General features: G+C 38.2%; 2 protein-coding genes across 5 annotated transcripts; both read left to right on the top strand.

Annotated features, from left to right (window-relative positions):
- The first annotated feature begins 15454 nt into the window (after positions 1–15454).
- On the top strand, positions 15455–17100 carry LOC143611352 (protein phosphatase 1 regulatory inhibitor subunit PPP1R8 homolog). Its single transcript, XM_077085562.1, has 2 exons — positions 15455–15848; positions 15913–17100. The coding sequence occupies exons 1-2, from the start codon at positions 15508–15510 to the stop codon at positions 16640–16642; spliced, it is 1071 nt and encodes a 356-aa protein (XP_076941677.1). The 5' UTR covers positions 15455–15507; the 3' UTR covers positions 16643–17100.
- A 15027-nt stretch (positions 17101–32127) lies between these two features.
- Positions 32128–35609, top strand: LOC143611354 (protein NLP6-like). 4 transcript variants are annotated; one of them, XM_077085567.1, is made up of 5 exons: positions 32128–32268; positions 32434–32996; positions 33078–33125; positions 33699–34686; positions 34795–35609. In XM_077085567.1, the coding sequence occupies exons 1-5, from the start codon at positions 32160–32162 to the stop codon at positions 35436–35438; spliced, it is 2352 nt and encodes a 783-aa protein (XP_076941682.1). In that variant the 5' UTR covers positions 32128–32159; the 3' UTR covers positions 35439–35609. The 4 variants fall into 4 exon arrangements, with proteins under 4 accessions (XP_076941682.1, XP_076941680.1, XP_076941681.1 ...); XM_077085565.1 differs by having other exon boundaries at positions 33078–33134; XM_077085566.1 differs by having other exon boundaries at positions 33699–34690; positions 34799–35608.
- Positions 35610–72089: the final 36480 nt, after the last annotated feature.

Here is a 72089-nt window from a genome sequence, read left to right as displayed (position 1 = left end):
TTCTTTTAGTTTCGTTTTGATTAATTTTTTCGATTTCGATTGATGTGGTCTGGTTTTGGCGTTTTGTTTCTTCGTTTCATTTTCGTCGATTCTTTCGGTTTCGATTCTAGATGGTTTTTTTTTATGGAACGAGAACAACGTATGAAACATTTTAGTGTTTTTACTTTTTTTGTTTATGATTTATATTTTGAGTTATAATTTTTTTATTATTATTTATGAATATTTTTTTGAGGGTTTTTGATCTTAATAGAAAACCCCTCAAAAAATTCAAAAAAAATAATAAAAAAAATCATAACTTAAAATATAAGTAAAAAACGAAAAATCTAAAAAAACTAAAATGTTTCCGCCGTTATTCTCGTTCACAAAAAAAAAACTTCAAAACTCGGTTTGACCCTAACTTATTTTGACTGTAACATCCTAAAAATTTTAATGATGAATAAAGGAAGTTATGTTTAGTGATTTCGCGTAATTAATTAGTATCGGGTAGGGAGCGGGTCTTGGACGTGGATTAATTGAGATGGGTTAAATAAGAATGGGATTTCAGGGATATAAATACCCCCAAAATTCCAAAAATATCTTCATTTACATCTATTTCTTCACACACTCAAAACACACACATTCTAACCGATCAAGATTCGAAGCCGAGACCCGAGATTTTGTTGATAGATCTGAGTTGGTAAGGTAAGAACAAATCCAACAAAGCTAATATTACTGAAAATGGTTAGGATTGGATGGGTTAACCGGACCCGAAACCCAAACTGCCCAAATCGGACCCCTAAAACGTCGATTTTAGGCCGATTTGATGGTTGGGATTTGTAGGCGCCGATCATACGATTCCGTGGGTACCAAAATCGAGTTATTTGGCTAAGAAACGAAGGATTTATGGGCAAACAGATCTGCAGCGCGATAACTTCGCCTGCAAGATTAAGTTCGCCTGATGAACTTCGCCTTCAAGCGTAACTTCGCCTTCAAGCGTAACTTCGCCTAAGGATAACTTCGCCTACGGCCAAGTTCGCCTAAGGATAACTTCGCCTGAAGCCAAGTTCGCCTAAGGATAACTTCGCCTGAAGCCAAGTTCGCCTAAGGATAACTTCGCCTGAAGCCAAGTTCGCCTAAGGATAACTTCGCCTGAAGCCAAGTTCGCCTAAGGATAACTTCGCCTGAAGCCAAGTTCGCCTAAGGTTTAACTTCGCCTGAAGCCAAGTTCGCCTGAGGTTTAACTTCGCCTGAAGTGAAGTTCGTTTAGAAAATAAATTAAAAACCTAATGGAAAATGTGTTAAGGCAGTTATCGAAAATAAAATTTTTCCAAGCTGACCTGGCAGCTTAACACCAGCCAGGGGCTCTGTCCCTTGGACCCCGCTAGGGGCTGCCGCCCCTAGACCCCGCTGCCAGGGGCGCTGCCCCCGGACCCCCGTTCGTTGTGGGTAGTAATTAAGACTAGAAAGATGTTATAAGTAGTGATAGTTAAATTGATATGTATACTTGTTATACAGGCAGCCGTGCACAACTGAAGAAAGGGATTACGATCAACGGAGAACGTAACCGTGTTCAGGTGAGTTTCTAGCCCCATTTATGTGTTATGTTTTCGGGGCTGTGTGCATACTCAACATGTTTGTTAATACACTTATCCTAAGAGATAAGTGTATGCCTTATGTAGATAATGTGAAATGTAGGAATGATTGCTTGATGGTACGTGAACGATCTTCGGATATTGCACGTACTGTCAGGTTGTAACGCTATGAATAAGGTAAGTATGTTATGTATGTTTATGTGTATGAACATGATAGAGATAATAGAAGAAAGAAATGATAATGTATGGTTGTATGGTTACGAAAAGGGTACCGAGCCCTAATAATACTCGAGGTATGATGTATGGTTGTATGGTAACGAAGAGGGAATCGAACCCTACTAATATTCGAGAACTAGGGAACCGAACCCTACTAATATTCGAGGAAGAAGGGTACCGAGCCCTAATAATACTCGAGGAAAGAGGGTACCGAGCCCTAATAATACTCGAGGAAAGAGGGTACCGAGCCCTAATAATACTCGAGGAAAGAGGGTACCTAATAATACTCGAGGAAAGAGGGTACCGAGCCCTAATAATACTCGAGGAAAGAGGGTACCGAGCCCTAATAATACTCGAGGAATGTAGGGCGTAATGCTCTTTATAACATAAGATATGAAAGTAAGTTAATATAAAAGAAAGTAAGAAAGTATGAAAGTGAGAAAGTATGAATGTAAGAAAGTATGAAAGTATAAAAGTATGAATGAAAGAAAATATAATGTTATGTGAATGGTATGATTATGTGATTATCTAGAACTCACTCAGCGTAGCTGACTTTTAGTATGCACGCAGGTGAGTAGGATGAGGCAGCTCGCTTGAGGAGACACTTGGCACTGAACAAGAGTCTGGCATCTGAAGACTTATGATGTTTTAATTTTAAATGTTTTAATGTGAAAGATAAAGGATGTTTTGAGACAAGTTATGAAATATTGTAATGTTTTATGAAAGTTTTATATTCCGCGTAAATGTTTTAATTAACTCTGATATTTAGAACTGTGTTTATGAGTAAATCCAACACGAAAGTAGGGTTACCGGTACCGGGGCCTTACAAGTTGGTATCAGAGCAAAGTTCGAGAGATTTAAGCATCCTACATGCTTAGACTCGAACAGAGTATGGGATATAAGTAAGAAAGGAAAGAAGATGCCAGTTCAAGAATGCCATGTGTTGCTCAAGCAAGAACAGTAAAGGTAAGGTGTATGATTAAATGATATATGTTAATGAGAAAGGAAAGATATGTGAACGGCAGGGATAGGAATAATTGATTGTTTACTTTGACAAACTGCTTAAGTAGAACCAGCACAAATAGACTCATAAAGGGAAGTGTATAGGACACGGAAAGTAACGTGATCAGCTAGTCACAACTGGCCACTGTTATTACCTGTTAGCCTTACTATCCTTGTACTAAATAGTTCCTTGAGTGATGATGTTTGTGTTTTCCCCTTTAGAATACTAATGGCTGGAGCTGGAGAATTTGTTGAAACTGGGGGTCGCACTGGGCGTCGTGGCAGGCCTCGTCTTGTCCGGCAACCCTCGGTAGAAGAAGCTTCCCACACCGAAGATGAAGGAAGCGCAGCTGGAGGAGACCAGAACAACAACGAGGAAGTTCAACTTAGCCCTGCAGTTCAAGCAGCCATTGTTCAGGCTGTAGTTGCTGCTGTGAAAAACCTGAATCCCGAAGGATCTGCTGGAAGCCGTGAACGAACTGCTGAAGGGGCGGGTGGTGATGGTAGGAAGGATGGGGAAGGTGAAAGAGGGGCCTCGAGTGGGGATAAGTCTGTGAAAGTTGATGATAGGAGAATAGGACAAGGTGGGTGCAGCTATAAGTCCTTCAAAGGATGCGACCCGCCAAAGCTGACCGGGTTGGGAGACGCAATCGCTATTCTCCAATGGATAACCGCTATGGACAAGGTTATCCGCATTAGCGAATGCCGTCCCGACCAAGCTGTGGGTTATACTACTCAGTCATTCGTAGATGAGGCTATGTATTGGTGGGAGAGTGTGGAGCAGAGGAAGACCCGTGAAGAGATCAAAGAGATGAAGTGGGATGATCTGAAGGAGTTAGTGATGATGAAGTTCTGTGCTGACGCCGAGGTTGAAAGGGCGGAGATGAAATTCTTAAACTTGAAAGCTGGGACAATGACACACCGTGAGTACACCACCGAGTTCAATCGAATGTCCAGGTTGGTGCCCGATATGGTCAACACTGAGGCAAAAAGGATCAAGTGTTATGTGAGGGGATTACCACAGGGAGTTCGCATGTTAGTCAGAACAAGTAAACCTACTACTTTCGATTCTGCTGTCGAACTCGCAGAAATGGTTTATGCAGACTTGGTTGCGGATGATGTGGTGGTGGGAGATGAGAAGAAAGAGAAGAAATGGGTCGCTCCTGCTAAACGACCCGGTACCCAGATATGGAACCCTAAGAACAAACAGCCGAGAGTTTGGGAGAACAGGTCGTGCAAGACCTGTGGCAAGGCGCACAGTGGTGCGTGTAGGTGGGGAAAGGGTTCGGATACATGTTATAAGTGTGGAAAGATACATGCCGGGGAATGTAAATTTGGGTCGAATGTTTGCTACAAGTGTGGGAAGGCAGGTCATTATGCTCATGAGTGCAGTTCTAAGCCTGCATGCTACAAGTGTGGTAAGACAGGTCACTTTGCTAGGGAGTGTACCGAGAGTGAAGCTGGAGGTAGTGGAAGGAAAGATGCTGATCAAGCCAGGCCAAGAACTAGAGCCTACATGCTGACTCAAGAACAAGCCAAGCAGATTCCTGATGTTGTCACAGGTACGTTTCTCGTGAACGGTGCTTCCGCTACTGTATTATTTGATTCGGGTGCAAACAAAAGTTTCGTAGCCACACCATTTAGTAAACTAGCTAAAATGAAATGTTGCCGAGTGTCTGAGACCCTTATAGTAGAAACCGCTAGTGACACTTCGGTTAAAATAATGAAAATGGTTAAGGACTGTAGGATAGAATTGGAGGGACATGATTTCCCTGTTACCTTGTACGTTATGACCTTGGGAGGGTTCGATGTGGTTTTGGGAATGGATTGGTTGTCTGAGTTTGAGGCTCAGATAGTATGTAAGAGTAGGATTATAAGGTTAAAGTCATTGGATGGTAGCGCGGTAACGGTCTATGGTGATAAGGAAAGTTCTGGGCTTAATGTCATTTCGATGATGAAAGCCGAGGGTTTGCTAAGGCGAGGGTGTTGTGCCTACCTGGCGTATGTCGTCAACGCTACGGCCGAGACGAAAGAAATGAAAGATGTTCCTATTGTGCGCGACTACCCAGAAGTATTCCCTGAGGATCTTCCGGGGTTGCCACCAGAACGAGAGATAGAATTTCAGATAGATTTAATACCAGGAGCCCAACCTGTCGCGAAAGCGCCTTACCGTCTAGCACCGTCCGAGATGAAAGAATTGATGTCACAACTGCAAGAACTCCTCGACAAAGGTTTCATAAGACCGAGTGTTTCCCCGTGGGGCGCACCAGTTTTGTTCGTGAAAAAGAAGGATGGAAGTATGAGAATGTGCATAGACTATCGTGAGTTGAATAAGCTTACGGTAAAGAATAGATATCCTTTGCCAATGATTGATGATCTGTTTGACCAACTGCAAGGTTCAAGTTGGTTCTCACGAATAGATCTCAGATCAGGCTACCATCAGCTGAAGGTGAATGAGGCAGACATCCCTAAGACAGCGTTTCGAACACGGTATGGACACTACGAGTTCCTCGTAATGTCATTCGGTCTGACAAATGCTTCTGCAGCATTTATGGACATGATGAATAGGGTGTGTCGGCCGATGTTGGATAAGTCGGTTATCGTCTTCATTGACGATATATTGATTTATTCAAAGAACGAATCTGAACATACTGAGCATCTGAGAGAGGTATTGGAGACTCTGAAGAAAGAGAAGTTGTACGCCAAGTTTTCGAAGTGCGCGTTCTGGTTAAGAGAAGTGCAATTTTTAGGTCATGTGGTTAATCCGGAGGGGATTACCGTGGACCCAGCTAAGATTGAAGCGATAACGAATTGGAAGACTCCGCAGAATCCGACTGATATACGAAGCTTCCTAGGGTTAGCTGGCTAATATAGGAGATTCATCGAAGGTTTCTCCAAGATAGCCGCACCGCTGACCGGTATGACCCGAAAGACGATAGTATTCAATTGGGGAAAGTTTCAGGAGGAAGCCTTTGAAGAATTGAAGAAGAGACTCACGCAAGCTCCAATCCTTACTTTACCCGATGGTGATGAGGATTTTGTTGTTTGTGCTGATGCCTCGCATCAAGGGTTAGGTTGCGTGTTGATGCAACGAGGGAAGGTGATAGCTTACGCGTCTAGACAGTTGAAAGTCCATGAGAGTACTTACCCGAAGCATGATTTGGAGTTAGCAGCTGTAGTGCATGCTCTTAAGATATGGAGGCATTACCTGTACGGTACTATGTGCACTATCTATACAGATCATAAGAGTTTAAAGTACTTCTTCGAGCAGAAAGAATTGAACATGAGGCAGAGAAGATGGTTAGAATTGATAAAGGATTACGACTGTGAGATTAAGTATTACCCCGGTAAAGCTAACGTGGTCGCTGATGCGCTAAGTCGTAAGAATGAGGAAGTCCTTGCAACCGTGAAGTCATACAAGTTGATCATGAACTCAAGTCTTTTTGAAGAAATCATCAAAGTGCAGTCAGAAGTGTTAGTAGACGAAGGGTTAGTAAAGAAAGAAAGGATTTATGGCCAGCAAGATGAGTTGATGGAAAACACTCATGGAGTTAAAACTAGATTTGACCGTATGTGGATTCCACGCCATGGTGATCTTAGAAGTCGAATCTTAGATGAAGCTCATAAGTCAAGGTACTCAATCCATCCTGGAGCTACAAAGATGTACCAAGACCTGAAAAGAGATTACTGGTGGCCAGGAATGAAGAATGATGTAGTGGATTATGTTAGTAAGTGCTTAACTTGCTTACAAGTCAAGGCCGAGCACCAAAAGCCTTATGGGAAGATGCAACCGCTAGAGATACCTGAGTGGAAATGGGAACACATCACCATGGATTTCATAACTAAGCTACCTCGTACAGCTAAGCAACATGATACCATCTGGGTAATTGTGGACCGTTTGACCAAGAGTGCTCACTTTCTGCCCATACGAGAGGCCATCTCGTCAGAAACGTTAGCAAGCTTGTTCATCAAGGAAGTGGTAACCAAGCATGGAGTACCGTTATCGATCGTGTCTGATAGGGATACACGGTTTACTTCGAGGTTCAGGAAGAAATTTCATGAAGCTATGGGGACGAGGTTGAACATCGGTACAGCGTATCATCCTCAAACCGATGGACAGTCCGAACGGACGATCCAAACCCTTGAGGATATGCTACGTGCTTGTGTTTTAGATTTTGGTGGAAGTTGGGATGATCATCTGCATCTGGCAGAGTTTTCCTATAACAACAGTTACCATTCAAGTATTGGTATGCCACCGTTTGAGATGCTGTACGGTAGACGATGTAGAACCCCGGTGTGTTGGGGTGAGATTGGTCAGAAGGAAATGGGAAGCATAGAAGTGGTTCAAGAAACGTCTTCAAAGTTCGATCAGATCAAAGCAAGAATGAAAGCCGCTCAAGATAGACAAAAGTCTTATGCAGATAAGCGGCGACGACCAATTGAGTTTAACGTGGGTGACTATGTGATGCTCAAAGTCTCGCCTTGGAAGGGGATTATCCGTTTTAGGAAAAGAGGAAAGTTGAGTCCGAGGTACATTGGACCGTTCAAGATTGTAAAACGTGTGGGTGAAGTAGCTTATAAACTGGATTTACCCGATGAGTTAGAAGGAATTCATTCAACCTTCCATGTTTCTCATCTGAGGACGTGTCTAGCTGATGACACGTCTCACGTGCCATTGATGGATATTGAGGTTGATGAACAATTGAACTACATCGAGCAACCGATAGAGATCGTTGATCGCAAGGAAAAGCAGCTTCGTCACAAGATTATACCTTTGGTAAAAGTGATATGGAAACACCGCAAAGGATCGGATGCTACTTGGGAAGCGGAGGATGAGATGCGCAAGTTTTACCCTAGTTTGTTTATGTAATAGTTAGGTTTCAGGGACGAAACCTTTTTAAGGGGGGAAGATTTGTAACATCCTAAAAATTTTAATGATGAATAAAGGAAGTTATGTTTAGTGATTTCGCGTAATTAATTAGTATCGGGTAGGGAGCGGGTCTTGGACGTGGATTAATTGAGATGGGTTAAATAAGAATGGGATTTCAGGGATATAAATACCCCCAAAATTCCAAAAATATCTTCATTTACATCTATTTCTTCACACACTCAAAACACACACATTCTAACCGATCAAGATTCGAAGCCGAGACCCGAGATTTTGTTGATAGATCTGAGTTGGTAAGGTAAGAACAAATCCAACAAAGCTAATATTACTGAAAATGGTTAGGATTGGATGGGTTAACCGGACCCGAAACCCAAACTGCCCAAATCGGACCCCTAAAACGTCGATTTTAGGCCGATTTGATGGTTGGGATTTGTAGGCGCCGATCATACGATTCCGTGGGTACCAAAATCGAGTTATTTGGCTAAGAAACGAAGGATTTATGGGCAAACAGATCTGCAGCGCGATAACTTCGCCTGCAAGATTAAGTTCGCCTGATGAACTTCGCCTTCAAGCGTAACTTCGCCTTCAAGCGTAACTTCGCCTAAGGATAACTTCGCCTACGGCCAAGTTCGCCTAAGGATAACTTCGCCTGAAGCCAAGTTCGCCTAAGGATAACTTCGCCTGAAGCCAAGTTCGCCTAAGGATAACTTCGCCTGAAGCCAAGTTTGCCTAAGGATAACTTCGCCTGAAGCCAAGTTCGCCTAAGGTTTAACTTCGCCTGAAGCCAAGTTCGCCCGAGGTTTAACTTCGCCTGAAGTGAAGTTCGTTTAGAAAATAAATTAAAAACCTAATGGAAAATGTGTTAAGGCAGTTATCGAAAATAAAATTTTTCCAAGCTGACCTGGCAGCTTAACCCCAGCCAGGGGCTCTGTCCCTTGGACCCCGCTAGGGGCTGCCGCCCCTAGACCCCGCTGCCAGGGGCGCTGCCCCCGGACCCCCGTTCGTTGTGGGTAGTAATTAAGACTAGAAAGATGTTATAAGTAGTGATAGTTAAATTGATATGTATACTTGTTATACAGTCAGCCGTGCACAACTGAAGAAAGGGATTACGATCAACGGAGAACGTAACCGTGTTTAGGTGAGTTTCTAGCCCCATTTATGTGTTATGTTTTCGGGGCTGTGTGCATACTCAACATGTTTGTTAATACACTTATCCTAAGAGATAAGTGTATGCCTTATGTAGATAATGTGAAATGTAGGAATGATTGCTTGATGGTACGTGAACGATCTTCGGATATTGCACGTACTGTCAGGTTGTAACGCTATGAATAAGGTAAGTATGTTATGTATGTTTATGTGTATGAACATGATAGAGATAATAGAAGAAAGAAATGATAATGTATGGTTGTATGGTTACGAAAAGGGTACCGAGCCCTAATAATACTCGAGGTATGATGTATGGTTGTATGGTAACGAAGAGGGAATCGAACCCTACTAATATTCGAGAACTAGGGAACCGAACCCTACTAATATTCGAGGAAGAAGGGTACCGAGCCCTAATAATACTCGAGGAAAGAGGGTACCGAGCCCTAATAATACTCGAGGAAAGAGGGTACCGAGCCCTAATAATACTCGAGGAAAGAGGGTACCGAGCCCTAATAATACTCGAGGAAAGAGGGTACCGAGCCCTAATAATACTCGAGGAATGTAGGGCGTAATGCTCTTTATAACATAAGATATGAAAGTAAGTTAATATAAAAGAAAGTAAGAAAGTATGAAAGTGAGAAAGTATGAATGTAAGAAAGTATGAAAGTATAAAAGTATGAATGAAAGAAAATATAATGTTATGTGAATGGTATGATTATGTGATTATCTAGAACTCACTCAGCGTAGCTGACTTTTAGTATGCACGCAGGTGAGTAGGATGAGGCAGCTCGCTTGAGGAGACACTTGGCACTGAACAAGAGTCTGGCATCTGAAGACTTATGATGTTTTAATTTTAAATGTTTTAATGTGAAAGATAAAGGATGTTTTGAGACAAGTTATGAAATATTGTAATGTTTTATGAAAGTTTTATATTCCGCGTAAATGTTTTAATTAACTCTGATATTTAGAACTATGTTTATGAGTAAATCCAACACGAAAGTAGGGTTACCGGTACCGGGGCCTTACATTGACCCAAACCAAAACAACCCTTTTTTTAATTGACTCATTTTGACCCAAACTTATTTTGACCCATGACTCATTTCAACCCATGACTCTTTCGACCCAACCCAACCCAACCCAACCCATTTGCCACCTCTAAACATAACCAGAAGAAAATAATAGGTGTTTAATTTATATATAACACAAACCGAACTACATCTGAATAATGAGTTAACGAGCAACAAGCTGCGTCGCTATCCCCTTTTGAATCGCAAAGCCTATTCTACTAAATATAAATCATTGGTTCCTCGGGCTCTGCGAGTCACTGTGGATCACCTTCTGCACCCGCTCCAAGAAGCGAACCGCCTCGGGAGCTAGGGATCCAAAAGTGTCGAAGGCAAATGGAATGAACACGTGCTGATTCTCCAAACACGCTGCCTCATGCTTAGAAACCTTCCTAGATTCCGCTCTCAAAACCGTTTGTCCCGGTACGAAGCCACTGTCTCTCAGCCCCAGCAATGGGGACACCCCAGTGAGGTCGACACACGCATGCTTACCCCCCGCCCAGCCAAACACAAGAACATCCACAGGACGCAGGGTAGATCTTCCCTCTAATGGATCAGTCAAAAAGTTAACAGGTGCCTCTTTCTTGGCTGAGATCCCGACACGCCTAAGCACATCCCATAAGACATCTCTAACCCAGTCATAACGATACTTGAATCCCGGCAATTCTTTACAGTGGAGGGCATGCTCACCATATCTATCCAAACAAGCTTTTTTACAAATGGTTTCCAGAATTCCAGCTTAAGTATATAGAAAAAAAATAAAATAATTTAACTAATATATTAATATCTTTTTAGTCAACTAACTAGTTCATTTATATAGAAATCAAAGTTACACGCCCCTACATAACAAGATTTGCCAATTAATTCTATTTTTGGAAGAAAAGTTCACATGTCTAGAAATCCAAACACAAACGCAGTTAAACATATTTCTCTTAGTTTTAATCCTATTTCTCTAGCTTCCATATGCTTAAGTATATCAGTTATGGACTTCTAAAAGTTGGTAAATTTATGCGTACTTTCACACTTGTACAATTACAATTTAAATGGTAAATCAGTGAACAAAAGTAGAGTAACGCAAATGTGACCCACATTTGGTTTCAATTAGGGGTGCAAACGAGCCGAGCCGAGCTCGACCAGGCTCGTTTAACTTACACAGAGCTCGAGCTCGAGCTCGGCTCGTTTCGAGCTCTATTTCCAAAGCTCGAGCTCGGCTCGTTTACCATTTATTTGTTATTTTTTAAATAATATAATTATTTTTATATATTATTTTCTATTATAATTTTCTTTATAAAATAATATATATATATATATATATTATTTAGTTATTTTTTATAAAAATATATATTAACAATATATATATATATATATATATTAATTAATAATTATTAAATATAAGATTTAAAAAATTATATAAATGGCAGGCTCGTTTAGGCTCGCGAGCCGGCTCAAGCTCGATAGGTGAAGCTCGGGCTCGGGCTCGTTTATTAAACGAGCTTACTTTTAGGCTTGAGCTCGGGCTCGGGCTCGGGCTCGATTAAGCTCGGCTCGTTCGAGCTTTTTAACGAGCTGATCCCGAGTAGCTCGCGAGCAGCTCGGCTCGTTTGCACCCCTAGTTTCATTTAACCCTATCATAAGCATCCCTATTTGATCAAATCGCACATCAACAACTTCGTCGTTTTTGCCTTTTTTGGAGGAGTTTGGGATTGCTTATTTTAGGCTACTTGTAATTTTTTGAAAAGTTAAAGGTGTTTGGTATTGTGACTGATCATAAGACGATAAGTATTAACTTTTGGAAAAAAACTAATAACGATGTAAAATAGGGAATCCCAAACAACCCTGAAATATCTACAAGGAATAAATACAACGACTAACTAGTGACTACAGTAATAAGAAATAAAATAAATTACCTATTCAAACGGTGATGTCTCAATACCAAAGACTATCAATTAGAGCAAATATAGTTAGTAATCTAGTTAACATTATACTTCATCTGTTCTATTAAAAGTGTCCACATTTCCTTTTTATTTGTCCCATTACAAATTTTCATTTTTAAAATTTATTAGCCAATTTTCAAGTTTACCCTTAAATACACACAACTAACATTAATAAACAATATTGATGGACTCAATTTCAAATGACATTATTGTCATTTGGTAAGAAAAAAAAATTTATCTACCTTAAACTTTGTGTTTTTCAAACTAAGACACTTTGATTGGACGTGAGGAATATCAAACAACGTACAAGTAGCGACTCCACAGTCCACGTCATCATCTATAATATCAACAAACATGAATCGAATTGTACTTAGATAATTGAGAAACGCATAGATCATACAACAATAGTCTGTCGACCATTGATGATAAATAAAATAAACGTAAAATGAAGCATACACAGTTTATGATTTATGACATTATGTATGATCGAAAAGCTAGCTAGATGGTATGATGAGAGGCGACTTGTGTGATCAGGGAAGTAAAGTAAAAAATAACAGTTGCCGGAGTAGGGTTTTGGTTGCCCGAACATATGTTACTTACTTTTTGGGGTTTAATTAAGGAACAAAATAAATAAGGGAAAATTCTCAAAATGATCCATGTTAGGAGAGAGATTCCCAAAATAACCCACCAAAAGTCAAAATTCTCAAAATGATCCATCCAAATACGTATCCCACGTGACATTGAGAATTTCGCTATGAGATTTCAACAACCAATCAAAATCTGACACATTTCAATGCTCTCACCCACCACGTGATATTACAAATCAAATCCGTCTTTCGCATTATATTTCACATGAAAACTAACTTGATGAAAACAATCTTTTACGTGATGTTTTGGGTGGTTTCTATCTTAAACATGAGTTTTCAAAAAAGTGGTTTTTGGAGTTTTTTTGAAATTCATCTATATGAATTTCAACTCCGGAGACGTATTCGAATAAATGCAGCTGCCAGGATGATTTTCAACCAAATATAATCTTATTTCACCATCTTCAAAAGAGCAGGACTTTATAACGTAGCACACGATAGACGAAAACCTAGGTGGGCTAGGGATTCAAATTGACAACATGCACAAGGCCTAGCTCAAAACCTTCATTGTTATAATCTGCCAAAGTGACACAAATGAGAATCAAACCTTCAATGGAGAACCCAAGCCTCTTATCACCATGCCACAAATAAAGATTTCTTATTTTATTAATTAAATCGACTAATATTACACACACACACGCACACACACACACATGTATATATATATAGTGTATGGATAAATACAAATGACTTTTATCGTAAAAAATGTACAAATAGATAAAGTAATTATGTTAATGCTAGTGTAATTATTGTTACTTTATAATTTTTGAATTAGAGTAAATATTGTTATGACAACAGTAATTTATATTTTTCATATTCGCTCACGCTCAGTAAAATGACTAAGGTTGTGTTTGTTTTTCCTTATAAGTAGGGGTGCAAATGAGCTGAGCTGCTCGCGAGCTACTCGAGATCGGCTCGTTAAAAAGCTCGTTCGAGCCGAGCTTTATCGAGCCCGAGCCCGAGCCCGAGCTCAAGCCTAAAAATAAGCTCGTTTAATAAACGAGCTCGAGCCCGAGCTTTACTTATCGAGCTCGAGCAGGCTCGCGAGCCTAAACGAGCCTGCCATTTGTATAATTTTTTTAAAATATATATTTAATAATTATTAATTAATAAATATAATGTTATGAAAAAATAAATAAAAATAACTGAATAATTCTTTTATACATAAAATTATAATAGAAAAAAATATATAAAATAATTATAATTATATAAACAAATAATTGATAAATAGTAAACGAGCCGAGCTCGAGCTTCAAAATCCATTCACGAGCCGAGCTCGAGCTTTAAAAATAGAGCTCGAAACGAGCCGAGCTCGAGCTCTGTGTAAATTAAACGAGCCGAGCTCGAGCTTGGCTCGGCTCGTTTGCACCCCTACTTATAAGGTCTGCAAGGAGTCTATGTCTGCGGGCGCGCAGACATAAGCTCTTGAAGACTGTTTGTTAAAAAAAAAAAGATCTGAAAACTGGTTTTATGGTCTTAAAAAAATAAGCTAATATCACAATCTTCACACTTTTTCACACTTCTTAACATCATACCAACACCCAATGTCCAACACCACCACCACCCACCGCCTGCCACCACCACCATCCACCGTTTGCCGCCACCACTACCCACCACCACCGTCTGCCACCACCACCGTCAACCACTCACCACCACCGTCAACCAGCCACCACCACCACACCCGTCCGCCGCCGCCACCGCCACCATCCACCACCACCCCCACCGTCTGCCGCCACCACCACCCACCGTCCCCCGCCACCACCGTCCACCACCACCACCACCCCTACAACCCACCGTCCGCCGCCACCACTACCCACCACCACCGTCAACCACTCACCACCACCATCGTCCACCGCCACCACCATCTGCCACCACCACCACCGCCACAACCATTCACCACCACTATAGTCCACCACCCATTGTCGACCACCATCACCGTCCACCACCCACCACCACAACCGTCCATCACCACCACCCACTGTTCACCGCCTACCACAATCGTTTACCACCACCAACTTCCATAATTCGTACACCACTACCAATTATTTTAGCAGTCTACAAACGTTAAATGACTTTTATTTACTGTAATATATATTATAGGTAAATAATTTTCAGCTTATGCAGACGATATCCAGTTTATAAAACAAACAATATTATATTTTCAGACCACATCTTCAGTTGCAGACATTAAATCAGATAAAATCAGATTGCAGATAATTTTTGTCTTAAAAAACAAACAACACCTAAGGTGGTGTTTGTCTTTTTAAGAAAGGTCAACGCATGATCTTTTGTCTGCGTTATGCAGACCACGCACATACATTGTCATCTACAAACTGTTTGTTTTTTCGAAAACGTTTCATTAAAAACGTCTACACGAACTCTTCTTGGTGCAGACTTGGCTCATCCACTTCTAAAATCTTCTAATGTCTGCCGAGGAGTAAACGCCACCACCTACCAACACAAACCACCGCCCACCATCGTTGTCTACCACCACCGTCCACCACAACCCACCACCCGCCACCACCACTGTCCACCGTCTACCACCATCGTCCATCACCACTACCACCATCAACATTCCTACACCACCATCAGTTTATTTTAGCAATCTATAGCCGCTAAAAAACATTTTCTCTTACAGCCTGCAAATGTTTGATTTGCATTTTTTCTACAAATGTCTACAAATATGGTTTGTAGACAGTAGCCATTTTAATATACTAAAAAAAACACCTAAAAGAGTATTCATTCATCAATGTCCAAATGTTATTGCACATAGTACAACATCTTGATGCTGTTGATTTCGTCAATACCTAGGGCCATTCCACCTTCCTTTCACCGATTGACTCCTGAACCTAACCTAGGGCTTCTACTTCCTCCTGTTCATCGCAACACTCATCATCTGATCTTCTTCTCATACTCAGTATTCATTGATTAATTCCCATATGTTTTGCTGCAATTGAACCCACCCTATTACCTGCCAAATCCAATCATTCTGCAATTGGAGGTAACTATTATTACTCTATTCAATTGAATTAGTATATCATCATGTATGGTAGAAGTGGTCTTGAACGCTTTAAAAAGGCACAAACTTTACAACCTTTTGAACTCACCACCAATCAACCTTCACATTCCCCTCCTGATGTTCCCCAACATATTACCCAACTTGGAGGCGGTCAGTCTTCTTGGCAGCCTCCCGATTGGGCTATCGAACCCCGTCCCGGTGTTTATTATCTTGAAGTTTTCAAGGACGGCCACCTCCTCGACCGAATTAATCTTAATAAGCGTAGGCACGTCTTCGGGAGGCAGCTTCATACGTGCGATTTCGTACTCGATCATCAGTCGGTCTCACGCCAGCACGCTGCTGTTGTTCCCCATAAGAACGGAAGGTACACTACATACACTCTCTTTTATATGCTGCTGCTGCTGCTGATATCTGATATGCTGTTGCAGTGTTTATGTAGTTGATCTAGGATCTGCACATGGCACCTTCGTTGCAAACGAGAGATTGACCAAGGATTCTCCCATTGAGCTTGAGGTGGGACAGTCCTTGCGCTTTGCAGCTTCGACGAGGGTCTATATCTTGAAGAAGGATGACGCAGCAGCAGCCCTTTTCACTCCTCCGTTGCCATTGCCAAATCTGCCCCCACCCCCCGACCCGTCTGATGAAGAGGCCGTATTGGCTTATAATACGTTTGTGAACCGTTACAATCAGTCTGCTACCTCCGTTGTGGATGAAAGACCTTTGAAAAGAAGTAGAAAGGCGAGAGTCGCATTCAGAGATCAAGTTGGGGGAGACTTGGTTGAAGTTGTCGGTGTGTCTGACGGTGCCGATGTAGAAACGGAACCCGGTCCAGTGGGTGTGAAAGAAGGTAGCAGTCTTGTGGGAAAGTACGAATCACTTGTACAAACAACGGTAATACCGTTGTCATTACCTAGAACGAAGGAAGTTGTCGGTGTTTCCCCAAAAGGAGGCGTGACTGATAAACTGCAACAAGTCCTAAACAGAGTTAAAGCGCCTGCGAAAGGTGGAATTTATGATGACCTTTATGGAGAATCAAGCAACGTGTCTTCTTCTTGGGCATATTCTCCGGCTAAAGATGATCAAAGCAAGTCTCTTGGTGACAACACTCTGAGACCGGAGAGCAAGAATAGTGAGAGTGATGATGATTTATTTGGCTAGCATGTGGCTTATGGCTGACACTTACAATGTTGTGTGCAAGAAGAAAAGGTACTTCTTATTGCGGATTCACATTTTCTCTTATATTCCATTAGTTACGGTTTTTACACCGACAATGTCTTTCTGTGAGGAATTTGATTACTGTCCATGAATGTCTTTTTGAGAAGAAAATAGGAAATGCAATATAACTGCTTGATACCCTACTCATGGTTTCTACTTGCATATTATATTCATGTTTCTATCCCTATGATATTTGCTTCAAATCACAAAATTAGTACCCATCTAGTGTCAGGTTTCTACCTCTTTTCGTTTCACAACTAATATTATTTTTATTTCATTGTATAGTTACTAGGCTGGCTATACATGGGTTGACTAAAGAAATAATTAAATATTAAATGGTTAGTAATAAAGATTTTAAAATTAAAAATGAGAAGTGGGAAACAAACTTATTTATTATAGGTGAACGGTGCCCATCCCACCTCTTCGGCCCCGATGTGCTTCGCTTCCCACCCTTTTTCTTCTTTCTCCTTCCCGAATTGTGTGGTGATCCCAAGCCGGAGCGCTTTTTGTCGGGTTTGTGGGACACGGGGTGGTGTTCTCGGTGCTCCCAAGTCCTCCTGAGCCCACCACATGGCATCATCCATGGCAACAGCTACAACTAAATGTGTGCCGTGTCTCTTTATAGTATGATAACACTCACGTTCCATTAAGTTATTAAGCAAACAACCTCACAAGTTTGTAATATAGTACGAACCGGCAACGCAATGAACTGAACCCATACTGACCAAAATCCTACCACATCCCCGTCAAACATGTAGAGAATTGCCTAGATACTCCGTACGGGGTGACCCAATGGCAAAAGGCCACCGCCAGCTAGCCCAACCTAGCCTTACGGAGCCCTTAAGCCCTCCAAGTTATCTCCTTTTTTGGGGATAGCCCACCCGCCCAAAGGCCCACTTGTGGTAAAACCCGAACGCCCTCAAGATCGAACCGGATATCACAAAGATCTTGGTCTTTCTTCATTAAACAACTCATGTTTCCTAATTCCTACCACTACACCACATTGGAAAGGATGCTTCAATCCTAATCAAGGCCTTTTAATTCAATGTTAGTTTCTATGCAATTTTTGAAAGGCTTCATCAATGGTTTTGAAGGATATTTTGCTGCAATCAAAGGCCAATCGAAACCGAAGGCTGCAATCAAGCATCAATTTAATGACCGACGATTATCTTTTGTGGTTTAAGTATGACCACCATCACATGCTTCAGCCATGAAAAGCAGAAGCAGGTAGGTACGTCTTCATCCTCTCCGTTTATTCTACGCCATCGTTTGATAGGCCACTAACTTTCACCGAATAAGTTTAAGTATTTCATGGTATTTGCATTTTTTGGAAACTCAAAATGGTATCATGTTTGGAGAATAGTCCTCATTTTTGGTTTACATTATTCATTGACCATATATTATTTAAGTATTTCATGGTATTTCCATGTTTACTACTATACCATGGATTCTGTTAATTTTTTTTCATACATTTACTATTAGAGCTTGTCTATATTCATTTAGTTATGTCCATATTGTGAGGTCTCATAAATTATTTTTGTAGACAAGAAATCTGACCAATATCAACTGTCGAGGTTTCCCAATTTACCCTGTTTCTCAGTCTGCAGTTTGACTAAGTTATAGTCAAATCGATGATACCAAATGAGCTGGTTTTTTTAATACTGTTTTTTGGTACTTTTAATCCTATACATCACCATCCAAATTCTTGAAAAATTTCTGTGTTTTTGCTTAACATTATGTATTTACACTTATAAATGCCATGCTCATTAATCATTATAACCTTCATTTAGAAAGGTCAAGTTTGACTCTCTAGAGAGTCAATGAAATTGGTTGTTAACTCTGATACATTTGCTGTTATGTTTGTTCTACAATTAATTGATTATAGAAGAGGATATGTTTTAGAACCCGGATTATAAAACAGTTTGCATGTTAAAATATCACATGATACAACATATTTTAATTTTTTTTAACTTTAAATACTTTATTATTGTATATGCTTTTTGAATCATTAGAATTTGGCTACGGACATGTTTATTTATTATTAAGTTTCACCATATTTAAGCATTTGTTTTAATACAATGAGAGTTACTATCTAAATGTTCCTTTTATGTTGAATACTTGATGTTTCTGTTGTAACCCGATCTATATGTTAAACTTCCCAGATTGACCTTGGATCAGAAACAGTTTAATAAACGAAGTAGCAGTTTGGAAATGGAATTGTATTTTAGTGTTTTGAGTAATCTGATATGATTCCGGGTTTGTGAATATTGAATATGGTACTATGGTAGAATGCGATTGTTGGGGTAAAGGAAGATAGATTGATGATGACTGGGCTGCACACGATTGCTGCCATTTTCTGTGTCATATGTGGATCAATTGTTGAATGGAAAAATGTGAGATTGGATAACGGGTTAACTCAAAAAGGTGTTATGTTCGGTTTGGCAGGGGTTTCAGCTGGGAATGGCTTTTTGCACAACTTAAATAACAACCAAGTAAGCCTATTAAATTATTTAAACCCAATGAAAAGCCCTTTTACTCAAGGCCCAATTTTTTTTCGCTTTTGACCAAAAATTACTTAATGATTCTCGTAGACGGCCCTGCAAACGACAACCTACCACTTCACGGTCTGATATTTTCCCTTTGCGGTTGAAAATAGCGCAGCTGCGGAATTTGTTACTCGAGTTATGCGTTCCTTTGCGCAAAGCCAGTATAGTATATTGAAACAACATATTCCCTGTGTATTTTTTCAAAAAATCTGGTCCAACATCAAAGGTCAAAGCAAGTTGAAATCAACATCCATTTTGTACTGGAGAAGGTTTGACTTGGTCACATTTGGGTATTGCATATCCCTTCCACATTTCAGTACGTGGATATATTCTCAAAAGGCTTGCTCCCGACGCTTGTTTCAAGCCTTTCGAGATAGTTTGAGTGTTCGTCAGACTCCCGCTCGACCTATGGGGAAATATTAGAGTATATATATACATATTCATTCATGATCATCATTGTAATTATGTTTTCCATATTTACCTATGGGGAAATATTAGAGTATATATATATTATTATTATGTGAATGAAATTATCAAGAATATTTGATACCATAAATTCTTTTACTTATAACAATACTTTTACCAATTTACCAATGCAAACAACTAGTATTGAACCGTGAATAACCTTTTTAATTGCAATATTATATATGATTAATGCATCTTGTTAAAATGTTATCCTATGAAAATAATACGCCAACTTTTATACAATAAAATGCTTTTGTAGTGATAATAATTCTGGGAGTGTTTGATATTACAACAATCAAATGGGTTTTACGATTTCAAGTTTGCAAATATTAGGTTCCATGTGTTTCAGTGTTTGGGTCTAGTTTGGACAAGGTGTGTGTAGTTAAATACTTAATTAATAAATGAAAAAAAAAATGGAATGTTAATATGTTATCTTTATTGGGCCAGAAAGCCCATATTCAATTGAAACCTCACGGCATGCAGAAAAATGCGAAGACTACACCACAATACACTAGTAAGTGTGCCCGCGCGTTGCGACGAGGTCGCAATGGGGATGCGATCAGTATGAGTTCGCTTTGAGATGTTGGGTGATGCAACGAAGATTCAGTCGGTAATTGTTTAGCGCATTTTGGTGGCCGGCGGGGGGGGGGGGGGGAGGGGAGGCTCGATAGGCATTTGATCGGGCTTGATTAGGCATACCTTTATGGTGTTATAGAACGGGTGAGTTGGATTAGATGAGTTGGTTATAAAATATTTTATTCTGTCCAGCCCAAAATAGCATATGAGTGTATGTGTAGTATGTTAATTTCATCTATTATTGGCCCTAACGGTCATCCTCGGTCATTGTGGGACTAATTTCATTTATGCATCCAACGATAATTGTAACGTAATTGCAACGTAATTGGGTTTTTATACCCCCTACAGACATTTACAAATTGCAACGTAACTAGGCGTTTTAAATATAATGTAAACTCACTTAAAATGGGAAATGAAGGTCAAAGTGAATAAAAAATTTGGTTACTCAATAATTCAAACTGCTTGTTATCTTAGCACAATAAAATCAAACTGCAAGTAACCATTACTTTTTTCTAAAAAGGAAGAGAGGGTTGGAGAGAATTTCATTATGTGTTGTTCACATTTTGTATTATAAACTGCTAATAAGATGCAATGAAGTAGTGTGATCCCAATCGATAATTGTATAACATTATGAAAACTTGATATCTATTATCAGCCTCATTTAGTATACTCACATACTTTCTAAGATCAATTTACAAAATTATATTCAGAAACATCAAAGACATGTTATGAATTACCTGAACAACTTCATTAGAAAGAAGCCGACTTATATCTTGAAACCATTTAACCATTATTTAGTACGACCTGTTTGACCCGCTATTTGGTCAGAACCCGCTTGACCCAAACCGTATTGATACATTTTAAAAACAACCCGTTAGTCCCGAACCCAGTTGATATTTTGTGAAACGACCCGTTTGACCCGATGTTTATTCACAAGAACATATTTGACCCGAACCGAACTGAATTTTTTTGAAGAAAAACCGCTTAACTCACTATTTGAACAGACCTCATTTGACCCGAGCCAAATTAAAACTTTTTAAGACAACTTGATTAACCCAAACCAAATTGATAATTTTTTTAAAAACAGTCTGCTTCACCAGAACCAAATTAGAATTTTAAAAACACTTTTTGGCTGCTATAAGCTATTCGGTCTATAACCCGGACCAAATTAAAACTTTTTAAGGCAACCTGTTTGACCCAACCCAAATTGATACTTTTTAAAAAACAACATGCTTCACCCGAACCAAATTAAAACTTTAATAACAAAATTTTTGACTGCTATAAGTTATTTGGTCAAATCTTGTCTGACCTGAACTAAATTGATATTTGAAAATTCTCGCTTTCTAGGATATGCTATCAACATGATGATAATATACGGATACAAGTAACAACAATAGAAACTTAAGTTCAACTTCAAGAAATAGAATTAGCTACTGCAAACGATGATTATTACAACTTACAAGTGATAGTTTACTCCTGTTCTGCAAGTTCACTCCCAGCCTTCAATAAAACTACAATGAACTCCACATGCACACCGTATATTGCTTCTAAGCTGTTGCCAATCTAAACACACATAAAACCATAAGTTCAGTTATCATTCACAAGCATACAATAATGCAAAGATGGTTAAGCACATTGAACAAATAAAGTTTACCATGATTAATAGTACAACAATTCTTTCTTCCCGTTGTAAAAATCAGACGGCAGCATTTGATGCTGGCTGAAGACGATGGAGGCCAGCTCCTTAAAACTCATTAATCTTAAAATATTAATGAAGGCTTTTAACAAATCTCTTATGAATCGGTTTATAAGTTATAAGTATCATGAACATTATACTTAATTAACAAAATCCTTCCATGCCTTGTACCATTAAGTTATAAGTTCGTATTTTTATGCAGTCCATTAGAGCTTCTTGATTCAACTTTTGATTACTGAAATTAAGTGAAAAGCAGCATAAAATACTCAGCAAACTCCAATCTTCATGGTCGATCCAGGGCAATGAATTCGTTTGTTGAGCTCAAACTCTGTATTTTTAGCCTCCTTTTTTTATTCAGCCCAAACGACTAAACTCTTCTATAGGAGACCGAATACCCAAAAATATTTCTCTTTCCCATTTGTTTCCCCACTTGGTCCCAAGTTCAGTTTCAGCCCATTTGTCGGTCCTGCAAAATTTTAATAAAGAAAACACATAATGGAAACTCCAACCAAATTGATGCTTTTGAAAACATAGCCTCAAAATTAAAATTTTAAAATCAATATTTTGGACTGTTATAAGCTATTTGATCAAATCGTGTCTGACCTGAAGTAAATTGATATTTGAATAAAAATGACCCATTTGACCCGCTAGCTAAACCAATGACTTCATTAATGTATCGACATCACCCAAAAATAAACTTTGACTATCTCTTGTTCTTTAAACTCAAGACCATTGCCCTGAATTATACAACCGGTGGCAATTCTAGCCGATTTAATTACGAACAAACCATTTTGGGTTACTTTTATCCCATTTCCCAAACTGGTCAAATGAAAAAATAAATTGAAACATAAAGGTTAAGTGAATCAGAACTCAATTAACATGTATTTGTAATGCTGAAGAGTTACAACCTCCCAAATCATGTTATTCAAACATATTATTGTAGTGCCATATTTTCTGTAATTACATTTTTATGCGTCATAAACCATGCATCTATAATTTCATTTAAAAAGTGAGAAAGGCAAAACACAATGGATGAACATAGACTTACTTGTAGTTAGGCGAGTCAGGCGATAACAAGCTAGGATAGGCTGTCACTTAATACATAATATAATAAGTAACCAGTTGTTCAAACGTAAAGCGAAGCAACAAATTTTATAGCTAAAACATAGGAATGTAAACAAACATGTGATGTGCAAACATAGTAATCTAGATACCCATAGAAACATAAAATACAAATTGAATAACTGGTGCATCAGTGAAATGTTTTGATTAATCTCACAAAATGCACAGAGGCAAAAGAAATCGATATAAAATTAGACCCAAAGTATCGCACCTGTTTTTTCGCAATTGTGGGGGTGTGGTGGGGTGCTGAAAGAACTACAATCAACCATAATTTAACATGGCGTGTAAGACTACAGGCGGGATGAGTGATTGCAGGATATGAGTTTCGTTGATGGTTTCGACTTTTATAACCCTAATATAACGTCGATTGGAGAGTTAGGTATTATAATGATGCTTGATTGCAAGGTCTGCTGATTGGAACGGTTTTCGTTATAAATGACCCTAATTAAACCTCGCCGGAGAGAGCATGGAAGGTCGCCGGAGATAGCATTGAACGTGGCCTGAGGTGAAGTGAATTAAATTTAGCGGCGTCTCCATATTTAATGTTAACAAGCGTCTTAATTTGGTTTCAGAACAGAACCGGTGGAACTGATCGGGAACCAGTTCCAGTTTGTACCCGATTGACCTAATAACCGGTTTGGGTATTTTTATACCCGAAATCCATACCCGGTTCCACTTATTATATTTCCAATCGGTTCCTACTCGGTTCCAAATTGTACCCGGTCCAGTTCCTACCTTAAGTAACCGGTTCCGGCGGTTTTTTTTAAAAGTCAGCTGCAGGTCAAACTAGCCTTTGGAACCAGTTCCAACGGTAATATAGCCACTGGAACCGGTTTTTTTAGAGAATTATAGCCGTTGTAACCAGTTCCAACGGCTATATTACCGTTGGAACCGGTTTTTGAGAAAATAATAGCAGTTGGAACCGGTTTTTGATGCCCGAAACCTATATATAACTTGTTTTCCACCACTTGTTTCACCACAAAACTCAAAAACAAACTAAACTACTTCTCCTTTAGCAAACCCGACCATCCGACTCAATATTATTATGACACCCACAAAAAAAAACTAACAACAAGGCTAAGAAGAGTGTTTTTATTGAACCCGTTCGTGCTATAGATGGCCCACATTTAGTTTTGATTCGGATGGTGAAGAAGACGAGGGTGAAGACGAAGAAGAGTTGTAATTTTTATATGTTTTAGTAAAATCATTTGTAACACGATCAAAGTTCAACTAATATTTAGTTTTGATTTGTTTAATAACTACTTTTGTTTTGTTTATTACTAGTATCGGTTTATTTCTTATTAGTCATGATTAACTTTTTGTTACTTTTTTAATAACGACGAGCATTTTATTTATTTAAACAAGAACTATTACAAACATTATTAAAACATAAACGATACTAAACATAATAACTTAAACTAAAAAACAACGTCCGTTGTTTTAATCAGGCGTTGTAAAAACGATTAAGCGTTGTCACCGGCGGTAGATGCTTGAGTTGTAGAGCCGGACGACTCTCCCACTCCCGCTTTCTTGGCATCCAAACTTCTTTTCTCACGACAATACTTATTCGTTTGCTTTCGTAAGGTCGAGTTCGACCCTCTTTAAGAAACTTCGAGCAAAACTTGCACCGAGCCATCTCTTGTGCGTTGGTCATGACGCACAAATCGTAATGAACCCAAACATCGGGGCATCGTGTTGTTTCGATCACCATAACAACGTCGTCATTAGTTGCCATTTCTTGTCGGTTTAACCTTAATTGTGATTTAGAGTGTGTTTTATAGTTTTGAAAGTGGTTGAACTAACAACACACAACACATTGCTATTTATAGTATGTTGGTAAGCTTTATATAGTAAAAAACTGGTTCCAACGGTCAAAAACGGCTATATAGCCGTTGGAACCGGTTTTTACGTTATACCCGGTCCCGGTTCCTAAAAGTGGACATTTCAGGCCATCGGTTCGGGTCCGGAACCGACCCGGTTCCTGAGTGGAACCGGTCCTATTTTCTACCCGGTGTGAAAAAACCGGTTACGAACCGGTTCCGGTTTTTAACAATACCCGATTTTGTGCACCTCTATTCATCAGTACCCTCGTTCGATCTTCTCTTTATTGTCACATGTCAAATATTTCAAATCTTACAAACCCATTTAAGTAACAAACACCAAATCCTTGACAAAAACCAAGCAAGGTGCCGAACTAGGCTGAGATCTAAGTCGCTTGATCAGAGAGTACATGAGAAGTGATTTGGTGATATATCGAAAGCATAGGGAGAAACTCTTAATGAGTCTTGGTGGCCGGAGACGTTGAGTGGGGTTGGCCAGATATGACAAAAGACATGCCGGAAGGAAAAGTGACGAGTCTGGGCAGCCTGGCTTTATCTTAACTATTCATATTTTGGTCACTTAAAAAAAGAAAAAAGAAAAGTTAACCTTAGTAGTGGCTACTTATGTAAATATATAAAGATGGTGGGATTAAACATGTAATATGGTCAAACGGGAGAGACCATCCATGAAATCAACTCGAAAATTATTTTTTAATCTATAGAAAATTTCTAGGAATTTTGATAATATTTAACATATTTTCTAAAGTTAATAATAATACCAAACATGTTACAAGGAAACTTCCTATCGGTCACATCTTGTCTTGTGTAATTAATTTGTTAGCACTGCATCGCTACATCATTCATCGCTAATCCGTCACTAAGATACTGTCAGAAACAAGCGCTCAGCATCTACGTTTTCAATTTTACTCGCCTCTCCTCTCCTCTCCTTTGTATGTTATATTTTCATATGTTTTATTTATATATCTATTAATTAAGGACCTAGTATTACTAGTTGTAAAGCGCGTTCGAAATTTTATTTTTTTAATATTAAAAGGAAAATATAAACGTTGATATTGTACCATCCATACCTACACAATTTTGTTTTCTTCAGCTAAATGCCACATATACATTTGATTGGACAAGTGACCACCTTGGACAGTTATGAACCCCTCGACAAAGAGGGAAAATTATTTGACAAAGACGGAAATTGATTTTGTAAACTTTGAAATTTCGGTCGAGTTATAATTTGTCTTTATTTAAACAGAAAATTTTTAACATTTGAGAGATTTGAACTTAAGACTTTTCAATATTTTTTTATCATTTGAAAGACTTGAACTCAAGGCCTCCCGACCTTTTTATTATAAATGTTTTGTTTTTGTTAGTTGGTCACTAATCCCACCGGTCAGTGATCATTTGTTGTATATTTGCCTTTTCTTTTCGTATGCTATTGTATATTTTATATATTTCAGACACCGATATACATTTAAAGCTAAAGTCATGTAGAAAGAAGGATAAAATATAATATATGTATTTATATAGTTTTGGTGTATTGGTTTTTACTAATTACAACTATCATCTTTTGGTCGTTGTCGGTCTCAACTAACCAATTGGCTGATAACGATCCCACCTTTTATCATATTTGTTATCAACGGTCTGCGACTAATAGAATGTTAACGCCGTTAATTGCAGGTCGCTGGAAAATCGCTTTTGACTGAAAACTCACATTTTCCCCATAAAATTCAACATTTTCGTCTTAAACATCTTTGTAACCTTACATCGGACCTCTAGGAACTTTTTTTCTAGTAAAATCCCAATTATTGAGGTAATCGGAACCCTAGACACATCGTCATAATCGGTTGGTGGTGCTTAAGTGGTGGTTGGTTGATGGTGAGTCAATTGGTGGTGGTTGTGTTCATGCAGAGTTTCCCAGCAAAAATGTGACTTTTCCGGCCAAAAAAACTTTTTTCCGACGACCTGCAACTATCGGCGTTAATGTTTCGATAGTCGTGAACTGTTGGAAACAAATATGATAAAAGGCGGTATCGTTATCACTCATTTTGTTAATGGAGACCGGCAACGACCAAAAGATGAAAGTTTAGATTAATAAAAACCAATATATAGGAATTTAAAACTTTAATATCAATTATACACCGGCCTAATATCTTATTTCAGGTCCAATTCGATATGGGACCATTGATATATTAAACCAGTAGTAGACTTTTTTTTTTTCAATGTCTTTTTCAAAATTCAATATATTGATCCATTTCTCTGGTTAGAAACGATTAGGCATGAGTCAGGCCATAAATTTCGGTACATGTTTTTTTCTCTCATTTTGAAATTTTGGAACATGGCTAACTTCTTTTTTCATTTTTTTTAAGTAAAAACATAATAACTATCTTAAATTACATTATAAATTGTAAGCATGAAAAATAATTTAAGACAACTTCTAATTGTATACAAATATATATATATATATATATATATACAAATATATATATATATATATATATATATATATGTTTTTTTTAAGAAAATAGGTTTATTAGTTAAAACAACATATAATTTTTTTATAAACAACTAAAGTGTTTTTTCCACCCGACCCATTTAGAACGCTCATGTTTTGCCGATCCAGCAACACTTGAAGTTATTGGGTGTCTAAAGGATTACTAAGGTTTATTGAAAGAGATTAGGCAGACACTCGTTGCGTGACGAGATAGCTACCCAACTAATTTCAAATGAATAAAAATTAAATTATACACAAAGTATTAACTATTTTGATTTTAGTATGTTTTCATGGATTTTGAAGAAATAATGTGTAATTTGTATTTTCTATGATGCTTGGCATTTTCTTTTCATAATTGTTCGTTATATATATTTCTAACCAAATAGACACATTTCATTCAACACTAAATAGTAGAGAAGGGTAAAATAGTCATTATGTATAGTTATTTAGAAGTCCAACCAAGCAACACAACTGGTTCAGAGTCTTTTAATTATTCAGACCTCTTACTGATTTAGTACTTAATGGCTCAGCATTTGCCAAACAGACTCTAAGTCACACACCTTAACCACTAAACCAAGTTAGTGGTTGTATATAAGCAACCAAATAACTTTAGGCAATACGAAATAAAATTAATATAATCTAACAAAACAAACTGAATAAATGGATGTTGAACAAATAGATAAATCATAAAAATAAACAATGAAAGGTGAATCTTTCACTTGATTTGAATTTTGAAGGGATCAGGCGAGAAACATGGACCAAGTTTATATAAATAGTTCAATAGCGTAAAGAAACATTAATGCTAACCCTTTCAATTGACATGGACTACTGAACTGTATGTGGGTTTTCGTGTAATTTACAAAATATGACCCTTTCATTTGATGTGAACTTGAAGTGTCGGGCGGGTTCATGTAGAAAATAAGTTAAATAGATTAATAAAATATACAGAAAATAAGACGGCAAAGTATATTTACTGAACTGTACTATATGTTAGTTTGTAACCCCTTTTCTTTTCTTCTATTAAATATACTTTGCGTCTTAGATTTATTTTTCAACACTTCAAATGTTTAAATCCGCGTTTTCATTTTGAACTGAGTTTCACTGTCAAAGATTTATCAAGTAACTATAATTTCTAATTTCTTGACGAGAAATGACTCAAGATCATTGATTAATATTGCATTAAGTGTAAGACGGTATTTACAAGTTATCAACCGGAGGAGACCTTTACCTTTTTTTTTTGTTTTTTGCTTTTTTTTTTTGTTTTTTAAAGTAGATAACCTACTTGACTCGGTGGTTAAATATTGCTTTCATACATATGTAGTCTTTGCTTCAAATCTCGATTAATATAATAAGCTTTCATACTCATTTTATTTTAGTTGGCATATATACATGTTTAGGTTCGGGTTGGCAAAAGCAAACGGAAAATTTTGGTTCAGTTGGTTTCGGGTGTTCAAGTTCCATTGCATGTTTACGTTCGGTTGGTTTTGCGAACCGTGGAATTGACCGAAAGGAGGGAATGGGTGGTTTAGTTGGTTCGGGTTGTTTCTAGGATTAATTGTTGTATTTTTGAAGAATTTGGTTATGTGTAGTGTATGAAATGGATATGAGTTTGGAGAAGAAGGGGTATATGTATATATATATATATATATATATATAGATATATTGCTTAAATTAATTTTGTTTTGTTTTATTTATTTTAAATTTGACCGTTCAACGGTTATATCATTATTATATTATTATTTTCTAAACAACACCGGCGATGAATACCCCCCCAACCACTATCGCTTCTAAAATCGCAAGCCGGGGGGGGGGGGGGTGTTCTCGCCCATCTTCGCCCTTCATCGCCCAACCCTTGCGCCCCCTACGGGTGGCCTAATATGTTAATATGTATATATTTTGTTTATATTATGTTTTAGAGTTAAGTGCCATTTTAGTAACTGTGGTTTGACCAACTATGCAACTTTACTACCTATTCTTTATTTTGTGCAAATGACTACCTCAGTTTCAAAAACCTTGCATTTTAGTACTTTTTTTCTAACCCCGTCTATTTTTTCCGTTAAGTTAGTGATAATTTGGTAACTTCATTATTTTCTTTGTTTTTTTTATTTTCTTCTAAACGCTTATATCTTGTAAACACGAAATCCACAAATCATAGCATCAAAATCCAAATCCTAAATCCCCAAACCCTTTCTCCATATCATCATAGGGTTTGAATTTTTACGATATTTGGGGATTTAGGATTTGGATTTTGATGTTATGATTGGGGATTTAAGGTTTACAGGATATAAGCGTTAAAAAGAAAAGAAAAAACAAAGAAAATAACGAAGTTATCAAATTATTCCTAACTTAACGGAAAAAATAGACGGGGTTAGAAAAAAAGTACTAAAAATGCAAGTTTTTCAAAACTGAGATAGCTATTTGCATAAAATAAAAAATAGGTACTAAAAATTACATAGGTAGCCAAACTACGGGGTACTAAAATAACACTTAACTCTATGTTAAAAGAAATTTGTTGCTTACATTCCCTTATTCCTTCACTGTTGAACACGATTTTGGATAGGCGGCACATAGATCAAAGCTAAAAACAAAGCTGCCTTTTTGAAAATAAACCTAAAAAATCAATAAACACGGTACGGTGACGTGACTTGAAATTATATATATATTCACACGTAGATCCAGAAGAATTATTTTAGGCTGAGGGGTGTGGGGGGGCGCGAGAGGGGGCGCGAGTGGGGGCTCCAGCCAATAATATTGTGACGTGTGGCAGAGAGAGAAACTTGATAAGATGGGTGTTGGTTGTGGTGCTCGCGCCCCGGGCCCTGGTGTGGAGGGGCGCGAGAGGGGGCGCGAGCGGTTTTTTTTTATTTTTTTATAAATGTATTAAAAAAACGTATTATTAAAAAAACTCATAAATTATTTAAAAAAACACACATTAATTAAAAAAACACATTAATATCTAAAAAAAAAATTAAAGTACTAAAAAAAAACATTATTCTTATTCTTCGGCTTGGTCTTCTTCGATCAACCTCTTCCGGATACGTTCCTTTTGTTTTTCCATCAGCATTTGGTCGACCGGATTTAGGTTACTGAAGTCTCTTGTAAGGAAGTCCAAATCTCTCATTCTTTTTTTTTTTCCTTTTTGTCATTAGAGACCACCTCCATGGTTTTGTTGAATTTATTGAGGGATTCAACAAGATTGGTGATGTTTACGGCTTCCCCCTCAGCCGGTTTTTTCCCCCTGGCGTCCCTTCCCAATGGCCGCCTCCTCGGCGGTGAAGACGTTTCCTCCCCCGCAACGTTTAGGTCGAATCCAACCCGGCAATCCGACCCGGCGGAAGTGCTATACGCTCCAGACGAACTAGTTTTAGTCCGTTTCGGCCCTACTTCCGCATCAAGGTCCGGCGCCACCAGCTCAACCCACTTAGAACACCTTCTCAACCTCTCCCACACCTTTACATCGTCCCACGTCTTCACCGTCCCATACCTCCGTAGGCACTCCTGCTTCCACTCTTCGACAGTGAAATTATAAACCGCCAAATCGTCACTGCCACTTGGTCTCATACGACCGGCGTTCTTGTTGAACAGATTAGTAAACAAGCCGACAAATTTTCTGATTTCGGTCCACCGACCCGAAATCATATCGGCGTTCCGCTCTGTACTCCCAACGAGCGAATAGAACGTCTCCCTAACCTTTGTCCAAAAGACCTTGCTCTTTTGGTAGTCGGCTGCAAAATGAATAATTAAATTAGATTTCCAGTTAACTTTTTTATTAAAAATCATTTTTAAAAACGTTAAAACAATTACCGCAACGCCGATCCTCAGAAATGACTATCCAAGCCCGACACAGGGCTTCCTTCTTATCCGATGACCACGGAGTGGTTTTCCGTTTCGTCCTTCCAGTCGAAGCCGAACCCGACCCGTCCGTTGCAACTTGTTTTTTCCGGTTGACGCGTCTTCTTTGTCCCGCAGCTTCACCTTCTGGTTCTTGTGTCTCCGGAACAACAAAGTTAGGAGACGGTTGTATGTTGGATGGTTGAAAGCCGGATGATTGTTGCGACCCCGAATAAAACATCGGTTGGTCCGGTGCCGACCATAAATCGTCGTAACTGTAATCTGAATCTAGGTTTGGGTACCAATTTCCAGCCATATTTTTAAAAAAAGGTTTGGAAGATGGGGTGATTTTGGGTTTTGGGTGTGGTATGTGATATTGGTATGTGATATTGGTTTTGGGTGGTATGTGATATTGGTTTTATAGAGAAAATTTTTTTTTTTTTTAATAAACATAAAGAGCCCAACGGCTCTATTTACGCATTCCCAGGCTCCCTCACGCGCATTCCCAGCCGCGAGACCCCTTGCGCCTGCTTTGAATTCCGCGCTCGCGCCCCTCTCGCGCCACTCTCGCGCCTCGGTGGTGTGGTGCTCGCGCCCCGGGGCGCGAGCGGATGGCCTCACGCGCCCCCTCTCGCGCTCCACACCCCTCAGCCTTATAATGAACCAGCTTGTAATTTGTAAAACAGGCGGGTTGACTTTTCGAAATTTACCTAGGATTCTAAGTCAAGAACTTGGTCACGTAATAATTTATTGGACATATTGTGACTAATTAAGAGATGCTGTCCGCATATGATATTTAATATTGTTCGGAGAAATCTTAGCTGCCGAATTTGAAATTTGAACTTTCATTCGGCCGTAGAAGAAAATAATCAGGCTCTGATTTTTGGATGCATAGGTTGATATGCCAAGCCATGAGATCTCTTTAGAACAGTCGAGACTCGCGTTTTCTGGTGAGTCGAAATACTTGCCCAAACTTCATGTCTTCGGAAACCAACATCACCAAGTTAACGGTAATATGTCTTTCTTTCTTATTTCATTTCTACCTATATCAAAAAAAGATTGCTGTAAAACAATAAGTTACCTAAGTAAGTAGCATGGTTTAACTTTGTTTTATAGTTAGTTTGAGATGAACACTACCTATATTATTTTGTTGATGCTAATGATATGTGTTTCAGATTTGGATCTGGGAGCTGACAAAGTTGATAGAAATTATCAGGAAATAAACGATTCGGAGGTCAATGCCGACAAATCTGACTCGACTCATGATCAGAAAATACATGACAAGATTATAACTGCACTAAAGCTCTTAACTTTCCGGGAGCAACATGTTTTCGTTCAGTTTTGGTCCCCTCGTGTGGTTGGGAAGCATCATTTACTTACCACAAGAGATCAACCGTTTGGTCTCGGGGTAAATGACGAAAGGCTTTATTCATATAAGCGCGATTCTGAGTACAAGCCTTTGGTTTTGGATAAGGATATTCGTGAAGAAGAGGACTCTAGTCCTGCGGCTCGGGTGTTTACACGAGGGTTGCCAGAGTGGACTTATGATTTAAGTAATTACACTTCGAAACAATTTCCACTACAAGAGTGTGCGGCTCGTTGCAATCTCCATGGATATTTGGCTTTACCAGTTTTAGATTCGATTACTGGATTATGTCTTGGTGTTATTGAGCTCTTGACGTATTCGGTGTACAAAAGTTACGCTTATGAGGTTCAACAATTTTATAGCGCGCTTGAGGTTTCCGTCTGCCCTCCCAAATTTGATGATGATATATCTCGCTCTTTCTTTTGCTTTCCTCATTTGTAAATTGTTTTGCAGAAAGTAGACCTGAGAACTCAACAAGCATTTGATTGCCCTATTCTAAATGTGAGTCGAGTAATTGCAGATAATGGTTGATCCAAAATAAATTTTTGGTGTTGACATGCTTCAGTTTTTGTTTTCGAATAAAACTGACGTATTCCCAAGGCATAGAGTCGAGCCTTCGAAATTATGTTAATAAATAATCTAATCAAAACTTTACAAATGTTATTAGAAACGACATTCTGTAACTTTTCTTACGAGTTTTATATCTTTTTTACAAATAATTTACGCCGTCTTGTAAAGTTTCCTATGATACAAATACAGCAACCATTCACAAAACCACTAATGCGATTGCGCAACTCCTATTTACCGCAAAACTAATGACAACTTCAATAACTAATAGAACAATGGTAAGACATTTTTTTCCATGTTTTCTTACCATCTTAGAAGATTAAATACACCATTCAAGTTGATTAAACTTTCATATTTTTCACATTATCAAGGCAAAATATATAGTCGCTGGACATAAGCAAAGAATCTACGGCTGTCACTTGACATATGTCCTTTGTGGCTTTGTGAGCAGATCAGATCCACCCATGGAGGCTAAAGTTTGATAATTTGTAAGGTTTTTGTTTACAGGTTCCTAACGAGCGCAGACGAAACGATCTTGATAAAATCTGCAGTATTCTAAAAACGATGTGTGACACCCACGGTTTACCTCTTGCTCAAACATGGGCTGTGTCCCCACAAGCGAGTTTTGTTTCCCATAAAACGATTATACAAAAAAGCTGTAGCAGTTTTAACACTAAATGTGTCGAGAAAGTCTGCATGTCCACAACAGCTCTACCATTTCATGTTAAAGACTTGCGAGTGTGGCCTTTCTTGAAAGCGGGTAGACAAAACCACCTGGACAGTTCTTGTGGCTTTGTTGGCAAGGCGTTGTTATCCCGTGGTTCATGTTTTTGTGAAGATGTAACCAAACTCAGCGAAGAAGAGTACCCTTTGGTCCACAATGCACGAATGAATCGGTTGACCAGTTGCTTTACAATCTTCTTTCATAGTGTTGAAGCCAATGATGACTATGTATTAGAGTTCTTTCTACCACCAGAGATCAAAGACAGCAACCAAGTACTGAACTTGGTCCAAACTTTGAAGCAGATCATCGGTCCACTAGATTCTGGATTTGAATTGGGCGACAGCTCGTGTATACAAGTTGTTGGACCACCTACAGAAGTCGGAAAATCTTTAAGTATAGACGCTCATATTGTCCAAATATCATCGATCACAACAACAAATAACATCAAATTTGAGACGGCTACATCTGATTCAGAGTCAATCATGGTAAACATAGCTGATAAAACCGAGCCTTCTGCAAACGTTGAATCCAAACAAATTTACGTGGTAGATGATACTACACAACACAATGCAGTTGATGCAAGAGAAAACAGCACAATGATTTCCTATCCCAATGCAAGTATGCCGAAAACGAGCAATAGCATGACTAATGCAGGAGAAAAAACCAACCTTTTAAAACAAGGAAGGAAGCGTAAAATAGACTCGCTTACAATGGAAGCAGTTGAGAAACATGTTGAAAAAACAATAGATCAAGCAGCCAAGAGTCTTGATGGCAAGTTCACTTACTTGTTCATGGTTTATTCACTTATTGTAGTCCTTTTTGTCATTTTATTTTTTAAATTGATATTTAGCCAAATTTGTTCTCTGTTTTTTTTTCCAGTTAGTCGGTCTACGCTGAAGCGTTTTTGTCGAGACAATAATATGCCAAGTTGGCCATTGCCAAAGCACAGCAAAAAAACTGTTCCTGTTACTAACTTAAAGCTGTCACAAAAGTTATCACCAAAGCAAAACTTGCAACAGGCTCCAAGTAAATATTTTGGTTTAGCTTTTGTTGGGCTCCTGGTGGTAAGGGTTAAGAGGTGGAAAAGTAAGATTTCAATGAGGAATAATGCATTGCATAATGGGGATCACCTTGCTGTGAGTGAGAGCACAGAAAAACCCGAATATACAATAAGCATTATAGACCCATGTTCGCATGCTGCAGAATATGGTCTCGTTCGTGCATCCCCAAAACATACCGTGACAAATATCTCAGATTTAAATATGTCAGATATAAAGATGGTGACAGTGAAGACAACTTTCAAAAATGATATGATAAAGTTCCAGTTTCCAACTTCATCGAGCCTTTTGGAGCTAGAACACGAAGTGGAACGAAGGATTAAGTTGAAGAGTGGAGAGTTTCGTTTAAAATACAAGGATGAAGACGAAGACCTGATACTTCTTGCTTGTGATGCCGACTTACATAATCTTCTACGAGTTGCAGATAATCACAGTACTATCAAATTAATAATCCCTGAAGACTGATTATAAAAACTATGCTACTTCTACAATGAGATCTATCATGTGATGGACTTTGTTACCAACAAAAGGTACACATGATCCATGAAAATTTGCCATCAATTACTGTATTTTGTAAACTTATTACTTCAGAGTAGATTTTTATTAATTGGTCCATAGACCCAGGACCAGAAACAAATAGAAATAATGTAAAGCTTAAATCTTTATCAAAGTTGTGAGCAACTAAAACTAAGCTTTGGTTTGAATGAAATTGTACCTTATGACTTGAGTACAGAATTGCATGAATGTTTTATGAAAAGATGTATGATGTGATGCAAAGCTATGCAGGAAATTTCAATCTTTTACATGCGAATATGGTTAGATGTTCAGAATGTATTAAATGACAACAGATGCATGGTAAATTATTCTATGTTAAAATTTAGGTGCCACTTTATATCAAGATTTCAACTTTTATACCTATATATACACCACAAACATATAATCTATCTATCTATATATATATATATACAGTCTGATAGTCAAGCAAGAATGAATGGCCAGTTTTGGACAGAACTACAACTCTAAAAGAGAAATACTTTGGCCAAGAAACTGTTATAAAGAATTCTACCATCACTGATGATTTCCAAAAATGAATAAATCAGTGTGTGTGGGTGGGTGTGCTTGTGTGTATGTATATAATCAGTTAACATTAATATGATAATCAAAATGTTTTTCAACAGGTCCACAGGAGTTAAAAGTAGTTTCCACTAGGGATGAGATTTTTTCCCCGAATACCTGTGCCCATACCTGTTTAGTACCCGTACCTATCTATTGGGTACGGGTATGGGTACCCAAATTTACTGATTATAGGAACGCATACTTTCGGGTACGGGTATGTGTACAGTACAGATATTACAGGTACTGGTACTTGTTTAGAATATGTAGGAGCTTTTATTAGGTTTCCAACACTCATGACTTAACTTTCAAGCGGGATTTTCAAAACACAATATATATTAGTTGAATAAGTTCATTCTCAATCTATATGTGTATATTCGTATATTTTTATTTCATGTATGTGTAATTGTGTATATCATTAAATAACATGTATTAACTTTCTCTCTTTTTATTCTATAGAAATTCAGGAAGCAAAAAACAAAGAAAAGGAAAAGGGAAAATGGAAAGATGACTAGCGAAGATTAGACGAATGTCGACTTTCTTTGTATAAGTTAATTTTGTTTTAAATATTTTAATATTTTTTTTTGATACTTTGCATGTTTGGTATTCATTACTTCATTTTGAATGGATTTTATATTATGGTTGATTTGTTTCATTTTTAGTTTTGGTATTATATTTTGGTTGCGGTATTACGGTTTTGGTTGTGGTATTACGGTTTTGGTATTATAGATAATTGATTGTCAGTACCGTACTGTTACCTAGTTTAGTTGATATTTGTTTAAAAAAAAGAACAAAGGGGTACCAAAGCGAGTACCGTACCCAAAGTACCTATACCCGTACCCATATCATATAATTCGGGTACGGGTATGGACCGTATGGGTACCAAGATTTACTAATTTTAGGTACGGGTACTTTTGGGTAAAGGTACGGGTACGGTCCTGATCTCATCCCTAGTTTCCACTTACCAACATAAGAAATCTACAATAAAAAAGGAAACGCCAGGTTTTGTTTACAGAATAATGCTCTTGCACCTGTCAACATATATGAAAAAAATTTCAGCTATACAATAGCCCTCAGATACAAATATGAAAAAAACTCAACTATGACCCTTAGACCTTAGTTTGCGTTGAATCTGTTTTAACATATCTTTAAACCTAAAGCAGACGATTATCATAGTTGTTAAAACTTAAAAGCAACCACCTCTTGCGCCTTGGCACAATGTCCAGGCAAGGTGAGAAATTGCGCTTTATATTTCCAGGAGATGGCTCAGACGCAGATTCCGGCCAAATTCTCTAAAATCTGGCAAGATTGCAGCCAGATTTCTACTCTTGGTATGAAATCAAGCTCGTATTGCGTGATGCGCTTGTTGTGATGCTATTTCTAGTTAGGCCTTAGATTTATCTTAACTTCTGTCCTGATAAATGGGGTATTTTCTTTTAAATTAATCCTAACTGTTGTCACTATTTGTGAGGCACCCTAACAATCATAATCTGGAACTTCAAATTTGTATACGTTCAAAACTCGAGAAAAAAGGGTTTGCATTTATTAGTTCTTGTTTGTGTTTTTTAATACTTTGTTTGACAGTCTCATTCTACTTATATTTAGGCATGTTTCAGTAAATTTTAATGATGGACTAGCACATCGCATACGTGACACGCTCGCATCGCATTGAATTTTTGGACAAAACGCATCAGAGTGCATTTGAGACCAAGTTTCTACTTCATTCTAAGGAAAACTACTTTTCTACACTACTCGATCATAACGACAAATATGATAATAAGTTGAAAGCCCAGATCGATCATAACCTAATTGCAGTAGAAGAATATAAAAATCTAATTGGGTGAATAAACAAAACAAAACAAAAGAAAACAATTGATTTGATGGGAAGAGAAGACGCCATACCAATCAGATCATTTTGTGGACTGATTACTGATCGCCAAAAAGCTCCTATGTTCTCGGCAAAACCCTATCTTCGCTGATGTTGGTTAAAATACTCATTTTGTGTGTATTTTTCATTGATGGAAAAATAAAACATTTTTAACTTTATTAATTATTATAATTTCATTGACAAGTTTGACTAACGTGCGAAAAAATAAAATCTTTGTGTTGTTTGATAAACAGAAAAGAAAACAAATAAATAAAATAAAAATGGTCCTGAGTGTCGGTCTTGGTTTAAAAAAGTGCGCTCAAGGCGAGCACCTCAATGCCTTTGCCTACTGATGTGGCGCGTGCTGTGTGGTTATAAAATATAATGTATGAGAGATTTTAGCGTTTGCACAAGATTGTGTTTTAAATTTATAAAGGTGATTTCTACTAAGACTAAACACACACAAAATAGGCAAATGTACATATCATATATGTAGAATTATATTGGTAAGAACCAAGTATCGATTCGTGGACACAAATGTTTCTAATAATGAATCTTCGTTTTACTTTAATCGGAGATTTTAATCATTTTGAGGTTGATTTTCATATTTTTATAAAATATAAATACTTATATATATAATTTATAGGTGACAAGAAGAGAAATTCTAAATGAGTAATTCAATTATATCAAGGTTACCATCTAAGATCAAGAATCCAATCCATTCTTCCTTGATGATTATTAAGTAAACATGTGATAATCTTGCCCTAATAATATATGATAGAATAGTCCCCCCATTTCTAAGTGAACATATTCTATGACATAAAAGAAAGTAGCATGCGTATTTTCAAGTCCATCCTTTGCTTAATATTATGCTACCACGAGAATGTCAATTTAAGTAGACAAGTAGTTTGGTAAAGTAGAACGATTAGGATTGACTTCGATTTCTCAAATACCAATCTTAACAACTTCGGGTGGTTGTAGTTAACTCACACAACCTCCTCTTGGTTGATTTGATTAGGTTATAGTTACACATTCCATTAACATATGATTTCTTTAACTAGCATGATAACCTAAACAATCGTGTTAACAATGTTATTTTAAAATTATCAAAACTAGAGAAATAGATCATAACTTATATCTCATCATTTCTAAGTACAATATAAGGATCCATGTTTTATCTTGAATCAGGGCCGGCTCCGAGAAGGCGAAATTTTTTTGGGCCAAAGGCGAATTTTTTTTGGGCAGTGATAGGAACATGTTATTGGGTTTAAACAATTTAATTTTGAATGGGCTTTCTTGGTTATGATTTGAGTTGTTTAAAAAACTTTTGTATAAAAATAAACTTAAAAATGTCTCAAATAAGACTAGAACCTACAACCTTTTGGTTAAATGTCATACCTCTTTGCCACTAGACCAAGCTTTTGGTCATGTAATTGTGTTGAAATATTGATTATACATATTTTTTTTCATAAAAATATATATATATATTTTTAAAAAAATTCGGCCCTATGGCTGTCGACTAGCCTCCCCTCATGGCTGGCTCTGTCTTGAATAAGTTATCAATGTATTCTTTTTACCAATTCTAGTCTCCAAGAACATGAGTGAACATGAATGTTTTTTAGTCATCAACCTTGATGTATTGAGTTAAAGTGATAAACATTTTTTCATCAAAGGCTAATTGCAAAATGACAATGTACTTTACCAAAATAAATCACATGTTCAACATAATCATCAAGTAAAACAAAGCTTCTTCATAGATTTTAGATGGTAAATGAAGTTTAGCTCATAATGAGCATGTTTATGACATTAAAAGAGATGAAGATAACAAACACATGATCAAACTAGAACAATCTAACCAAATATTGGATGAGTCTTCCATATTTAATGATGATGGATGATGATGAATGATGATGATGATAATGGATGATGATAACCTCCAAGCCTTCAAACTCTTCACAAGATCTTCAATATATGAGTATAATGTGAGTGTTTTTATAAGAGAAACATGTATGAAACTTTTCTTCAAGCACACTTGATGAATGCAACATGATCCCCTATTTATAGGCAGTCTGGAGAGGCATGCACGACCCCATGTTTCATGAGGCACGCTCCCCGTGTCCACGTGTCCAGTCGCATTAAATGCTTTGTCAGATCGTACATGCTGACTCACCACGGGGGCGTGCTTCCTGAGACACGGCCCCGTGTTTTCTGGTGATCTGTTATATTTCTTTTGTCTTTTCTGAAAGGTGACCACGACCCCATGCTTCCTGAGGCACGGCCCCGTGCTTAAGTGTCTAGTATTTTATATTTTCTTGCAGATTTTTGTCTTTTCTTACATAGAGAATCATGGGGGCGTGTCTAGGGGGCACGAGGGCGTGGTCAGGTGATTTCTTGGATTTTCTGTCATTTTTCTTTGGCTTTTCGCTTGTTTCTTCATTTAAGGCTTGGGTTTACATGAAAGTACATTTTAATATGATAAGTAGCCTTTTGAGCTATATTATTTGATAGAAGTTGAAGTTTTTAGAGATTATTTGATGCTAAAAAGATGTATAATTTTATATACATCACCTACCCAAGGCGAAGCTAGTTCAAAAGGTGAACGCTTTTTGCGTTTTTGTGCGAAGCGAAAAAGCGAGGAGGCGAAGGCTTTATGTACAAAAGCCGACCAGCTAACCCATTTTCATCTTAACCTTTATAACTAGGTATTTCTATACTTTTCACATTTTACAATAAACTTTTGAAAGTTGAAACACTCTTGGGCTAGTCTTTTTGGAAACACTTTCGAGTAATTTGATACTCGATAACTTGTTTTTATGCTACTTTGATATTTTGGGCGAGTAATGTGGTACTCGAAAAATTGTTCTACACTACTTTTGGAATTTTAGGATATATATATATATAGGCGAATGTTAACGTACAAATGAAATTAACGTGCTAAACGTGAGAATCAAGTATGTAATTACATCATAAATTAATTACATAATTATCCTACTCGCATATATAATTATTCTACTTGATTATCACGTTTAGCACGTTAATTTCAATTGTATTTGATCCAAACCTTATATATGTGTATGTGTGTGTGTGTGTGTTAGACGTTTAATATATATTATAATGTTTTTTTGTTTAGTATGTGGCTTAAAAATAATTAAATATTTTAAAAAACACGGTCGCCTCGTGTTCAAAAAGCGTTCGCTTTTACGCTTTTTACCTCGGCTTAGAACGTCCCCTTTGCTTTTGTTCGCCTCACGCTTTTTTAATCCAAGGTGCCACCGATGGTGGAATGCGACATTGGCGATGTTGGGCGGTGAAGGTGGTTGAAGATAGTGGGGGTGGTGGTGGTGTTGGTAAGCAGGCGATAATGGTGGTTGGTGGTGGGGATGGGCGGTGTCGGTGGCAGCAGTGGGTGATGGGCAATGACGGGGGGTGATGGTTGGTGGTGGTGGTAGGCCGGCGTTAATCGTTGTTGGTGATGATGGGTAGTGGTGGGCAACAGGTAGTTGTGGCGTTGGCCGGGGTGATGATTAGTGGCAGTAAAGGGTGACGGTGGTGGCAGTTGTAGTGCTGGTGGTGCAGGTGATATCTGGTGAAAGAGGGAATGAAATGAAATGAAAAAAAAGGTGGATGAAATGAAATTGGGTGTTTTAGAGGGAATGAAATGGACTAAGTAATAAGTTATTCCATTCCATTAACCAAACGAACACATTTCTTTTCATTATCTCACAATGACTCAATCCATTACGCCTCTCATTCATGCATGCCTAACACTAAGGTGTTGTTTGTTTTTTCCGAGGTAAAATGTTTGCAGTCTGCGAATCACATATGCATACATTTGTAGCAGAAGAGGTGGACCATACTTATGCAGTCAATCCGAAGAAAAGTGTTTGTTTTTAACGTCTGCAGACTGCTAAAATAAAGTGAAATTTTTAAATAAGCTGAAATTTAATTAAAAATGCCTTTAACATCGAAATTTAAATCCAGTAATAGAAACCAACATATTCAAATCTAATACAACATATTTATAGCATCAAACATGCTAATTACATCCATCAAACATGCTAATTACATCCGCTAATCATCATAAATAGAAACCAATAGATTCAAATTCGATTTGTATACAACCAAAACTAATAAAATAACAAAAGTGCCATTCACTTCATTATAGTTTTATCATTCTAGTCACGCATTTGTGAATTGACATCTGCATCATGGGGTATCCACTATCAGCAGTGCTTCAAATTCTGCTCGTCGTCGCTCAAGATCCTACAACGCTCAGATCAGAAAAACTTTTTCATATCATGGAAACATCAATTTTCAATTATTAATATCAATAATTCGCAAATATAATAGCATGGATGGTATGCATTAGACACGTAAAAGAGATCAACTTTTTCAATAAAGAGATTAAAAAAATATTATACAATTAAATAATCTTTGGACGCCATTCAACCCGTTTGTCTCGCATCCTTTTTTGTTAAATCCTTAGCTTAACCTATTTGGTCAATTAAAGATAAAACACAACCCAAATCTACCTATTTATAGATAAAATGGTCATAATTGTCAATTCAAGATTATTGTAATGAATAATTTTTGAATGCCTTTCAACCCATTTCACCTGTATCCTTTTATTAAACCCTTTAGCTAAACCTATTTGGCCCGCTAATAACAAAACACAACCCAAATCGACCTATTTATTCAAGATTAGAGTAATGAAAAATGAATAACTAAATGCATATAATATCTAAGATAAATCAACTAGTTATTTGGTTGGGTAAATAACATGAACTACTTACATGCAAATCTTTAATAGTTTGTTGAGTTAAAATCTCTTTGTTTTGGCATGCCATGTTCACAAAACCAAGGTAGGGGACCGGGGACTCCTAAATATTTTAGAATGAAAATATGAAAATTTTTTATTAAAAAGAGGCATAGAATATAATTATGTTGCAGGTGTTATGTTAGGGCTTAGAAAGGGTTAGAATAGGTTTGAAGCTCATGGTCCATGTCTGTTTCAAGAAGACCACGCGCATACTCTTTTTTAGTAAAATGCCTTCCGAAAAGCAAACACACTACAAACTTAATCGTCTGCGCGTGGTCTGCGCGACGTAGACAAAAGAGATCAGGAAGATCTTTTTTCAGAAAAAACAAACACCCCTTAAGTATTTAAAAGAAAATATATTAAATGGTTGTAGCTTATCGTTTATTCATCTCATCTCGAAGACCCATGATCCTCAAATGTTCGAAAAGTATCGACCTCAAATGTCAGATGTGATGACGTGGGTACCCTTATCCACCTACAAGCTTAATAATAGAAAAGAAGCTTACAAGCAGGGACACTTATGAACTAAAGAGGAAGAAGCATAAGCTCCCGGATAGGGAAGCTTGACACTTGATGTAACATCCTACTTTGGAAATAAAAGAATATCTTTTGCTTAATGGTGTGTTATTATTTTGCAAAGTTAAATAAAAAATAATAGAGTGTGAGCTTGGACAATAAAAGATGAAATTAGATATGGTGACGGACATTAGGTTCATGGGATTAAGGGTATATAAACCCCATTAAACCTCTCTAAAACCCTAAAACCCTTATTTCCATCTTCTAGGCTCCATAACACACTCAAAAACACTGCTCTTCCTTTACGGATCATATTTGAATCCGAACCAAGAAGGGTTGTGTTAGATCTTCATCATACAAGTAAGAAAAACGTCCATAATCACGCGTTGAATCTAACCCGTAGCTAGAGGTGAGCCAAAAAGGTACGTTTTAGATTAAAGGTTACGTTTTTAAGGTTGGTTTGCCCTAAGATTCGATACTAAGGCAAATCAGACATTATTATGCAAGAAAAATATAAACTTGAACGTAAACAAGATGTTTTGAATGAAATGGGACAAACGGGTAACGTTTGGACCAAGTTAGTGAAAGGAAAAAATATGGTTAAAGTCCTAGGCTCATTTATTATGCAAGACAGGCAAAACGAGTCGAAAAGAAGGATGGAAAATGATGGGAATAATATTAGATTCAAATGAAAAGTAACCAAATCAAGTGGGCAAAGTAATCGAATCGAATGGGCAAAGTAATCGAATCGAGTGGGCAAAGTAATCGAATCGAATGGGCAAAGTAATCAAATTGAAATGGGAAGTAACAGAATTGAATGGGAAAAGTAATCGAATCAAATTCGATTCGATTAGAATCTGCCATTCGATTAGAATCTGTCATTCGATTAAAATTTTCATTCGATTAGTTCAAACATAAGTTTTATGATGAAATTTTAGTAAAGGATTGTTAACTGAAAATAAAATTTTTCCAAGCTGACCTAGCAGCTCGAGCCCAGGTAGGGGCTCTGCCCCTTGGACCCTGCTAAAGGCTGCTGGCCCTAGACCCCGTTGCCAGGGGCGCTTCCGCCGGACCCCCCATTAGCTAGGGGCTACACTGACATATAAGTATGATATAGTTAGAGAAAGTTAATTTACTTATAATTATTGCACAGTTAGCCGTACACAGCTAAGGAAGGGTATTACTGTTAACTCTGAGAAGCACAATACATAGGTAAGTTTCTTGCCCCATTTCCTTGATATGTTTTCGGGGCTGTGTGTATACTCTATGTGATTAGTTAATACACTTACATTAAGTGGTACGTGTATGATGTGTGAATGTGTTATAAATGATGTATGAATGATCTGTGAATGATATAGAAAATGTTAGGACTATGTATGAAATTATATAAATATAAAAGTAATGAAATGAATGTATGATTGTATGGTTGTATGGAATGAAGGGCATCAGGCCCTAATAATATCCGAGGATGAAGGGCATCGGACCCTAATAATATCCGAGGATGACGGGCATGTGACCCTAATAATATCCAAGGATGAAGGGCATCGGACCCTTAATAATATCCGAGGTATGTAGGCTAAATACTTTTTATAATGTAAGGATAGTTATGCAAGTACTGTGTACGTTAAAGAAAGAAAGTATGAAAGAATGAATGTATGTATATATGAAAGAATGATAAACATGTTAAGTATGTAATATGTACCTTTGGGTATGTTTATGTGAATGTAAAGTATGTTACATGATTAACTAGAACTCACTTAGCGTAGCTGACTTTTAGTATGCATGCGGGTAAATAGGCTAAGGCAGCTAGCTTGAATGAAGACACATGCCATTGGACTGAAGAGGCTGGCATCCTTAAAAGAATGTAGTGATGCTTTAATATGACTTTTTTATATATGTTTAAAGACAAAAGTTCGATTGTTATTAAAAGATTTGAGCAATTATGTAATATATGGTTGAAATTTTATATTCCGCGAAAAGTTTTAATTCACTATGATACTTAGAACTGTGTTTATGAGTAAATCCAACGTCCAATGTAGGGCACTGGGACCGAGGCCTTACACTTGCCTAGCAAGTCTCTTAAGTTGACTAAGTAGCCTATGCTACAGTATTTTTAGAAAAAGTCATAACTGTTCAAAAGCTGACACCTGCCATAAAGTAAAAGTAGTTACAAGACAAAATAAAAGTTGACTGCAGGTTACACGAAAATGGCACCTGTCCTGTCTGCACCAACTGAAAGGAGAGCTGACATTTTCTACTTACGAAGCTTCAGCTTCCCCAGAGAAGCTTACTGAATGCCTATAAATAGAGCATTTCACCAAAGGTATTATCTCATTCTAACTCATCCTATTCTCTCTAATCTCTCTCTATACACTCCTACTATATCTCTCTCGTACCATATCACTGATTCTCATGCCGGAGGTTGATCTTAGGAGCCCCCCTTTGATTCTTAGCAGGTTAGGAAGCTTTGATAGGATCATACTCTTGAACCGCCATACTTTCTTTGTGTGATATATCCGTTGTAGCAACAAGTGGCGCCCACCTGGGGCTAGCGCTACTTAGAACAACAATTCTGGTAGTATTAGCTCAATTGTTCTCAAGTATTATCTTTCTATGGCTGAAAAGAATGATCCTAATCAAGGTTTTTGTACGAATGATGATCGGCCGAAAAACTATTCCTCGCCGGAGGAAAATGTTGGCCGTAGTTCACCGAAAATGAGCAGGCCTTCGGTCACCTCATCGCGATTCTTTGAGTTCCATACAACACCCTCTCCTAGAAGTGGAACATTTTCCCCAATGAGTGATTTTCTCCTTCTGGTGGAAAGAATAGATATGACGCCGGAGAGTGTTAAAAGGAACTTCCTTCAGCTCAGGCAGCTGATGAACAATTATGCTCAGGAAGAGCGAGCTAAGGGGATAATGATAAGGTTAGACTATGACGAAGAACCTGAGGTCACACTTTCCCCTACACCTCGTCCACCGAACACGAGCATACCTTCTACGCCATGAAGAAATGCTCAAGGACTTAGCAGCTCGCGGATAGGAGAATATGAAACTACAAGCTCTCCTGGGGAAATGGTAAGCCTCACAGCTTCACCCATAACCCCTAGCGGAGCAGGAGAATCCACCATAGAGCAGCTTCCTCAGAGCTCGCCCGCTGTGGTACCTCCTCCAGCAAGCACCTCCCTGGTAGAAGCTTTAATTCCATTACCTCTTGCAAGAAGCATGATAAAAACACCTATGGTGGTAGCTACATGCTCCATTCCTCAAGCTAACCTACAACCAAGTTTCATGCTACCTGGTATGACATACACTCAGATGGCCGCCTTGATGATGTCCCAATATGGCCAACCATTGTCCGGAAGCTCACAATGGCAAGCTTCTCAAGGCTTCTGGGCCATAAACCATCATGTGGTAACTCAAGCTCCAAACATCATCGTCACTAATATAGGCGAATTGACACACTTGGAACCTTACCAACCTTACAAGCAGTCAACCTTGTCATGTTTTTTCAGAACAAATAGAAAAATTTGTGTTCCAAAAGAAAATCAAGACGCCGGCTAATGTTAAAACTTAACGGAAGATCCCGAAGATCACCTTCAGATCTTCACGGGAGAAGTTACCTTGGAAAGATGGAACAACGCGAAGTGTTGTCACATGTTCATGCATACGTTAGTGGGACCTACCAGACTTTGGTTTAACAACCTTCCGCCAAGAAGCATAGCCTCCGTTGATGATCTATATCAAAGCTTCCTGGTCAACTTCACTAAACAAAGAAGGTGCACCAAAGATGCGGCTGTTCTACACCAAATTAGACAAAAAGAACACGAAGATATCAAATTATTCATGGATAGATACAAGAAAGCATGTTTGAATTGTAATGGTTCTTCGGAAATAGATACGTGTTTCCAGCTACATGAACGCCATAAAGGCCAAGAAGCTGGTAAGAAGGTTCCAAGAAAACATCCCCCAAACCGTGAAAGAAGCTTTCGAAAGAACAAAAGCTTACAACTGACCGTACCCCAAACCGACACAGGTGAACAAGTAGAGTATACTAGGGTGCTTGAGAGAACCATGTCGAAGGAACTCGGCAAAATGACCCCGTAACTTCGGGAGAAGGGGTGCTCTCCTATCTTTTGATTAGGAAAGCGGCACATACCAGGGGGTAGCGACTGTTCATTAATAACACAGGACTCTGCTAAGTGGTAACACGATGTATAGAGTCTGACACCTGCCCGGTGCTGGAAAGTCGGAAGGATAAATGTTATATTCTTTGAATGGAAGCCCCGGTAAACGTCGGCAGTAACTCTAACTGTCCTAAGGACCTTCGGGGAGAGGAAACCTTAGATAATCAAGAAATAAGGAAACGTGATAAAAAAAACTGGAGAAGCTACATGGAAGGGAAGAAGCGTTGTTTCCAGTCCTTCATTGAGAAGCACCCTCAGAAGTACCACAAGCAGAGAAGGTCAGATAACATAAGCCATCCTTCTCGAAATCAAAAACCACAAGAGAAGGACAAGCTGATCTTCTCCGTGTTAACTAAAACTCCATAATAGATCTTGGCCTCCGATGAGGTAAAACACAACTTTCGCCTTCCCGTTGTCTAAACCAACAAACAAGCGGGATGCGGGCAAGTTTTGTGCCTTTCACAATGATATCAGGCACCACACCAATGATTGTTTACAATTAAAGAAGCGTAATGAAGACGCCGTTCAAAATGGTGAGTTAGCTCACCTACTCAAAGATCCAAAAGAAGGTAAAGGGGGCAGAAAAAATGAGTTCGGAGTAAACATGATCAAAATTTTCAAAAGACAACGAACACTTGCATGGAACCAACATAGCATATACGTCCCTCCGACCAAGCCTCACAACAAAGTCCTAACTCCGGTCATCGTGGAAGCTGAGCACAATGGCTTCCTTATAGATGGTGCTTCCATGGACTGGGGAAACAACAGAGGTCATGTATGAAAGATGTTTCCTAAAGCTCCCCCAAGAAACCAAGAATCAACTCCAACAAACCAACAACTCTCTCAAAAGTTTCACTAGAGAGAAGGTAATTCCCCTAGGGAAGCTCACCTTAGACGTTCAGTTTAGAGATGGAAACCTGATATGGTAAAAAATATAATAATATTATATAAATAGTCTCTACACTTTTATGTTGTTTTGAGTTAGTTTGGTTTAAATAATTCACGTTTTCGTTTCATATTTAAAGTTTAAAGGTTTCTATGAGACCACGGGATAAAATGACATATTAATTAGTGGTTTTATTAAAAACATGAATTTGAATGTTATATGAAAGACGGAAATGTGACAACTTATATTAGTAATGAAATCAAATTAAAGTTGTAACTCATATATTAATTCTCAATAATTGATAAATACTTAATGGTTATTAATTCACAAGTGTTATGGCTACAGGGGATGTCTCGTAGAAGCTGAAGACATGGTTTTTTCTTTACAATTAATTAAAAGGGGCCAGTAAAGTAATGGGCCAGAGCCCTTGTTTTGGTGTGGAGAGAAAGAAACCTTTTACCTAAATATAAGGAACCTACTAAAAAGAAAAAGAAACAAAGAAAAGACAGAAAGTCAGAAGCACAGCATCGCACGTGAAAGCAAAGAAAAGAAGAAAAGAAGAAAGAAAGAAAAGATAAGAGAAGTGCGTCGGAACCAGTACACAGGCACGTCGGTATAATTACTTTTTATGAACTATAATACTTATTTTGTTTTTGTTTCATACTTTCTCATGAGTAGCTAAATACTTTATACTACCTAGGTTTTGGTTGAATACTATGTTAGATTAATTGTTTGACGAACTACTATTGATTTTTGGTTGATTTGATGTTATGGTAAAGGTTTGTATTTGGTTTGGTCATGGTATTGTTGAGTAATTAAATCTAGTTTATTATTTTAATATTTATTCCACTTGTTTTTAATAGTTTTTGGTGATTGTTAGACACATGATTAGGTTGTTTACTTTGTGTTTTCAACTTGTTTGCAGTTTATGGTCGAAATAATCGTAGGAATAATTATTGAAAGTTTATTAGATTTTATTGTTCTATCTCTAGAGAGGCCGGGAGGCAATTTAGTGTTGTGTCATCTTTGTCTTTTGCGGGTTTGGGTAATAATAACACGGGAGTGAGTTATCCTAGGTCCCTTAGATTATTGTGATACAAGTCGTATTCAAACTATTTATTAATACCCAGTTATATTAATATATATTGTATTCGAAGAGACCGAGAGGTGATTTGGATTTTGGGGTACCATAGTATTATTAGGTAAGGTGAGACCGGGAGGTGATCCAACCTTTAACAATTGAGCTTCACATGTCATTAGAGTTCTAGGGTGTCGTTGGTAAGGCCGGGAGGCGATCTAGCGTACTTTAGTGGTCTTTAGTGTCATATTTTTAAGATATTGTTTTTCAACCAAGTCAAGTTCGGTAACTATTAATTTAACTAGTAGGATTCCATTACCTAGGTAGTCGTTTCTCGCATCTTAGTAAAACCCAAATTTTATAATGTTTTATTTTTAGTTTAAATTATAATTAGTTAAGTTTTATTAGTTTAATTAATATAAAAAAAATTATAAAAATCAAAAGAAAGTCTAGGTTAGAAATCTTTTAGGTTTAATAACTAGTGTCCTAGGTTCGATATCCGTTCTTACTTGCTAGCAACATTGCGATCGGTATACTTGCCGATTTCGGTAAAACTTGGTTTTCAATGTTATATACGTTTTTCACACATCAAGTTTTCGGCGCCGTTGCCGGGGACACTGGCAAATTCTTTGTTTAAACCGAGTTGATTATCTGATCTGTTTATTTGTTTATTTGCTTTTTAGTTGTTATTTTTTCCTTTAGGTTTGTTTTCCTTAAAAAAATAAAATAAAAATAAAAAGTTAATTAAATAATTTTTTGTTTTAGTTTATGCATAATACCCGTTCTCAAGGCCTACATTTATTCTCTGCATCAAAAGAGCCTGGGAGAGAGTTTCACGAGCGACTTAAAGAGCTTACAGATTGTGAGAGAGATTCACCCGACATCCAGGTACACGTCTATACTCCTAGAATAGATATGGGCGACGCCGTTCCTCCGCCGAGACAAACCTTTCATGCTAGAGCCAACGATGGCATCGTAGGAGCCCGATCTGCAATTATCCGACCTACTGCGACTAATAATCAAAACTAATAAATTCCATATCACGTCATGAATTCTATCACCAATTCTGCTCTGTTCCATGGCTTGGATGACGAAGATGCTCCGGGACACCTGTCCCGATTCGTGCGGATCTGCAAAACTTTTAATATTAATAATATCTCGTATGACATCTTAAGTTATTCCCATTCTCACTTTCCGGTCGTGCTGCTACATGGTTTGACTCTCTTCCAAATGCCTCAATCGCCACATGGGCCGACTTGCAATCCAAGTTCCTTAGGAAGTATTTCCCTCCATCAAAGGTCGGGCGTCCACATGAGCGAATTCGTTCTTTTCACATGGACCCAATGAGTCATATTATTCCGTGTGGGAACGTTTCCAAACTCTTATAAGCCTTTATCCTCAGCATGGCCTAAGCAATTGGGTTGTGGTTGAGAAGTTTTATAACGGTCTTACTCCCGAAACCCAACAACGGTTCAATACCGCCACTGAAGGAAACATGCTCGATAAACTCACCATAGAGGAGGCTGAAGAAATGCTCGAGAGCATTGCATTAGGGGATCGACATACACCGAGTAGAAGGTCCGTCTCGGCTGCCAAGGCCGCAACCATCTCAGCATCACCTGGAGTGCATCATGTTGATCAGAATACGAGTGTGTCTGTAACAACGTGAAAATTTCGAGTTCAAAGTATCAACTTTCCAAAGTCTAGGGATTAAAATTGCCAAATTCTAAAGTTGAGGGTTTAAATTAAAAATTCCGATTTCCTGACCCATCGCGCTACGCGATGAGTCAGAGGAGAGCCCCATCGCGTATCGCGATGGGGTACCTGACACAACGTGACACGTGTGCCACGTGGCACACGGTGGCACTGGTTATCGCCACGTGTCACCACGTGGCAACACTGATGCCACGTGTTGCCACGTGGAGCGGTGCCTGCCTCGTGTCTACACGTGGCAGGTCTACGCTGTGAGTCAGCAGACCTATATCGCGATACGCGATAGGTCTGATGAGGAACCTATCGCGTATCGCGATAGGGACCAATTTCAAGTCTATAAATAGCAAGGTCCAGGCTTCACATTTTGCTCACCAAAACTCAGTTCACATTCCTCTCTCTAACATCTCACTACATCCCGACAATCGTATACTCGATCTACCTCGATAAGCGTGTCCCGATCCTCCTTTTGTGTACCAACGTTTCCTTAAAGTTTGTGCCATCCGCCACCCACATACGAGCAAAGGTGTTGTTATAATGGCGAGAAATCTCGTAAAGCGTGTCGACGAGTATTAAAGATTTGGCGTTCCTCGATTTGTGTGTCGAGAAGATTAAAGCGGCGTTGGATTGCTGCTCAAGTCCCTAGGGTTTCTATACGCCACTAAGGTTAGACGTAATGATGAATTCAATATAATTCAATATTATATTAAAGGCTTAAGCCTTAAGTCGAGAATATACTCAATACCTCGATAAAAGAAAAAGAAAAGAAAAGAAAACATAACAAATCATCATCATCATCATCATCATCATACTCAGTATATCCCACCAATAGCAAAGCTATAGTAGGGTCTGAGGAGGGTAAGATGTAGACAGCCTTACCTCTACCCCATAAGGATAGAGAGGCTGCTTCCGGTGAGACCCCCGGCTCGATAGTAGTTTTGCATCAAGCCTTGGACATAAGGCACATAGCACTCAATCATCGGGATACCGGCTGATCGGTGCATGTACCATTGTCTTTCGGCTATCAACGCCACTACATGATGCCTGATTAACCGTCCGTCCCTTTTAACGTTATTTTCACGAGATTAGTAAAATAACGTCAAAATTAGTGCAATTTCACTTTTGCCCACCCGAGGGTTCACACATATATACATCATATGTGCGCACCGCAAGCAGGGCTAGAAAACATATGTGTATATGTGTGTAAGTATATATGTAAATATTATTTGTTATGAAAACATAACAAATAAACGAATGAAAGTATGATTATGAATATTGATTGAATACGTATATATGTGTGTAAGTATATATGTAAATATTATTTGTTATGAAATATTATTTAATGAATAAAGAGTATTCTTAAATAATAAAAGAAAAGATTACGTTTCTTAGAGAAAAAGAAACGTCGGGTTTTTATTATAAACTAAAGGTTTATAAACTTACTTCTAAACTAAAGGTTTTCAAGTAAACAAGAATTGAACTAAAGGTTCAATCGAGGATTGAGATATAAGACTAAAGGTCTTAAGCCGGATCGTGTATCCGACTAACAAATATTTATACTCGTACTATAGGTGCGAGATAAAGAAAGGGAAAGACCCTTGGACGGTGAGTGAAGCCGATCCTAAAGAGACAAGGTGAATACGCCCCCAAAACTTTTACTTATTTAAAATGAGTCAAACTTGTTATTTGAAATTGTTTACAAGGAACTATGTGTTCCTAAAACCGTTATGAATAAGGGTATAAACCTAGCCCTCAGGTTGTAGTATACGTATATCTGGATCCTTACATAGGTGGTACTATGCGATGTATGGGCATGATCGCCCCACCCTTGGTCGTAGGACGCTCTCCTGCAGGGAGTACGACCTTATGTGTATATTTACGGGTACTTAACTAAGTCGAACGCTGCGGTGTTTGCTGAAGTGACCTAGAGTAGAGGCTCATATTTATAATGTGTTATTTGACTTTTTTATTCCTAAGCCACGTTGGGCCGAGGCAGGCGTAGTCTCGAGGGGTAATAAAGTAAAAGAAATATTTTTGCGTCAGCGTGTTCACCAGCATTCGTTGCTGACGTATTTTATTACATTTTGTAGGTGAACAAAGCTAGAGCTTGGAAATGACGAAGTACTAATATCCGATGGCTCGGATTCTTTTTGTATAAGATTAAAATGGTGGTTTGTATAACATAAACAAGTAATCTTTTGTACTTAAGTTTGGGAATCTTTTAAAATCCCAACTTTTGTTTAATGTAAATATTTACAAATTAAACCCACAAGTTTTATAAGACTTCCGCTAAATTAACGTAACTCTGATTTATTTACACTTGTGGTACCAACTATTTATCATACTCCTAGGCCTAAGATTGGGGTGTGACAGTGTCGGTAGATGTGGAGGCACTAAAGAGGGAGATCAAAGAGCTTAAGTTGCAAGCTAGTAGGTGTGAGATATGTCATGGAAATCACGAGACAGCTGATTGTCCCGTTGATTCTGAGGAGGAGGTATATTTTCTTGCTAATCAAAACCGTACTTTCAATTCAGGGTGACGAAACAATAATTCTCACTCTAATTGGCGAGCAGGTAACTCCGGTTATCAGCAACTCCAGAATCTGTTCTAAGAACCCGCCCCCGAACCTACTCCCGTACCAAGTAGTATTTCCAAGATTGAGGATATGTTGGCTAACCAATCTCAATTGTTAAATCAGCTCTTACAAAATGATGCCAACACCAAATCTACTCTTTTGCAGCATGAGACGTTTATGAAGGGACAACAGGTCGCATTTCTGAATCTCGAGTCCAAGTTTGGTGAGTTGTCCGCAAAGATTGATCAACGACCCTCGGGGAGTCTTCCAAGTAACACCATCCGTAATCCCGGTCCCACCTATTCTAAACCATTTCAAAATGCTCAGGCCAAGGCAGTGACCACCCGAAGTGGGCGAGGTGTCGTAGCGGTACACCTAGAGAGGAGGAGGAAGTTGATGAGGAGTTGGAGTTAGAGACACCGCCTGACAAGGTGAACCAGAGGCGAGGCCCAAAAAGTATCTCACAGTCAGGCGGTGGGTTAGTTGAGAAGGAGAAGCAGGTTGAACAGGAACCGGTGCTTGTCTATAAGCCAAAACCGCCATATCCCGGTCGTTTGGTGAAGAAGAATGATTCGGAGCAGTACTCTAGGTTTCTCGACATGCTTAAGAAGCTCCATGCGAACATTCCGTTTATCGAAGCTCTTGCGAACATGCCAAAACACGCCAAGTTTCTTAAAGATTTGCTCACTAATAAAAAGAAACTTGAGGAGCTTTCGACTGTTACTCTTAGTGAGGAGTGTTCTGCCGCCGTACTAAACAAGCCTCCTAGGAAGATGACAGATCCGGGCAGCTTTACCATTCCTTGCTTGATTGGTAATATTAATGTTAGCAATGCTTTGGCCGACCTCGGTGCAAGCATTAACCTCATGCCCTATTCTGTGTTTGCCAAACTTAACGTGGGAGAGCTGCTTCCCACCCGAATGAGTATCCAGCTGGCAGATCGATCTGTAAAGTTTCCAAGGGACATTGTGGAGAACATGTTGGTGCAGGTGGACAAATTCATCTTTCCGGTCGACTTTGTCATTCTCGATATGGATGAGGACTCTAACATTCCGCTCATCCCCGGCCATCTTTCTTAGCCACCGCACGTGCTCTTATCGATGTTGTCGATGGCAAATTGACTCTTCGAGTTCTGATGAAACAGTCACATTCGACGTGCAGAAATCCATGAGGCATACTCAGCAACATGATGACACTCTCTACTTCATCGACACTTTCATGATGCATATAGGCGACTATCTTATGAAGGTCTGCGAGAGAGATACGTCTGACAATCTGATCATCTATGTGGAGAATCAGTCATTCGAGATGAGAGAACTTGATTTTGAGCTGCATGAGAAGGAGGAGAGGCAGTTACCTGAGGCAGGAGGACACGAGCCGATCATGAGTTCCTAAATATTTTCTGATGTCCTTGCGGTTGAAGAGCCTCTGATCGAAAAACCATCAGTTGAGAACCCCCCCCATCTTTAGAGCTAAAAGATTTGCCACCTCACCTCGAGTATGCATTTTTAGGGGAGGGTTCTCAATTTCCCGCCATCATCTCCTTGAGTTTTGAGATGAAGGAGAAGGAGAAGTTGATTGTTGTTATAAAATTTCATAAGCATGCCATCGCATGGAAGCTTATGGATATCAAAGGTATAAACCCGTCATTCTGCATGCATAAAATCTTTATGGAGGTCGAGTTTAAACCTATGGTGCAGCTGTAGAGGAGGCTTAACCCGAACATGCAGGAGGTTGTCAAGAAGGAGGTTATTAAGTTGCTCGATGCTGGTTTGATATTTCCGATCTCCGACTCGGCATGGGTTAGTCTAGTCCAGGTGGTCCCTAAAAAGGGCGGTATGACAGTTATCACGAATAAAAAGAATGAGCTCATATCGACACGGACTGTAACAGGGTGGCGAGTTTGCATCGACTAGCGCATACTTAACGAGGCCACACGAAAGGACCACTTCCCGCTTCCATTCACTGATCAGATGCTTGAGCGTTTGTCAGGACACCAGTTCTACTGTTTCCTTGACGGCTTTTCTGGTTATTTCCAGACCCCATCGCCCCGGGTGATCAGGAGAAAACCACATTCACATGTCCTTTTGGCACACTCGCGTACCGGCGCATGCCATTTGGATTGTGTAACGCTCCAGCTACATTTCAGCGTTGCATGGTGGCCATTTTTCATGAGTTAATCGAGGATTCCATGGAAGTCTTTATGGATGATTTTTCTGTGTTTGGGAATTCCTTCGATGATTGTCTGCGTAAATTAGATCGAGTGATCGCTAGATGTGAAGAGACGAACCTTATGCTTAATTGGGAGAAATGTCATTTTATGGTTCGTGAGGGTATTGTCTTAGGTCATAAGATTTCTAGTGCGGGGATTAAGGTAGATAGAGCTAAGGTAGACACCATTTCCAAACTTCCACCGCCCACTTCCGTGAAATCTATTCGTAGTTTCTTAGGTCATGCGGGATTCTATCGCCGATTTATTAAAGATTTCTCGAAAATCTCTCGTCCGATGACGCAACTTCTAGAGAAAGATAGGCCGTTCGATTTTAGTGAGGCGTGTTTGAGGGCCTTTGAGTTGATTAAGGAGAGGTTAGTGAGTGCTCCTATTCTTGTTGCTCCCGATTTGACTCTTCCGTTTGAGATCATGTGTGATGCGAGCGATTTTGCTGTTGGAGCCGTGCTAGGGTAGCGTCGAGAGAAACATTTTCATCCGATATATTATGCTAGCAAGATCCTTAACGATGCTCAGGAGAATTACACCACGACAGAGAAGGAACTCCTTGCGATTGTTTTCTAGTGCGATAAATTCCGTTCCTATCTCGTGCTTTCTAAGACTATCATTTTCTCGGATCATGCGGCTCTGCGGTATTTGTTCGCTAAGAAAGATGCGAAGCCTCGACTCTGTCATTGGATCCTTTTGCTTTTCGATACAGAAATTAAAGATAAAAGAGGAGCTGAAAATGTCGCCGCCGATCACTTGTCACGGCTAGAAAATTCCGACATTGACAAGACCCGGGAACAGGGAATTGGTGATGATTTATCGAGTGAGACTTTATTGTATGTAAAGGCCAGTGAAGAGGGGTTTCCATGGTTTGCTTATCTTGCTAATTATCTATCCTCTGGTCAATTAGTGCCCGGAGTGACATATCAGCAAAAGAAGAAGTTCTTTGCAGATATCAAGTTCTACATTAGGGAGGATCCGTACTTATTCCGTATTGGCTCGGATCAGGTGATTTGAAGATGTGTTTTTGGTGATGAAGCTCGTAGTATTCTTCGACATTGTCATGAGGGCCCGACTGGTGGCCATTTTGGGGCGTCTTATACCGCCAAACGCGTATTTGATGCGGGATTCTATTTGCCGACTACTTTTCATGATGCGCATGAGTTCGTTCGTTCGTGTGACGCGTGTTAGAGAGCTAGAAACATCTCATCCCGAAATGAGATGCCCCAAAACTCCATCCAAGTGGTTGAGATCTTCGATATATGGGACATTGATTTTATGGGTCCATTTCCTATGTCTTGAGGGAACATATACATACTCGTTGTGGTCGACTACGTGTCCAAATGGGTGGAGGCTCAAGCCTTACCTAGAAATGACACACGAGTTGTAGTAGGATTCCTCCGAAAACTCTTTGCTCGATTTGGTAGTCCTAAGGCCCTGATCAGTGATCGGGGTACCCACTTTTGTAATGCTCAGATGGATAAGGTTCTGAAACGTTATGGGATCACCCATCGACTTTCTACGGCCTACCATCCTCAAACTAGCTGTCAAGTGGAAAACACCAATCGTGGTATTAAGAGGATCTTAAAGAAAACAGTTGGGAACAGTCGTGGGGACTGGGCTGAAAAGCTAGATTATGCACTATGGGCCTTTCGTACTGCATTCAAAACGCTTATCGGGACCACTCCCTTTCGGATAGTTTATGGAAAGGCGTGTCATCTCCCTGTTGAGTTAGAACATCGTGCGTATTGGGCGTTAAGAGCCGTAAATCTTGATTTATCTGCGGCAGGAAAGAGTCGGTTTCTTCAGATTCATGAGGTTGAGGAGCTATGGAACGAGGTATATGAAAGAAGTTGGGGGTATAAAGAGCGGACAAAGGAACATCATGATAAACATATTAAGGGGCCCAAAGAGTTTAAGTGTGGGGATAAGGTTCTTCTATATAATTCTCGGTTGAAGTTGTTTCTGGGTAAATTGAAATCCCGATGGGCTGGTCCGTTCGTTGTGAAAGAGGCATTTCCTTATGGAGCAGTTGAGATAGAGGCTGACGATGGACATTCATGGAAAGTGAATAGGCTTAGACTGAAGCATTATGTTGGAGGTCCACTTGGTGATCGCGAGGAGGAGGCGATCTACCTTGATCCGCCCGGAGAGTAGAGGAGGAGAGCACACTCGGGACTTTTCCCGAGTTGTATAGTTTGTATAAAACTTAGTTGCATTATTTTCTTTTATTTTTATTCTGCTTTATTTTATTTTTCTTTGAGTCTGTTTTAGTCCTTAGAGTCTGTTTGATGTCTGCTTTGGGTTGTTTTAAGTCTTGTTTTGCAGGATTGGATTTTCTCATTCGTACTCAATCTCCATTCGGAAGAGGAGTTTTCAGAGCCTATCTTATTGTAGAGGACACCCAGAAGCTGTGGCCGCGAATGAAATGCTATACGGTCGCCTTGGAACGAGACTTGTGAAGATAGCTGCATTATTACCAGGGGAGTCTGTTCCACTTTATTGTTTTATTTGCTTAAATTTTTTATTCTGCTTTATTTTCTGTCTTTTTCTATTCCTACATTGGGGACAATGTAGATTTTAAGTGTGGGTATGGGAACTGACGTTTTCTTTTGATAAAAAATAAAAAAATCAACAAAAAAATAAAAGTTTAAAAAATAAAAAAATTACGAAAATATTTATTTTTTTTAAATGTCCTTGAAATTGTTTTTTCTGCATTAAACAGGAGATGATATTATTAACGATGATTTTGACAACACTTTTGAAAGTTTTTAGAAATTTTAAAAGAAAAAAAAACTTTTTAAATCAACACATATAATGGGATGTGACTGAACGGGTAGATTCCATAATTGATGTGTTAGTAGGCTCAGCCCATTAAGAATGAAAGGACAGTATGCTTGTACACTTAATTGAACTTAAATTGCTTGATTTTAGTGGGATATATGTTAAAAAAACGGGATGAAAGGTCGGGTCATACTCAATCCTTATGTTTAGTTTGATCGTAAAATTAAAATTTTATAGAAATCTGAATAGACTAATCCTATGATTCTTGGGTAGGTTTAACGTTAGGGTATGCCTACGTAGCTTGTGATATAAACTTAAATTTCAAAATTCTAGTTTTAGTGGTTAACACTTCATAGGCGTATGGTTTCATAACCTTAAATCCTGTATTGATGGGATGCCTCAGGGTTCGGAGACCATGGGTCTATATGCGGTATATCATCTGGGTATTAATATCTCCTAAGTGGATTTATGAATATTTAAAAAGAGCTCAAAGAGCAAAGCCGTAGTTTTTCTGCCAAGCATAAGTCATAAACATGATCACTTCGTACTTCAAAGTACAAAATACACTACTGACGTGATCATCCACGCTGTTAGTCATATGGCGTCCCCTTGCTCGCGTCCAATTACCATTAAGAAACGGACCACAAGGGACACACTATATGTAATCCTACTGATGAATTCTTGCATATTCACCTATGGTGATGAGCTTTGGGGTGTTGCTTGATAACGGGGGTATGTCATGTAGTGGGGAACACTTACTAGTTAGTTACTTAATACATACCTTAATCGTATCTTCTGGCTGCCTGGTAGACCTTGATGCTTAAGCTTAGGTGGATAAACAATATCCTTAATCGTCTTTAGCTATTCTTAAAAATGATATAACATGTTTTGATCAACTAGATATAAGGTTTAAGCCAAGTTGGAGTGGCTCGGTTCCGGTAAAACCATATATATATATATATAAATTGTTTTAGTTGTGGGTCCCACTAGATCATATAAACAAATAAACTTGTCGCATCTTACTTGTCTCAGTAAGTATTAGAGGGCATGGGTTTAGGTGGACAACAATACTGGCAATCAACCGGATTTATCTTATTAAGCGAATTCCGATAAGTGGACAACTATGTAGTTGTCAAGAATTTAAAGCGGATAAATATATTGGTAATCATGTAAAATGTGTTTGATAGCTTTTTGAATATTGAAACAAAAAAAAGAAAATTTCAAGACTTGTGGGTTTATATTTTGTATCTCGGTTTTGATCATGTGCAGACTACTTTTTCAGGGACGAAAAATGTTTAAGTGTGGAGATGTTTGATATGGTCAAAAATATAATAATATTATATAAATAGTCTCTACACTTTTATGTTGTTTTGAGTTAGTTTGGTTTAAATAATTCACGTTTCCGTTTCATATTTAAAGTTTAAAGGTTTTTATGAGACCATGAGCTAAAATGACATATTAATTAGTGGTTTTATTAAAAACATGAATTTGAATGTTCGTTGAAAGACGGAAACGTGACAACTTATCTTAGTAATGAAATCAAATTAAAGTTGTAACTCATATATTAATTCTTAATAATTGATAAATACTTAATGGTTATTAATTCACAAGTGTTATGGCTACCGAGGATGTCTCATACAAGCTGAAGACATGGTTTTTTCTTTACAATTAATTACAAGGGCCCAGTAAAGTAATGGTCCGGGGCCCTTGTTTTGGCGTGGAGAGAAAGAAACTTTGTACCTAAATATAAGAAACATACTAAAAAGAAAAAGAAACAAAGAAAAGACAGAAAGTCATAAGCACAGCAGCGCACGTGAAAGCAAAGAAAAGAAGAAAAGAAGAAAGAAAGAAAAGACAAGAGAAGTGGGTCGGAACCGGTACACATGAACGTCGGTATAATTAATTTTTATGAACTATAATACTTATTTTGTTTTTGTTTCATACTTTCTCATGAGTAGCTAAATACTTTATACTACCTAGGTTTTGGTTAAGTACTATATTAGATTAATTGTTTGACGAACTACTATTGACTTTTGGTTGATTTGATGTTATGGTAAAGGTTTGCAATTGGTTTAGTCATGGTATTGTTGAGTAATTAAATCTAGTTTATTATTTTAATATTTATTCCACTTGTGTTTAATAGTTTTTGGTGATTATTAGACACATGATTAGGTTGTTTACTTTGTGTTTTCAACTTATTTGCAGTTTATGGTCGAAAGAATCGTAGGAATAATTATTGAAAGTTTATTAGATTTTATTGTTCTATCTCTAGAGAGGCCGGGAGACAATTTAGTGTTGTGTCATCTTTGTCTTTTACGGGTTTGGGTAATAATAACATGGAAGTGAGTTATCCTATGTCCCTTAGATTATTGTGATACAAGTCGTATTCATACTATTTATTAATACCCCTTTATATTAATATATATTATATTCGAAGAGACCAGGAGGTGATTTGGATTTTGTGGTACCATAGTATTATTAGGTAAGGTGAGACCGGGAGGTGATCCAGCCTTTAACAGTTGAGCTTCACGTGTCATTAGAATTCTAGGGTGTCGTTGGTAAGGCCGGGGTGGCGATTTAGCGTACTTTAGTGGTCTTCAGTGTCATATTTTTAGGATATTGTTTTTCAACCAAGTCAAGTTCGGTAACTATTAATTTAACTAGTAGGATTCCAATACCTAGGTAGTCGTTTCTCGCAAATTAGTAAAACCCACGTTTTATAAAGTTTTATTTTTAGTTTAAATTATAATTAGTTAAGTTTTATTAGTTTAATTAATATAAAAAAAATTATAAAAATAAAAAAAAGTCTAGGTTAGAAATATTTTAGGTTTAATAATTAAAGTTTACCCATAGTGTCCTAGGTTGGATATCCATTTTTACTTGCTAGCTACATTGCGACCGGTACACTTGCCGATTGTGTGTGGTTTTTTTGGTGATTTCGGTAAAACTTGGTTTTCATTGCTATATACGTTTTTCACACATCAAAACCTCTCTCGAGTTGAGAAGCTTACCATCATAGTGGTCAGGTACCCATCTAACTACACTATACTCATTGGAAAAACTGGAATTGAAACTTTCAATGCAGTTGTATCCACTTCCCTTAGCATGATGAAATTCCTCACCAAGGGAGGTATAGATACAATGATACCAATGCAAGAAGCTTTACTCATAGCTACTGCAGAAGAATCATGGGAGCTCAATGAAGACATGGAAGATGACCTTGTCCAGGAAATATGCATTAATCCAGCTCACCTTGAACAAACCATCAAAGTCAATAGTAAGTTTCCCTCTCAAATCATGAGTAAGCTAATAACTTTATTAAAAAAAAGTAAATATGTTTTTGCATGGTGTCCAAATGATATGACAGGGTTCCAAGGGAATATGCTGAACATTCCTTAAACATCTCACCTAGGGGTGTTCACGATTTGGTTTGAAACCGCGAAACCGTCCAAACCGGTCATCGGTTTGGTTTCATGGTTGATTTTCTTACTTAACTTTTGGGTGGTTGGTTTGAAAATTTCCAAACCATAATGATCGGTTGGTTTACGGTTTATACCGAAAACCAACCGTATAAAACCGGACCAGACTATAAACTTTAATTATATATATATATATATATTAATTCAATATTTTATATATGTGTGTCAAACAAATATATTACAATACATTATTAAATTATAATTAACATTATTGTGTTTATATACGTTATTTTACTAAATGTTAAGTAACAAATTAAAAAGTGGGCTCGGTCCAATATCAAAGCGCAAAAACCTTAATATACCTTTCAATTTTCATATGAGAACCTAAAAATAAGTTGGTGTTTGTTAAATTTTGTATATTAGTGAGAGCTATACAATAACATATAATAAATTAATTTGGATTTGTTTTTATAAAAACCTAAAAAGCCCAAACCGTGAAACCAAACTGGAACCAAACTGTTACTAATGGTTCGGTTTAAGAGCTCAACGATTTGGTTTAGGTTTACAAAAATCAAAATCGTTACTAACGGTTCGGTTCACTGTTTGACCTAAAAACAGCGAAAACCAGACCGTGAACACCCCTAATCTCACCCACACGTAAACCACTCGCTCAAAAGAAAAGAAGCATGGCTGTTGAAAGAAGCTTAGCTACCTGCAACGAGGTAGACAAGCTTGTTAGAGCCAATATACTCCGAGAGGTAAGATATCAGTCTTGGATTGCTAACCCCGTTATGGTTAAAAATCTGATGGATCTTGGCGCATGTGTGTGAATTTCAAGGATCTTAACAAAACTTGTCCCAAGGATATCTACTAGGGATGAGCATGGGATGGTGCCGGTACCGATCCCAATTTTCACGATCCTGAAAATTGGAAATTCTTGGTACCGGTACCTGAGATCGACTGGAAGGTAGATTCCATTACAGGCTTCCAGTACAAATGCTTTTTGGATGCTTACAAGGGTTACCACCAGATCTTGATGAAGGTTGAAGATGGGGAAAAGACCGCGTTCCACACTGACAAAGGAATCTTTTGTTAAAAGAAGATGCCATTTGGCTTGAAGAATGCCGGAGCTACATACCAACGTTTGATCGACAACACCTTCTCGAACCAAATTCGGAAGAACATGGAAGTTTATTTTGACGACTTGGTCATAAACAACAAAAGGGAGAAAGACAGGCTTAATAACATTAAAGAAACATTCCAGAATCTTAGGAGCATCAACATGAAGCTCAATCCAATCAAATGCTTATTTGGATTGGAAGAAGGTAAATTCTTGGGTCATGTAATTGATAACCAAAGCATAAAAGCTAACCCAAGTAAGGTACAAGCTGTCCTTAACTTACAATCTCAAAAAACAAAGAAGGAGGTTAAGAGCCTCAAAGGTAAGATTGCTTCACTTAAACATTTTCTTTCAAAATCAGCAAATGAATCTTTACCCTTCTTTAAAACTTTGAAGAATTGTAACGACCAAAAAGATTTTCAATGGACTAGTGAGGTAGAAGCTACCTTCCTAGCCTTGAAGCAACATCTAGCTTCCTTGCCTGCTCTAGCAGCTCCTCAAGAAGGAGAAGTAATTACAATCAACCTTTCTACAGGAAGGGAAGCTATAAGCTCATTGCTTGTTGTGGAATGTGACAAAGTTCAAGTGCTAATCTACTTTATCAGTAGAGCATTACGAGAAGCTGAGCTCAATTACACGCTTATCGAGAAGCTGATCTTAGCACTCGTTCACACAACCAAAAGGCTAAGAAGATACTTCCAAGCTCATTAGGTGAAGGTGGTCAGAAAAAAACCTATAAGGTCCATCTTGGAAAGCCCAGAAATAGCTGGAAGGCTAGCCAAATAGGCAATCGACTTAGGTGAACACAACATAGCTTATGAACCCAGTATGGCAATCAAGACCCAAGTCTTGGCCGAATTTTTAATTGAAACACCATAAGAACATATGGAGCTTAATGAGCTGAAAGAAGGTGAACCTGCCATCCCATTAGGAAAGTGGACACTCTAAACTGATGTAGCTTCAAGTATAGAAGGTTCCGAAGCTGTTCTAATAATCACAGACCCCCAAGGAACTAAATATACTTATGCGCTCCGACTATAGTTTCCTTGTACAAACAATGAAGCTGAATACGAAGCTTTAATCGCGGGGCTTCACCTAGCAAAGTGATGGAAATTCAAGAATTAAGTGCCTACGTTGATTCAAGATTGGTGGCAAGCCAAGTGAATGACGAGTTCGTAGCAAGAGAGCTTTCAATGTTGAAATACAAGTGAAGGTCAAAGATCTCATGAAAGAATTCAAAATATGTAGCTTAACTCAAGTATCCAGAACCAGGACCAAGCAAGCTGTTGCCCTCAGTAAGCTAGCTTCCCTGACCTGCCCTCAGTAAGCTGATGCCCTCAATATATTATATTATATATAATATATAATATATATATATTATATATATATAATATATATATATTAACAATTTTTAAAGGTTTAATAATAAAGATTTAAAAAGGTTTTTAGTTTAAAATACATAATTTAAAATATATAGATATATCTTATTATTTTGCATTTTAAAATAATTATTGGTAAAATATTTTTTTTTATAAACATATATTTATTATTTATTACAACTTTATATAAAAATAATATTTGTAATTAAAAAGGATTTAGTTTTGTTATAGTTATATATATTTTAGTAACCTTTATAAAATAAACTTTAAATAAATTATTATTTCACGAATACCCGTTCAATCTCAAATATCTGTAAATCTAAAGAATTCATTTATTAATTCTTAGTTATTTTACGTTGTTACTCTTACTTAGGGTTTTCTCGTTGATACATCTCGACGAGCGTGACGTTTACTTTATTACCGTTCTTAATGCACTCATTCCTTCGTTTACTTGTTAAGGTGAGTAATCACTCCCCTCCTTTCACTTGTTTTCCAAACTTTTGGGGACATATGCGTACTTGCATTATTTACATACTATTAGTATTAACATTAGCAACTGTTAACCTTGTGTGCTATCAATTATGTGCCTAACTTGCTATTTGTTAATTTGTTTATTTGAACGAATTCGACGAGGTCCATCATATTCACATTTTAGTATGATCATACGACTGTCGTATTAGCCAAAGCCTACTTCGCAAGGCGATGGTTTTACCGACAATCATTTATTTGCTTATCTGGCTTGATTGTATATCTCATAAGGACATTTTGCTTATTTTTCTCATATTATATTGTATTGAACTAACTGGTGTTTTACTAACTCAACCTAGTGTTGACAAAATATATCTATTTTATACGCATATACAAGTTTTAGATTGAATTAATTACAAGGTTTGGAAGAGATTTAAATGTTGCTTTAAGTTAGAAGAATGATATCAAGACACAACTTATCATGACTTTAATTTGAATTTATTTGTATTTTGCATAGTTCGCGCCCCGACATTTTCGCCTTAGGTTGGGTTATGACATACTGGTATAAGAGCCGAAGGTTTAAGATAGGTCGTTAGTGGTGCCTTAGTAACATGCTTAGGAGTCACATACGTGCTTATTTGATTGCCTTATGTGTTCAAATTATTTGTTTACATTTTTCCTAGTTAATTATTTAATTATTGTTTATTATTATTATGCACACACACACAACTCCAAGGCTATGCCTCAAACTGAAAGATAATTTTTCTTAAATAATTTAAATCAAGTAGATTGCCTTTTATTTTAGGAAATTCCTTAAGAATTCTATAGTGTTGTTTTTACTCTCTCACCTTAGGGCTAGGTTGTGTGGCAAGTCCTATGGTAAATGGAAGGGGGAGAGAACTGTGAGTCGGGCCTTGGCATACCGGTTCCGAGAACCCAAGATAAGGCGCTATTCCTTACCTGGAGGATAACTTGACTATAGTACTCGATCTTATAGGCCAATGCGGGACACAAATGTCATACAACAGACACCCTAGGTTGTCAAACATAACCGCAGTAGCGGTTGCAATTTTTTTAAACCGAATTCATGGTGATTCGTGGCAAAATTCGGTAATTTTCCGATTATTGTGTTTTGTTATTTTAAACGGTTAGTTGCGTGAAAAATCCATGGAACCCATGGGCACTCCTACTATCCATTTCTCAATTTATTTTAAACATTACATTTTTGTTGGAGTTAATCATACGTTGTGATTCACGGGATACACCAACTACTCACATTTTTATCTTGTTAGTTCGTTATTTAGTTGGTATAGTTAAAATGCCATGTAACGCTCATGGTTCGTCCAACTCTCTTGCATTGATATTTCGTTAATTAGTTGGTATAGTTAAAATGACATGTACCGCTCATGGGTCGTCCAACTTAGTTATTTTTATTCGTTAGTTAGTTGGGCCATTCAAACTGTCATGGAAAGCTCACGGGAGGCCAACACACAAATTACGTTTCGTTAGTTGTTTGTTAAGTTAACTTAATCAAATAAATTTAAAGTTTCAAACTGACCTCATCTAGTTATCTCACATTGATTACACTGCTTACATCATCTTATATATATTTACACAATTTACCCATTATTGTACAATCTTTTACATTTATTCCTCATAGAATGTCTTTACTAACAAACCACTGGCATCATCAAAGCTCATATGGTTCTTAACGAAGTTTCAAAGACACTGAAAAAATAACAAACAAGCATAAAGTTAAGTAGATAAAATAAACTACACAACTAGCATATAATATGTTAAAATCACCATCCTAAGGTGCAATGCACATCCCAAGCATAAGGTGATAATTGCCTATGCAAACAAAGGCTTACATAACCAAAACATAAAGAAGCTTCACACACGAAGCTTAAAGATAGTAAATTTTTTGTGCCAACAAAGGCTTATAGAACCAACATACAAAAAAAGCTTCACAAACGAAGCATGATAAATACAAAGCTACTCATCAGAAGTAGCCTCTTCACCAACGCCACAAGAAGTATTTGGTGCATCATCAACATGAGAAGCTTCATTAGTGGCACGAGAAAGAGTATGCTCAACTTCTCGCAATGGGTAAGGAGTCCGCTTAGAGTCATCGACCTGGGATGGAGTAACCTCAACTTCCCCTTCATCTTGAACGGCTGCCTAGTCAGATGGATCTTTGAACTCAACATGAGCTTCATTATCCTCATTGATCTCATCAGAACTGGACTTCCCTGTAATCTTACAAACCATAGCTTGACTAACTTGATGTGCCAGCTCCTTTTTAAGACCTTCCGGCTCAATATCTTGGAAAGTTGAGAAGAAAAGGTTATGGTAACGAGCAACATCTTCAAGGTAAGGGAATGTCTTCTTCTCCATGGCTGTTAGAGAAGCTGCAAAATCAGTACCAACAAGTGGCCGGTAGCTTGAAAGTCCCTCAAGGGGACGACCAACTTGGCCTGCCTCAAAACCAATAGACAAGCCATAATAACGGCCGTGAGAAATGGCCCTTGTATAAACTTCACCAAGGGCCGAGATAAACTCACCACTATGCAAGAGGTAGGAAACAATGTGAGGAATACCATGCTCAAACATCAAACGTATTTCAGAGAAAAGATCATTAACCTGGGCTTGGAGATCAGCAATAGCAATGGAAGAGGCAAGCTTCTCATCAACCAGCTTCTGCTTCTCAGCTTCCAGCTTCTCGCGCTCAGCACCTAGCTTCTTTTTCTCCCCAACAAGTAAATTCCTCTCTGGACTAACCTTCTGATGCTGCTCATAAAGATCCTTGGCGTAAGCTTCCACCTTATTACGCTCATCTTCAGCAGAAGCCTTGGCAACATCAAGCTCATGAACCAAGCTTTTCTCATGAGCAGTTAAGGTCACAACCTTCTAATTCACCTCAACCAAGGCACCCTTCAACTTCACATTCTCTTCCTCAAACTTCCTTTTCTCAACAGGCACATAACGCCACCGGCCCGTACCCTCGGGAACAAGAGATAACAAATAAGCTAAGAACTGAAAAATCTTGCCCCTAAGATCATTATTGCTCAAACTCTCAACAATCACCCTCTCAGCAGGGGGAATACAGTGAAGGATTAGATCCCGACATATGGGCATCTTCTTCAATGTATCACAATCACGGACACCCCAAGAGGGAACAAATATAGTAGTTGACTAAGGGTTTGGAATACCTTTCAAAGGTCTAGCAGCACCTTTTTCTTTAGCCTTCTCAGTCATAACAGCCTTAGCGGTAGCATGCTTAACAGTCTTTTTAGTACCTTCCACCTTCTATCTAGCATGCTCCTTGGTCTTCTCTACCTTCTTCTAACCAGCTGCAGGGATAGGCTTCTTGGCAGCAGCTTGAGAAATCTTATTAGAAACATAAGGTTTAGAAGGTACCTTCAATGGTGAAGGGGAAAGGGGTCCTAGATAGCTTCTCTGCACCAGCCGGAGGACAAACAGTAATGGAAGCCACAAGGGCATCATCATCATAATCAAGTTCAATAGGATCAGAAGTGTTGGATCTAGGAGCACATGTCTCTTTGAACCTCTTCCTACTCCGAACAGGAGTCGAAGCAGCCTTCCTAATAGTCCCCTTGGGAGGAAGGACATAAGAGGTGGAGGTAGAGCTACGATCACAAGATTCTTGGAAATCCTTGGTGGTCTCAACAACGTTGGGATGACCAGGGGTAACATCCACAACAAAAAATGTAGCAACAGAAATATCTTCCAGGGAAAGAAACTCCTTAGCACTGATCTCTGCAAATAGAGAAGGTAAATTTTAGACTTGAATGACAAAAGAAGCATAAAAAATAAATATGGAACATACCTTTATCATCAACAAATATCTTGGGCTCGGTATGAGAATTGGACCACTTGGTACTCAGACCCAAATTTTCCTAAAACTCCTAAGGAAAGGTACGAATCTTACAGCTCACGGACCGAAGGCTCTTAAGGAAGGTAGCATCAAGCTCCTCAGCCTTCGGCTCAGGTGTGTTCAAGGTAAGGTCATGCTTCCTCCAAACTATAGAGAAATGCAATATAGCATCGGACACCAAAAAGAAACTATCCTTCCAAGGAGACATGAGTCCGACATTACTTAAAATCAAACCAGCCTCATATCGAGTGTTCTCCACAGTATATCAATTCCCATTCTTCGCTAATTGAAAAAATCGCCGGTACATAGGCAAAGAAGGTTCATAAGCCAACGAGCAGCAAACAATCTCAAAATGTAGGATCCTGGCTACTCCAACGGGAGCCAATTGTCCAAGGAAAACGTCGTGATACTACAAAACATTTAGAAAAAAACTTCGAGATAGGATATCGAAGATTCTATTGATCGAAATAGCGAGTATACAAGGCAACCTTACCCTTTAGACGACTAGAAACAGGAGTAGAAGGACTCGGAAGTTCAGGCTTCAAGTCAGCCCCAATGTCGTAATCTATACATAATCTATCGAGTTTCGCTTGTTTTAGTTTCGAGAACTGAGTAGCCATATCACCTTTGGAACCCATATTCGGCGATGAAAGGAGCAAGAATGATTTATGATAAAAGGAATTGGAGGAAAAGTCACCGAAAATTTGGAGAATTTAAAATTGAGGAATGAAGAAGATGAAGTATGGTAGTTACATAATTTATAAAAGGTAAAAAATTTTAAGTTTCAAATACCAAAGAAGTAGGGACATGTGGATGGCCAAGATGGAATTAGGTTACAACTGTAACCATCAGCCTTATGATGGCTTCTAGACACAGAAGTTTAATTGGTCAGGTGCAGCAGGAAGCAGCCGCCGAAACTGATAAAAATAATATTAACCTACAGGTAACAAGAAGCTTCCAGCTTCCATCCTAACACTTCACAAACGAGACACTCAGGATGCTTAGCTTCCAGCTTCCATCCCGACACCTCATAAACGAAACAGTACGGATGTTAAGCTTCCAGCTTCAATACCACAAGTCAAGGAAACATTTACAAGCTCTTGGGCTCCCCTATAACAAAGCCCAACACATCCATATGGGTAATGCTTTGGTCTATAAAGAGGCATGCCGCCTAGCTCAAATACATTGAACACCAGGGGGAAGAATAAACGAAAAAGAGTTGAATCACAAGCTATCATGATTAAAAATCAGAAAACTTCTAACTGGGGGCTGATGACGTGGGTACCCTTACCCACCTACAGTCTTAATAATAGAAAACAGCTTACAAGCAGGGAAGCTTATTAACTAAAGAGGAGGAAGCATAATCTCCCAGATATGGAAGCTTGACACTTTCCCAACAAGTCTCTTTAGTTGACTAAGTAGTCCATGCTACAGTAATTTCAGAAAAAAGTCCTCACTGTTCAAAAGCTGACACTTGTCATAAAGTAAAAGTAGCTACACGACAAAATAAAAGCTGACTGCAGGTTACACGAAAATGGCACCTGCCCAGTCTACACCACCTGAAAGGAGAGCTGACCTTTTCTACTTAAGAAGCTTTCTGACTGCCTATAAATAGAACATTTCACCAAAGGTATTATCTCAATCTAACTCATCCTATTCTCTCTAAACTCTCTCTATACACTCCTAATATATCTCTCTCGTATCATATTACTAATTCTCACACCAGAGGTTGATCATAGGAGGCCGCCCCTACAGTGAGACTAACGGTTGTGTTTTCTTTGATTCTTAGCTGGTTAGAAAGATTTGATAGGATCATACTCTTGAACCGACATTCTTTCTTTGTGTGCTATATCCGTTGTAGCAACATGATGCATTAGTAAGATTGTATCGAAAGCCTTGAAAATTCATTGAAGGGGATGATAGACTCCTTAATGCATATGGCCTGCGTATCATGTAGAAGTATTTTAGATGATTCTATTATCCTAAACGAGCTACTTTCTTGGTTACCAAAAGCACAACTGTCGGCTTTCTTTTTTAAAATCGTTCTAAGTAAAGTCCTTTATTTCATTAGTTGGCCGTTTTTGGATTAAGTTTTGGGATTTAAGAATTTTTTAGTCATTGTGGAGGTCTAAGGTAAAATGTATACTTTGGTCATCACGAGTTCGGTCCTTTTTAACAAATCTCCTACTTGGGAGCTTCAATTTTTCCGAGGCGTTCCTTGTTGGGGTGTAATATTGATGTTTTGGTTGGATTCGAGTCGAATACGGGCCAGCGGTTCTGTAGGGCGGTTGTGAAGCATATTTTTAAATTTCAAGGAATGATTTTATTGAAACTTTATTGAACATCAAGAACACAAATTTGAAGGTGTTTTGGGTGAAATTTGATGGTGAATAGCTGTATAAAGGTACATAATTAATAGATCTAGTATCTAAACATCCAATAACTTCTCGCAAATTGATCAAAATCCGAAGAGCATGTAACCCGAGAACTCAAATCGGTTGAGCCAAAGCTCTGATACCAACTGTATGTCCTGTGACGATGAATCTAATAATAAATTTGATCAATCCGTGTACGAGGAGGGCATAATCCAAATCGTACACCCGGATCTCGGATTGATTTGAGAATAAAGCAAGATAGATAGAGAGATGTAAAAAGAGAAAGTAGTAGGTGAATGTGTATGAGAAAAATGCAATGGGTTGGTGATCGATGCCTTGGACACACCTTGGGGTATTTATAGTCCAAGGCTCTCGACTTTACAAAATGCCCATAAATGAGTGGCTCGAAGGCCTATTACATGAAAACAATATATATTTTAGCCCTACAATACATTGTGAAATCCTATGGTTTCAGTTCTAAAGGTAATGAAGATAAGGTATGTTTGTTAAAAAATTCATTGTATGGACTCAAACAGTCTCCCAGACAGGCAGTGGTATAAATAATTTGATGAGTTCATGATAACTCATGGTTCTCTAGAAGCTCTTATGATAGTTATGTTTATTTTAGAGAAACAAGCACTAGCAGTAAATTCTGTTATATGTAGATTATATATTGATATTGTAAGGAAAAATATGAGATTAT

This window comes from Bidens hawaiensis, unplaced genomic scaffold (assembly GCF_021521415.1).
Source record: "Bidens hawaiensis isolate Kalapana, Puna unplaced genomic scaffold, B.hawaiensis_p1.1 tig00030784_1, whole genome shotgun sequence".
Classification (NCBI taxonomy): domain Eukaryota; kingdom Viridiplantae; phylum Streptophyta; class Magnoliopsida; order Asterales; family Asteraceae; genus Bidens; species Bidens hawaiensis.
The sequence above is the reverse complement of the archived record's forward strand: the minus strand, read 5'-3'. Positions and strand labels throughout refer to the sequence as shown.

Excerpts from the sequence above, each read along its gene's own strand:
- LOC143611352 (XM_077085562.1), top strand. The coding sequence starts at position 15,508 with ATGTATGGTAGAAGTGGTCTTGAACGCTTTAAAAAGGCACAAACTTTA. Across the intron at positions 15,849-15,912 it reads GTTCCCCATAAGAACGGAAG|TGTTTATGTAGTTGATCTAG; the intron begins GTACACTACATA and ends ATGCTGTTGCAG.
- LOC143611354 (XM_077085565.1), top strand. The coding sequence starts at position 32,160 with ATGCCAAGCCATGAGATCTCTTTAGAACAGTCGAGACTCGCGTTTTCT. Across the intron at positions 33,135-33,698 it reads CTATTCTAAATGTGAGTCGA|GTTCCTAACGAGCGCAGACG; the intron begins GTAATTGCAGAT and ends TTTTGTTTACAG. Across the intron at positions 34,687-34,794 it reads AGCAGCCAAGAGTCTTGATG|TTAGTCGGTCTACGCTGAAG; the intron begins GCAAGTTCACTT and ends TTTTTTTTCCAG.